This window comes from Eleutherodactylus coqui, chromosome 13, assembly GCF_035609145.1.
Source record: "Eleutherodactylus coqui strain aEleCoq1 chromosome 13, aEleCoq1.hap1, whole genome shotgun sequence".
Taxonomy (NCBI): Eukaryota; Metazoa; Chordata; class Amphibia; order Anura; family Eleutherodactylidae; genus Eleutherodactylus; species Eleutherodactylus coqui.
In genome coordinates, this window is record NC_089849.1 from 88,380,320 (window position 1) to 88,452,408 (window position 72,089).

Consider the following 72,089-nt stretch of genomic DNA (forward strand, 5'->3'; position numbering starts at 1 on the left):
TTCAAGTTAGAGGCCATTCACGCAACATTTATGTTTACACCCCTGGGTTCCGTAGACTTCCCCATTTTCAAGGATTTAGATGGAATGGACCCCTAGGCTATCGGTACTGCAAGCTTTGGTCTCAATTTCAGTAGGTTTCCATTCAGGTCTGGCATCTATGCTGGACAGAATATCATAATCATCTATCGGAGAGAACGCATGGAAGTAGACATAAATGAGGTGTGAATGCACCATTAAAGGGAGTTTTCCACAACTTGAAATTGCCCCACAAGCATTCTGTCCTTCCTGGTTGCTTCTGACCAGGACATGTGACTGCTGCAGCCAATATCTGCCTATAGAAGGTCACCACTGCCCAAGTGATTGGCTGCAGCAGTCACATGCCCTGGTCTGAAGGAAGTAGGAAGGACAGAGTGCTTGTGGGGCAATTTCAAGTTGTGGGAAAACCCTTTTTAAGGGTTTAAGGAGGATACCTGAAGTCAGAAGGAAGCAGCAAGTAGAGTCGTATTTACATGTGGAAAAGGAGGTAGAATGTATGGATTGTATGATTCAAGCTTAAAACATACAATAGCGAACTTTAGGTGACTTTTCAGACTTAGGTGTGTGTGTACATGGGGAATAGCACTATTTCTTCCTATTATGTGACCTGTATCCTGCATTTTTCACCAGTTTACATTTCTGCATGCTCTATATCTAATTTTCAGTTCTCCCCACACTGGTGAGTAGAAACTGCACTTAGAAACTAGAGGAGATTCTGCTCCCCTATCACTGTTTCCTACATACAGATGTGATTCTAGTAGTTATAAGGAGTAAAACACTATTAGCTGCAGCAGCATATGCGTGTGTGTCTCTGCTTTTATCTCACTGACTCCTCTTCCCTCCTCCCCCTGTCCTCTCCATAGGCTTCTATTTGCAGCATGTAATCTCATCTGTCAGTGAGCTGTTAGTCTGTACTGTCTATCCAAGGGGATTTCAGCTGTCAGTGCTGGGGTCAGAGCAGAAGCTACACTGCTCCGACCCATGTAGAGGCCAGTGCTCGTAACTGCAGGTGCAGCTCTCACTGATGTCAATGGGACCCAAGCCTCCAATTACAAGCGCAGCTCCTACTGATTTCAATGAGAGCTACGCCTGCAATTTCAAGCACAGACCACTCTATACAAGGTTGGAGCATCAGCTTTCGAACCAACCCCGGTGTATCCTGCCACTGACAGTCGGCAATGCCTGGAAAACCCCTTTAAGGTTGAATTTAGCAGTTTTTTTCAGATTAGACTGAATGGTTTAGGAAAGGGAAGGAAATGAGTCAGATAATTGAGGAAAGAAGCACTATTCTCTAATAAGATATATTACAAAGTTTCCTCTATTCACCTGTACCATTGAGTTATGTAAAGTTTGTTCAAAGTTCAGTGGAACTGATCCACCCAAGCTATGCTTCAAAAGTGACAGAAGTACAAGATGAACAACATTTAAATAGTGAGGACATTATTTAAGACATAGGGCTTAGTCAGACGGGCGTTTTTAGCCGCGATTTGCGCATGCGTCCGGCGATTTTTTAAAACCATTGCTTCGCAATGGTATCGGACACATGAGCGCTTTTTATGCGCTCGTCCGATAAATTATAGAACAAAAAATCGTAGATCGCACCTATCTGCGATCTGCGATTCCTGTTCTCTTCTGTATATGCGCTCAATGGGGCCAGCGGCAGCAGCGCCGAACCCATTGAGAACATATAGAAGACAAATCATTCTTCTCTGCCACACCTGTAACAGCTGTGGCAGAGAAGAACGATGTTTGCCCATTGAATTCAATGGAGCGGCAATACAGCCGCTCCATTGAAAGCAATGGGCTACCGTCGTGCGCGGGGTTAATTGTCGGGAAGGGGTTAAATATATAAGCCCTTCCCTGCAATTCATCCTAAAATGTGTTAAAATTAAAAAAAATTGTATACTCACCTTTCCGCTGCAGCCGGAGTCCAGCCGCGGCCGCTGTCAGTTCTCCTGAACTGCTTCTTGGCACTATTCAGCCAGCGGGGCTTTAAAATCCCCGCCTGCTGAATGATCTGCCTCTGATTGGTCACAGCCCTGACCAATCAGAGGCTGAAAACACTCACACACCCATTCATGAATTCATGAATGGGTGAGTGACTGCTGCCTTAGGGGCAGGTCTGACTCACATCCATTCATGAATTCATGAATGGGTGTGAGTGAGGCATGCCTCTGATTGGCTCAGCGCTGAGCCAATCAGGGGGCAGGTCTGACTCACACCCCCTTCACACCCACTGCAGGACGGCCGCGCGGAGCTTCGGCTGCCGGCAGAAGGTGAGTATACAATTTTTTTTTATTTTAACACATTTTAGGATGAATTGCAGGTAAGGGCTTATATATTTAAGCCCTTACCGACAATTCATCCCGGGCTCGCCCGCAGCGCATTGCTTTCAATGGAGACGGCTGTATTGCCGTCTCCATTGAATGCAATGCGCTGGACAGCTCCGGCCCGTTTCTAATGAAACGCGGCTAGGAGCAGATTTTCGGGCGATTTGCGGGCGATTTGCGGGCGACTTGCGCGCACCGGTCACGCGATTTGCGGATGCGCATCCGTCATGCGATCCGCAAATCGCACGAAAAAACGCCCGTCTGACTGAGCCCTTAAAGGGGGTTGTCCACTTTAGATAATCCCATTTTTTTAGAATGTTCCTCCTAAAAATATTATGATTACATTTTGTCCCAATGCTGTAACTCCCTGGGATCGTCTGTAATCTACAGAGGAGCCTAGCAGCAACTGTACACTTTCCCTACAGCGCCATCACAGGGGTGATATAGTATTACACAGAACCTACTGAAATAAACTGGCTGCTTGTGTGGACCCCAAACAAGTTGGGTCCTAATAGGTTATTTTAAATAGGTTTTCTAAGCCAGACAACCCCTTTAAGTGATCATCACAAAAATAATAACATAGAAGGAAAGATGGATTTCAAGAGGCAGAACGGTACATAAAGTGCTACAAAGTATCACACAGATGAAGCCACTGAGGAGAACCGTGACTCATAGATGCCTATAAACCTATTGAGAAAGCCCCAGAGTCTGTAGATCTTTTCTCATCTCCACGGCCAGCTAGAGTCTGGTCACTTTTGAACATATGGCTGCCAAATGACGTGGAGGCATCAGAGATCTAAAAGAAAAGCAATAGAGGTAAATAAAAGGAAGATATAACCTACACCACGACAACTCATCACCAAGCACCCCCTAGTGGTTCAATATCTCTAAATTCAGCAGAATTTTTAATGCAGCCATGCAGAATCTGTAAAGGGATTCAATGTTACATTGGTTGCATAGAAAAGTCATGTAACAAAATGTATCCATAGACTTACATTGGGTCGAATTGTGACCATACATGACCACTACATAAATGTTAATAAAAATCCAGATAGGTGATTCTATCCACAGAATAATGTAAATTTTGTAAACCATTATGGTCAAAATGCTTCTGCGAAACAGCAAATGCCATAACACAGCTACCTCAATGCCATTGAAACAAGTCAAGAAGAACATTGAGAAGCAGGGGAAATGTTCTGCAACGGGGTAACATACCTCCTCGAACTTCTTTGCTTTGTACTGATCAGCTCCTTTCAGGAAGTTTAATAAAATGATATCACAGAGTACAGTGCCCTGTAGGGGGAGACAATCACATACAAAAGAATGATCATTCAAGTGCACAATGCAACATAGCAACAATAAAATAATACTGTGACAGGATTGGCTAGGATTAACACAGATTTTAAATATGGAGAATCTCATTGCATGCAACCATAGACTATGTGTTACATATAGCACTATTACTCCCCACTCCTTGCGTCCTGGGACAGCCTGGCCATTGACCCACCTGGAAAAATCCCAGTGTGCCAGTTTGGCCTGGGGGCTGTAGGAGGGGCAGACACTTTTTAAAAAAAAGAAACTTAATTGGCTAAGTGCCGTAAATAAAATATAAAACAAATATATATTCACCTGTATTGCTCCTCCCACTCCTGGCCTCTGCATTCTGTGCTGTCCTCACTGTTAACCCGAGGACTTCCTGCTAGATTGATGAAATGATGTGAACATGTGATAGCTGCAACCTATGCTTTAATGTTGGTGAGGCCGAGGACTGGCTGTAGTGATCGCTCTATCGCTCCTTGGGATAGCGGTGCAGAATTCAGAGGCCGGGAGCAGGAGGAGTGATACAGGTGAGTATTTCCTTCTTTTACTTTAGTGTATAAAGGGGATTGTGAATTAATGGAGGCCAAGAAGACAATTATAAGTCAATTTAGGCCAGAGGGGCATTACCAGTTAAAGGAGGCCATGGGAAGCCTTATTACTGAGTAAAAATCTAAAGGAAATGAAACTGTTGAATAGGCGTGACTCTCCAGAAAAGTAGTGGCGAGGTAGGATGTACTATCCAATTTCCTTTTATTAGATAAATTAAAAACCAGCATAAGATGCGCATTTCGGGGTGATCCCCTTCATCAGTCAAGCTGGGTGGGACATTACTCCTAGGACTGAAAGGGTATGGATTCCAAAAGTGTTAGTGGTACCAGTGGTGGAGATGAGGACACCAGGAGAACTGGAAGATCCATATCCTTTCAGTCCTAGGAGTGATGTCGAATCCAACTTGACTGATGAAGGGCTTCACGCTGAAATGCATATCTTATGCTGGTTTTTAATTTATCTAATAAAAGAGAAGTTGGGTATTACGTACTACTGTCCTACATCTTTTTCTGAAGAGTCCTGCCTATTCACCAGCTTTTTTTCCTTTAGATTTTCACATAACTGGTGTGCCCACCATTGGTGGGTTCTTCCGGTTGGTAGCACCTCCACAATTCGCAACTCTCTCTGAAGCTTTTTGGTCTCTAGACATTCATCTGGCACCAAAGTCTCTGATACCATCGGGTTTGCTCCACCTTGCTTCCCTTCCTACTTATTATTGAGTGAGACACTGTGGAAAACAATGCCAAGTGGTTGGAAAATTGAGGAGTCAAATATGGCTATGTTAAATTCTGCAACAAGTTGTGACAGGAAGAAGACATCATGGCATCTGGGCTGGATAGTGATGAAAAGGGATAGTGAACAACCTCCGTCAGAGGATGCAACCTGTGATTACTGGATATAATGGTACTGTAATGTTATAAGGTCTGGAGAGCACCATTGTAGAACTCATATCTACCGCTATATGGTCACTGTATGTTGGTAACATACTTTGTACAGTGTATTTTTCAGTAGCAATATGGTGGTACTATGTGGTCATGGTCTGTTGATATAATCTGGCCCTAATGAAGTGCTTTTATTGGTAATATTGATTTATTCAGTGACAGTATGTTGTATTAAAGGGAACCTGTCACCAAGTTCATGCTGCCTATGCCCAGAACAAAAGGCAACATGAACACAGGAAATGTATGTATAGTATGCCCATGTGTTATATGAATGCACCTTGTCATACATGGGCTAATTGAGGTGGCAGCACCTTGTGAACCCTGGTTATCACACTTAACTCCTCCAAGTGGGATGCCAGCATTGGTGTGGGGTCCCCAAGCCATTACACATACAGATATAGTGTGTGGCTGCCGACGCTGCACTTGGCCAATGCACGGTACCTGAAGGTCTGAACAGACACGAAGTAAACAGACAGGCTTGGGTCAGGGCTGGCATCACAAGTATGTAAACAGGGTCAGGCTATTAGTCAGGGCAGGCAGCAGATGAAACAGAATCCAGGATACAGAACTGATATCAAGAAGTACAGAAGTCAGGATAGTCAAAAAAGGCAGAAGGTCAGACCCAGCGCTTTTTCACAACTGGCAGGATAAGACCAAAGACCCTAGGGGGTGGATGCCTAATATAGCTAGTGCAAGAATCGAATTGGAGGAGGAACAAATAATGGGAGTGTGCACTGGCTCCTTAAGAAGCTAAGGTGTAGTGCGCAGGAGCCCTATGACCTGAAGCCTGGGAGTGAGCAGAAGAGACGCGTGCAGAACATGAATGGCAGTGATGTAAAGTCCATGTAATCTGAAAATGTGTGCTACCAACAGATGGGCCAGGCCAGACGCAGAAAGCAGGCCAGGAAGAGCGATGAAATGCACCATTTTAGAGAGTCTATCTACAGCTTCCCAGAATACTCAATTATCAGTTGAATTAGACAAATTGGTAATAAAGTCCATGGCAAGGTGTGGGCAAGGTGATTGTGAAATGGGAAGAGGGTGGAGTAAAAGTCAGGACATAGAAGTGATGGCTTGTTTCTACCATGGACTTGGCAAGCGGAGACAAATAATTTTAGGTCATTATCCATGGTAGGCCACAAATAATAAGAAATGAGTTCAAGAGTCCTCATATAACCTCAATATCCAGCCAGTTTAGATTCATGCCCTCAGGAAAGAATGTGAGACTTCTGAGCAGCAGGAACGGAGGTTTTTCCTGGAGGAATGTCGTGTAGACGTGGGGCATCAACAGAAACAATTTTTTCAGGTTCGATGATGAATTCAGGACTGTCATCAGATGCATCAAAGACTTGGAAAGAGCATCCACCTTAGTGTTCTGCTCTGCAGGGTGGAAATGTAAAAGCAAGTTGAACCTAGCGAAAAACAGTGATCAACGGGCCTGACGAGGATTTATATGTTGAGCAGACTGAATAAAAGTCAAATTCTTAGGATCTGCATAGATGGGGAATGGATGAGCAGATCCTTCCTTCTCATGGAAGCTTGATTGTCAGTAACTCCCGATCATCAATGGGGTCATTTTTCTCAGCAAAGGTAAACAGTTTGCAGAAGAAACCACAGGCGATGTTTTTTCCTTTGGAATACTATTGATATAAAAGGGCTCCTGCCCCAGGAAGGAAGCATCAACCTCCAGGTAGAATGCTTTCGAAGTGTTGGTGTGATGAAGAATAGGAGCACTGGCAAACATTTGTTTTAGTTTGGCAAAGGCCTCTTCAGCCACAGATACTCATTTTTTAGGGTTGACATGTCATGGCAGATAATGGAGTAGTCGAAGATGTGAAACGTAGCATGAACTGGCAGTAATTTGCAAATTCTAGAAATCGCTGGATGTCCTTCAGACTCTGAGGTTTAAGCCAACTGAGAAGAGCAGTTTCTCATTGTCCAAACTGAAGCCTTGAGCTGAAATGATATACCCCAGGAAGGGTAAACTGGACTGTTCAAATAGACATTTCTTAAGCTTGGCATAAAGATGGTTCTGACGTAAACACTGTAAAACTGTTTTGACATACTTACAATGTGAGGTAGTATCAGGAGAATATATCAAAGTGTTATCCAAGCAAATGATTACACAAGAATACGGTGGGTCAGGGAACACATTATTTACAAAGTCATTGGACAAAAGTCATAAGGACAAGAATAAGGTGTCCATCTCTGGTGTTGAATGCAGGTTTTTCCACTTATCACTCTCCCGTATTCTGAGGAGATTGTACACCCAATGGAGATCAAAAATGGTAGCCCTCAGTATCTTGTCAAACAGTTTTGGTATTAAAGGCAAGGGGTATTTATTCTTTAGAGTAACAGCAATCAGACGACTGTAGCCCTGCACCAGCTGGAGAAGGTGACTTTCAGATGAAACCTCTAAGATTCTCCTCGACATATGCAGACTTGGCTTGAGTCTTAGGAAGAGACAACGAATACTTTCAACTTCTAGGAGAAGATGCAGCTGGCAGGAGGTCGATTGGGCAATCATATTGTCGATGTGACAGCAGGATCTCAGCCTCTTTCTTGCTGTAAACATCTGCAAACATAGCATATGGTTGAGGTAGACCTGGAAGCTCAGGAGGAACTTGTGGCTTGAGGACTGGAGAAACAGCATGCAGACATTGGGTATAATAGGTGGGTGCTCCAACATGATATGTGCCCAGAATTCCAGTCAATGCCTGGAGAATGCAGACAAAACTAAGTAAGTCCCAACAACACTGAGTTTATGGCTCTGTGCAGAACTCCAATTTGCAGATCCAGTGGAATGGGGATACACCTGATTATATCAGACAGGAGCTGCCCATCAATAGAAGTGGTAGAAATAGGCTTCTTCAAGGGTAGCATAGGAATCCTGTTCTTGACCACTGTGGTGCTGCAGTACACAGAATAGCCTGCAGAGGGCTATAGATAGGCATTCAGGTTGTAGAGATTAGAGAGAACACCTGTGAGTGTAGCAGGAAGTAACATAAAAGTATCAGTTCCGGCCACACTCAGGAGGAAGTTGGCTGCCAGCCAGAGAGGCTGTGGCAGCAGCCACCATGCACTTGGAGCCTGAGATCTATGTGGATCAGTTTGGGCTTGACACCAGTCTGACAGAGGAGGACACCCTCTAGACGTCCTGGGTGGGGGATAGTGACAGAGACCCTGCGGGTTGTGAACCCTGAGGGACTGTGTGTACCACAAGTTGGCTGTGCTGTGATATGTGGAATAAATACCGGCAGGCGCCAGAACTTAAAGAAACTGCAATTCTCCTGAGAATTTTCTACACGTGTGGTGCCCATTCCTGATAGAAATATGGCAATCCGATAGGTGACTAACCCCCAACTTGCCACACCACCAAAGCCTGGTGGATGAAGTTTCCTGGCAGCATCGGAGTCCAGGTATGCCTCCATAGAGAACTGGGAGGCACCATAGGCCAAATGCAGGTAGCAGAATCTTTGGAGAGGACTCTGTCACCTAGGGTAGCTTCTCCCACTGACTTTGGGTGGTGGAAGTTTCCCGGATTTTCTGGCATGATCTCAGAAAATGTTCATCACCTCCACAGTACACACATAGGTTTTGCGGTTGCCTTCTCAGGCGTTCCTCAGATGAGAGCTTAGTACTTTCTATCTCCATAGATTCCTCAGACAATAAAGAAATAATAAATGCAATTTTACTGTGATCAGTAAGAAACTATCGCTTCACGACTTTTCACTGGAGAGCTGCGCCAACATACCAGTTCTCTACACCCAAACTTCTGGATGGGTTGCGACAGTCTGCAGAATTTGTGTGACTTGATCTTAAAAGGTGCAATCGCACGAGGCTGGATCCAGTGTGATGTTTGCAGCACAAACAGGATCCACAGTCTAAGCAAACTGTCAGACAGGCAGATTTGGATCCACTTTGCTACAAACCGGTTTGGCTGTGGGCTAACTGAGGTGGAAACACCTGGGAAACCCCAATTTTTACACTTAACCCCTCCAAGTGGGATGCCAGCTTTGCTGCTGCGTCCCCAGGCTGTTACACGCACAGATAGCCCTGGTGTGTGGTTGCTGACGCTGCATTGGGCCGAGACATGGTACCTGAAGGTCTAAACCGACATGTAGTAAATAGAAAAAGCTTGAATCAGGGTTGGTAGCACAGGTGCATAAATGAGGTTCAGGCTAGTAGTCAGGGCAGGCAGCAGATAAAGCAGAATCCAGAATTGAAGTCAAGGAGTACAGAAGTCAGGATAGTGCAATATAGGCAAAAGGTCAGTACCGGGACCACAAACAAGGGCTTTCCTACAACTGGCAGGAGCAGACCCTCTACTGTGACTTGGTCCACCCTTTTGAGTCAAACTTCAAATTATGTTACAGTACATACCTTTTCAATGTTCTTACTTCTCGTGGCTGCAGTTGGTGGTTTGTTGACCCCTGTCTAAGTGTTCACTCCACTTACTGCCAGTTTTGGCACATCTACAGCATAAGGTCACTTTGAAATTTTTACAGGGCCACTTTGGGTTCCCAATCCACCCCTCCTTGCACTCCAGGGCTGTACTTCTGTGTCTGCTTTGGGGTTGCACCGCTTTGTTAGACAACTTGTGTGCTACTTACACCATTTAATCCTGGGGCCCTATTCAAGTTTGTATTAGTTCCTGTTTTACTCTTGTGTCGAGCTGTTACTATTGTATGACCAGAACCCGCTGTGGCAGCAATGGCTGACCCTTCCTGGTTTTGGCCTCTCTTGCCATACAACACAATAGGCTGCTTCTGTTAAGTTCAGCAAAGTCCACTATTTCACCCCAGTAAGTTCTCTCACTCACTGCCTGAGTATCAGCTTACAGTCTCTGATCCAGTCCTATCCAACTTCTGTCCTGGGAACCTTGCCTAAGTTTGCTTGGTCCCTTGTCTCCTGCACTCTTCCTGGCCTTGTTTCTGGTTCCTTGTTCTTTCTTTTGCTCATTATACTTCAGGTAGTCCACCTGGAACCAGTAATGCTACTGCTGGTCCTGACCTCTGGCTTGCTCCTGTCTATGCCTTAGCCCTCCAGTCCTGACCTCATGGTTCTGATTCAGCCCGGTATGACCACCGTTCAGTCCTGACCTCCTGGTTCTGATTCAGCCAGGTATGACCACCGTTCAGTCCTGACCTCTTGGTTTTGCCTTAGGCATGTTCTCGGTTGCTGTTTTTGGCCTCTCCTGTATCTGTGTGAGCTCCTGATATCTGCTGGTTCCAGCTCCGGCACTCTCCAGGACACTGCTCCTGATAATTCCTGTACTCTTCCAGGTCTCAGTGTTGCTGGTCCCAGCTTCTATTTTTTATCTGCCATGTATTCCTATGGAGGCTTCTTTTTATCGCAACGCTACAAACGTGCGTTGCAATGCAACGTGATTTTAGCATTACAAAGTCCCATTGACGTATGTGCTAAATAATCGCGCAAATCTGTTGTGCGATTTTTATCGCAGGTGGTAGCGATGCGAGATTATTCTCTAAACAAAAGCATCGCTGGCATTCGCATCTTTATTCACTGCGATTTGTGGTTTTGCTGCGATTTTCTTGCGGCAAAATCCCGATCAAGTGCGGCAAGTGCTTCGTATTGTTTTCCATGGGAAACCTTGCATCGCATTGCACTCACATGCACCTTGCATGCTGTGCAATCTTTCTGCCGATCCCATTGAAAACAATGTGCGAGGCGTTCTGAGGGAACACCCAAAGATAGGACATGCTGCGCATGTGTATGACCCCAATGGGGTTCATATTTAGGTGAGATTTGTGTGTCGCACAACTCTAGCACGATTTTTTTGGCGGCGTGAAAGGATTCATGCACCCAGATGTATATTAGGTCCGTGTCAGCTACGTGTAATTCACAGACAGCACACAGACCCATTATAGCCAATTAGGCTATTCACACGAGATGGGGAGTTCACGTGGATTGATGGGCTCTGTGAAAAAAACACTGCAGCATGACCTACTCTTGCCTGTGTCTTGGACTGAAATCGGACATGCTACGTCCACTGCCGGCGGGTCTCACACAGCAAACGCACATGTGTCTAGCAGGTACAGGTTGGGTTCTCAGCTGTCAGACAGCTGAGGACCCTGAGGAGACAGAAGCGGTTTTTAACCACTTTTGCCCTGTCTATAACAGGCTAGATCCCGCTCAATGAGCACAATGTAGAGTATGCCGGAATGTGGTAATGCCATTTCCTGCATGACACCCGGCGATCGCGTGATCACTGGTGACCCCAGACATGTTGAAGCTGCAGGGCCTTAGCAGACTCCAGCCCAGCTCTGACAGAGAGTACTGTCACTACAGGGGGATGTTTTCCCCTGTAACGTGGGCTTCTATGGATCCGGCTTCTGTGGATGCTCCAGTTACAGTGGAAAGGTGTGAAATAAAAAATATGACATCATGGGGGGCATAGATGGTATACAAGTTACATAAATAAGTTAAAATTACTGAATAAAATAGAAATATATGCCATATATACTCGAGTATAAGCCTAGTTTTTCAGCACATTTTTTTATGATGAAAAAGCCCCCCTTGGCTTATACTCGAGTGAGGTAAAAAAACAACAAAAAACCCGCAATACTCCCCTCCCAGCCGGCGTCTGTGTCCCCGACGCAATCGTCTTCCCGGCGGTGCGGCAAGCTGCTTGAGAATTCTCCCCACTGTCATCTCCCGCTCGGCTTTGAATTCTACCACCGTCAACGCTGTGTAAGTAAGCGCTGTGATTAGATCGAGCGCCAGCCAATCACAGCTGGCACTCGATCATTCATAGTCATTCAGTAGATGACATCACTGAATGGCTGTGATTGGTTTAACGAGCGCCAGCTGTGATTGGCTGGCGCTCGATCCAATTACAGCGCTTACTTACACAACGCTGACGGCGGTAGAATTCAAAGCCGAGCAGGGAGATGACAGTGGGGAGAATTCTCAAGCAGCTTGCCGCACCGCCGGGAACACGATAGTGTCGGAGACACAGACGCTGGCTGGAAGGAGAGTATTGCATTTTTTCTTTGCCTAGTATATACTCAAGTATAGCTCGGCTTATACTCGAGTCAATAAGTTTTACCAGTTTTTTGTGGTAAAACCTATTGACTCGGCTTATAATCGGGTCGGCTAATACTCGAGTATATACGGTACATAAAAAGAAACAATGTAACGCCAACCTAAACCGTCACTATATCTGCCCTGTAATAGGAGATTATACAAATGATATATCAAAACATCCTAAACAAAATGGTGAACCCATTCCTCTTCTTTCTTTTTAAAATAATTATATTTTAATTAAAATAAAGAACTATTCATTTAAAAAAAAACTTTTTTTTACAATTTTTTTTGTACATATCACCCCTAACAAAATAAAAACTGGAAAGAAAATCAGTCAAAAAGGGTATTAAAAAATAGCTCTATAAGTAACAAAGAAACACGCAGCAAAAATTATTTCGATAGGCCAGGAAAAAGAAGAAGGCCATAAAACCACCACATGGGTTAAACCGCTAAAAAATGTCGGGTCCTTTAGGACCGAAACACGTTGGTCTTTAAGGGGGTTTATACAGAAGGTTGATTTATTACCTACATACATGGACATAAAAAATATAGACAATGTCCGCGTATGTTAAAACCATTTGGCCTGCGCTCACGTCTACACATTATTGTGCTTGGCTGATGATGTGCATTGATATACTGACAAAACTCACCACCCCGACAGATGTGAAGGCCGCCACCGTATTTATAAGGGTGGGGATTATATTGAATTTTCCAGCCTGAAGAGAAGATAAAAAGTAAAAAAAAATAAGGCAATATGTCAAAGAGAAACAAAAATATTTATTAAAATGCCAATGGTAAAACACTTTCGAGCTACAGTAAATATTCTATTATGCCAAAATTACCCCCCCCCCCCCTCCCCATCTCCCATGTTGTACCATGGGGTCTATTATACCTTAGCCTTGTTCATTGCAGTCCTGAAGTTTCAAACTGGTTCTACACGAGGGTTAAAGGGCTTGTTTCATCAGACAACCCATGTAGCTCCCTGAGGATATAACTAATTCTGACCTTAAAGGGCTGTCCCATCATATTCAACCTGTTTCAGAATGTGGCCCCCATGGCAAACAGCTGATTGCCCTGGGTGCTGCTCCTGGTACCCCTGGCAAATAGCCATGGTCAGCCAAACATTTCAGCAGCTACTTTCGGGAGAATGTTATATTACACGATGGACGTTCTAATGAATAGCATCCTTTTAACACATGGAAAACTCAAAATACACCAGAGCAGGACGCATTTTTTTGGATATATTCTTCATTCCTGCTCATAGAGGGGCTCCCAAGTGGGGATTCTGGTCTATGACATTCATAACCCCTGATAGGGCATATAAACTGGGTTCATGCTCTTGACACAACCTCCTTAGAGTGGTTTTCCCATTAATCATTTTCATATCAATAGTCCTGAAAGGCTAACAGTAACCATTAAGTAATTTACAGTGTTTCCTCGAGTCCCCCTAGGTCAGTGTCTTCCAACTCAAATTTGCAAGGCCATGGTTTCAGGATATCCTAATACTGAGGAAATCCTGAAAACATGGGGTGCCTTAAGTTTTGGAGTTGGGAAACACTGACCTAGATGCTGCTGCTAAAACTGTGCTGTTGGGGCAGTCTTGGGCTCTGAACAGAACCAGTCTCCTCCCCCCTCTGGCAGCTGACAATATAGTCCATTCATACTTTCCCTACAGAAAAAGCCTTCTCAGTTATATTGCTCTGTTACTGTAGAGACTCTGCTCCTTCACTGACAGGCAGGGCAGAAAGTTATTGACTGCTTTGCAGTGAACAGAGGATCACAAGGTTTCCATCAGATGTTCATTTCTCCTGCAGCAACTCTACAGGAGAAATATAGTATTACATGTGGTCAATCAAATAAATGGCCATACAGGCTGGGCTGTACTTCATATAGATTATTGCCTTAAAGCGTTGGAGTCCCGGGTTCAAGTCTGACCAAGGACAACATCTGCATGAAGTTTGACTACAGCACTCCAAGATAAAGTTAAAAACATAAAACTGCCCGCGGCCGAGGACACTGCGGGTGTTCTACTTAGGCCCAATTTCCATGGGTGGACCGGATTTGAGGACTTTTTGGTCCTAAAAATAAAAAAATCGCAGCATGCCCCATTTCACTGCGAATCCTGCACGGACGGTTTCCATTGAAGTCAATGGAAGCCGTCTAATCCGTGGCTCAGCCGCAATTGACTTGTGGACAGGCCGTGGATTCCGTGGGAGAGCAGGAGTTTAAAAAACAACTCCACTGCGCATGTGCAGCGCTTAGGCACACGTCCGCAGTAAAGAAAATCAAGAACTGGACAGGTAAGTAGAACGCCCGCAGTGTCCTTGGCCGCGGGCTGGGTTTGATTCTGCTACGGGCTCCCACATGCGGAATCCGATCTGCCCGTGGACCTGAGGCCTTACCCGTCTGGGTCTTCATTTTCTTTACTGCGGGTGTGTGCGGAAGCGCCGTCGTTGCGCTGCCGCACATGCACAGTGTTTTTTTTTTTCTAAACTCCTCCTTTCCCACGGAATCTGCGGCCCGTCCACAATTGAATTGCAGATGGACCGTGGATCGGACGGCTTCCATTGACTTCAATGGAAGCCGTCTGTGCGGGATCTGCAGTGAAATGGAGCATACTGCGATTTTTTTTTCTGGACCAAAAGGTCCGCAAATCAGAATCGCATGCTTTATTTCACTTGCGGACGCCCATGTATCTCTATGGGCGGCTCGATTTGCGGATCCTCTGCACGGGTCACCTGCGCGGATTCCGCAAGTCAGATCAGCCCATGGGCATTGGGCCTAAGCATTGAATTTTGCGGATGGTGGTAATCTACAATGGAAGTAGCCAGGAGGTACTTCTGGATAATTCAGTTCTGCAGTGTAGTGACCGAGTTAGGGTGGTTTCACATCTCCGCTGAAGGTTCTGCTCCTTTCGGGGAGCAGGAAAGTGGAATCACCACAGCTGAACGGCTCCGTCTGGACAGAACCAAACAGCACTGGACAGACTCTACTAACTATAATGGGGTCCGTCCGCTTTCTGTTCTGGTTCATAGTGGGGATCCTGTATAGAGAACCTCTTCTGTGATGTCCATAGAATGGGTGACATCCCTTTCCATTTCATTTAATGTGTACCTTCCAAATTCATTATAGAGGACATCCATTTTTCTTAGATAAGGCTTCTCAGGTTGAACACCTTTTGCATGTGACAATGTGTCCTCAATCTAGGACGCTCTTCACATTTGAAATTTGCAGGCCTACTGGCTTTAATGACCAATTCACTGACCATGTTGACCATGCATGTACAGCAAGTAAGGGAGATGGAACAATATGTCTGCAGCGCCACCTATAGGAAGGCAGCATCCCTGCAGGTCAATGTTAGACTCTTTATACAAGCCTTGTAACAATGACTGGGAATTGAAAGCCAAGCCAGAATCCATACACAGACAGCTGTTTCAGGGTGTTTACCCCTAATCAGTGTGCAGTAGGTTTCTGGCTTGGCTGGTGAGAGGCCTGTGATGTGGGTCAGGAATGCTATCTTTTCTCCTTAGGGAGAGCAAAAGGTGAGTGAGTGAGGAGACTTATAAGCCCATTCATGCTCCACTGGGTAATATGCAAATAAGGGAGATGGAACAATATCTTTGCAGCGCCACCTATTGTAAGGTAGCATTGCTGCAAGTCAATCTTAGACTCTTTATACAAGCCTTGAAATAGGAATAGTCACTTGAGGTTTTCTCCTTAGTGTAGCTTACTATACAGGAACATGATTGGACAATTGGACAAGGAACTATATATTTCTCTCACATATAGAATTCCTCATATATTGGTTTGAGCTTACATTGCCGTAAACAAGGACATCAATTCTTATGCCAAAGGCCTTAATCAAAGTCCGGAACTCTGAGCCATCAGGATTCATATAGTACCGCGCAAACCTAAAATAAACAGAAGACATCATACAAAGTTATAGCTTGTATTTTCCTAACAGTCGTTAAACTCTACCTCCCCAGGTTAGTCTCTTACCAACAGAAGTCAAACTGACTGCTTTCACCTTTATGAAGGACCAATCATTTTGTACTCAAAGACCAGACAAATTTTGTTTTTCATTTCCACATTGCAGATATTTCATTTTCCACATGTATTCCATTCCATTTTGGGGTACAGATACATTAGTGCTTCATCTATATGAACTTAGTTTGGTGAAGTTCAAACAGACAAGAACACTATTCTACCCAAAGGCAACACTTGAAGCTCCTGATTCCACCATGTTTAGGTTTCCTTTCTTTTTCCTTATTACATATGATATACATATTTATAGTACTGTACATGTTATGACAAGGAGGAGCCCAAATATGTGTTTTTATATGGATTTTTATTAAATTAAATATTTGTGTTTTAACATTTTTTCAGTCCTGTATAGGGTACTCAAACTATTACTTTAAACCTTTCCAATCCAATTTTGGATTCAGGGTTTCCTAAAAGGCTTTCTCTTTTTGCTGTTATACAACGACGCCATCTGCTGGCTAAAGCCAGTGTGTGTGCGCCAGAGAGGCTCCGACAGCGTAGTGGCTGGCAATAAACGGTAAGAATACCCTGTCGGACGTCTTCTGACATTAGAGCTGTACAAGATTCAATCAGAATGTAGGAAGACGTCAGACAGTGGATTGGAAAGGGTTAAAGGGTTTTGCTGAGACTAACATGTTGATGACCTACTCTAAGGATAGTTCAGCAGTATCAGATCAGTGGGGGTCTGCCACTCACAATCCCCACTAGTCAGCAGTTTGGAGAGGTCACAGCACTTACAGGAGCTCCCTGGCTACTCCAGTGCATACTAGGCAATTACCTCTACAACGGGGTTTCTTCCACTCTACAGTCCAGTGCTGCACATATACGTATTTGATCAAAGCCCTGAAGGGTTCTGATCCTTGCACTAATGATAGGAGTAAGGCTATGTTTTACAGGCATGCTCCCGCCGCTGACCTTAATGATATACTAGCACTATCTGCATATGTACATCATTATATGGTAACTGTTAGCTGCCTACAACTGCAGTCTCGTCATAGGTTGGGAAGTGGTTCATATGCAAACGGCAACTTCTACACACTGGAAAAATGCAAATACCTGAAGTTATATCCTGGAGAAACATTGTTCTTTTCTGAAACACCATCAAGTCTGGTAAAGCTGTAACGAGGAACGCAGAGATCCCAAGATTGGTCGAGGTCACAGAGCCAACCGATTTTAATACTGAGCACTCCCCCCTGCAACACAACACAGCCATACATTACTTAAGAAAATCAGGTCCACCAATCTCTAATAGACCTATTTGTAAGACTTATCTATTTCTATACACAAGGTACTGATTCTCCAACTGTATTATCTACATATGCAATAGCGCCCTCAGAGGAGGTTTCTGACTGCCTGGAAACCCCTTTCCTGGTTCCCAAAAATAATTGTATCTGTGTCTTCAAGAATCAAATACAATTCGGTAAAGCAGCAGCACTTCTGGTTCACTGCCAAGCCATTCAACGCCTTCCCACTGATGCAAGAGGCACGATGATGTCATTGCGCTGTCAGCATTGTTCTGCAGTATGCTGGCCAAGGCAGGCTGCAGCTGGAATACAGCATGGCCATGCAAGAATTTACAGAGCTGAGTACGTTTTTTATTGCTTGGATAATTTTTTTTAATCTAGGGGCAGAGTGGCACTATATTTTTGTAAGGGGGCAGAGTGGTACTATATTTTTTTTATAAGGGAGCAGAGCATCGCTAATAATATATTCAGTAGGCACTGCGTGTGGCACTATCAAGAGTTTGTTTTAGTATAGGGGTTAAGGATGTGAAAAACAAAGAACCAAAGGCATTTGTGTGGCAAATTTTGTAGAGACAAATCGTCACCGGGAGAAGTCGTCATGACGGTCTGGGCCAGATGGACGAGAAAATAAAATTGGAGATGATATCGCCTGTAAGTTACTAAATGCTATTGTTGTACCACTAGTTTTTGACTAGTACTGTAGTCACTACATGTTCTGCAGAGTGATGATAAGTGGTAGCATTGTGCTTTGTGAAATAACTCCCGGCACTTACTTGAACCATTGAACCATTGTTCAGGTCATACTACTGGGAGCTCCTATTTCACATAATATGGGTATGTCACCCAGAGAGGAACTCTAGAAAAGCCAAGTTAGAACATACCTTGCAACCCAAGGAAAGACAATAATATCAATGTGTCATCTACCCTGCCTTCAAACGCTTTCAAAATGTAATAAATAATTATTTTCTTGTATTTTATTCTAAACGTTAAAAAAAAGTATACAAATGTTCTTCTAGGATGTTAACCCTTTGCAATCCGATTTGTATCCTGGTTTTCCTAGGGGGGCTTACTCTTTTTCTGCTGTTATACAACAGTGCTATCTGCTGGCTAAAGCCAGTACTGCATGAGGTGCCAAGTTGAATATGCTCCGACAGCAGAGAGGCTGGCAATATACAGTAAGAGAACCCTGATGGACGTCTTCCAATATTGGAGCTGTACAGCCTTAAATCATAATGTCTTCAGAGGTCAGACAGTGGACTGGAAAGGGTTAAATGATCTTGTAAAAAAAAGACAAGAGTATTATAGAGGCGATACCTTTATTGGCTCACCAGAAAAATGATACATACAAGCTTTTGAGGCTATTAAGCCTCTTCATCATGCTGGTGTAATAACATTATCTGAAGAAACGGAGAGGAAAAGCACAGCATTTAACCCCTTAAGGACCAAGCTGTTTTGTACCTTAAAGGGGTTGTCCCGCAGAAGCAAGTGCAGTTATGCACTTCTGTACGGCCATATTAATGCACTTTGTAATATACATCATGCATTAAATATTGGCCATACAGAAGTTATATACTTACTCCCTCCCGGTGCTGGCGCCCCCTTCTCCATGGCAATGACCTAACTGCTTCTCTGGTCGCCGGAACAGTCACGCTTGCACAGAGAGGAATCCTCTTCTGGATGGTCTGGGCTCACAAGCTGTGTCCTGGCTCCTCCCCCTTCTCAGCGTCATCGCGTAGCTCCGCCCCATCACGTGGTGCCGATCAGCCAATGAGGTGGCTGGAATCGGCAGTGGAGCTCAGACAGCAGAAGAACATCTACGGTGCATCATGGGAGAAGACCCGTGGTGCATCGTGGGAGAAGACCAGCGGTGCACCTTGGGAAATGACAGCGGCCATCTTGGAAAGAAGATTTTTTAAAGTTGCTGAATGGGGATTCAGGTAAGGGAATTTTTTTTTTATAACACCTGGCTGCAGTATTCCTTTACAGGTACTGGGGGACTGGGCAAAAAAAAATTTCTCTTTAGGCGCGGGACAACCCCTTTAAGGACCAGACACTTTTTAGGGATTTTACCCATGTGGCGGTTTTACTGCTCAATTTTTTTCCTTTAGCTACCAAAATTATTTTTGCTGCGTTTTTATTCCGTGACATATAGGACTATTTTTTTTATATCTTTTTCACTGACTTTTTTTGCCGTTTTTTAGTTTTATTGGGGGTAAAAAGCTAAAAAAATATCATTTTTTTTACATTTATAATTTTTTAAAAATTATTTTTATATTTACACTAAAATAAAGTATGGGAATGGTTTCCTCTATTTGTTTCGGACGTTTTGATATATAGTATGTATGGTTTTGGTTTACAGGGCGCATACGGCGACAGTTTTTGTTGGCGTCTGCTTTGTGTTATTCTCTTTCTTTTGTATGTATTGTTGTTTTATTCTGTTATTTTGTTTTACTTATGTATGTAATTGTGTTTTTTACTATCTGTGTCCCCCATGACGTCATATAAGACCTCTGGGGGACATTCACATATATTTTTTTCTTTATTTGACACTTTCCCACTGTAGCTGGGGCGTCCATAGGAGCCCTAGTTACAGGGGAAAGCAACCCCTGTGGTGACATTAGTCACCTGCAGAGCTGCCAGGGTCTAGTTTGACCCTCCAGCTCTGCAGTAGCAGGAAATCCCAGGAGGTCACATGACCCCCCGAGGCTCCCGTAGTGAAAGTACATGTTACTTTCACTTTCCCCACACAGTGATCATTGAGCACTGTATATCGGGGAAGCAGAAGGCAGGAAGGGTTAAAAACCCCTCCTGCCTTGTGCTCCGGGTTATCAGCTGTCACTAACAGCTGATAACCCGTTTCTGCCTCTGACTGATTGCAGAGCAGGAGACTTAAAGCACCGCCGTAATTTTACTATCGGGGGTGCTGTAAGCCCAGGACCAGCCGCCATAAATTTACTGTGGCTGGTCCTAAATGGGTTAAATAGTGATAAATTAGAATTAAAGGACTAAGGGTCCGTTTACACCAAACAATACATCCTATGAACAGGCGAACGAGCAAATAATGTCAGAGTTCGCTCGTTCACTCGGGCAGCTTGTTTATACAGGCAGATGCATTGTTGTCTTGTTCAAACAAAAAATTGTTAAGTCTTTCACTTTGCTGTACAAATCAATGAGAAGGACTAAAGGATGGGTATTTAAACTGAACGATTAGTGAACGAGCCAACGATGATTTTTATGTCTGCACAAAATTAACAATGAACGAAACGCAAGCGATTTATCATTTGTTAGTTGGCTGCGTTTATACTGAATAATTGTCTCACTTGTCATCCTGAATTTTTTGAACGCAAATTAATCACACTGTCTCTACTGAATGTATATATATATTACTTCAGACATATGTTGTCATCACCAGCCTGATGAAGAGGCCTTGTAGCCTTAGAAGCGTGCATAGTGTATATCATTTTACTGGTTAGCTAATAGAGATAGGAGTGGATCTCTTTAAACCCTTCTCTTTTGAGAAATTATTGACTGGGTAGATGACACAATACTACAGAGAGAGGCCAAGGACAGGAAATTATGGTCCCTCCTGGAACCCTTCATGAACACGTTGCCACTAAGAATTCAAGAGATACTAAATGGATGGCTTAAATACAGTCATGCAGATGAAAGAAAGGGAATTTTGATGACCAACCTTCTCTGCCAGGTTGGTAAAGTTCTGGCCAGCAAGTCTGACAATGTCCCCAAGTCTGAAGATTGGACAAAAAGGGGATTTATGTGGATCATAACGGCAGTTCAGACTTCCAGGCAGGTTTCCTCTAGTTAAATAAATAATCAAGAGTTAAATGGTGGAGACTGCGCAAAATCTTTTCAAAGAGATGGTAAGCAGTCATTGCCTGGTCATAGCAAAAGGGTTATGATCAAGCATGAAAATCAATAGCCATCACCTTCTAATAGCACACATTGGCTGTCACTAAGCTTACAATCTTACAAGTTTTATGCCGTGGTTCACATGTAACTGTCTAAAACAATGGTAGGCATCTTAATATATTTTATTAAGATGCCTAGTGTTAAAGATCGAACACAAGACCTCCTGTACTCCAGTCAGCAGCTCTCCCTGTTGAGCCATCCAGCCTTCGGGACAGCTCCCTTGCTGGACCTTAGCATGGTTTCGTATCCCTGATCCAGGTCCTGGTTTTGCCTCCGCCCTGCTCTTGATTGGGCTTCCTATTTAAACTTGGCCTTGTACCTCCCTCTCTTGCAAGATCATTGTGCTTGCTGCCTTTAGTCTAGCTCCTGCTACTACTGCTCCTCTCTAGACAATTGCTGAGACATACTGTTACCGACCTTTGGCATTCCTCCTGACAATGTTACCTGCTTCCTTACTTGTTCTGCGAACTGAGACCAACTATTACCGACCCCTGGTATTCCTCCTGACAATGTTACCTGCTTCTCCCCCTTGTACTGCAAACAGAGACATACTGCTACTGACCTCTGGCACTCCTCTTGACTACGTTACCTGCTGGCTCTCTTGTACTGCAAACTGTGATAACTTGTTACTGACTCCTGGCTCTCCTCTGACTACGCTCTTGGTCTGCACAGGCTACAACAACGGAGGCTCCAACTAAGAACCAGACTGGTTATACCTAGAGCCCACTTTTTGGTTTTAATGCGTTTTTTCAGCAATGGCTTCTCTCATACTTCCCATGGAGGCCGACTGTATGTAAAGCGCTTTATATCGTTGACTTGGGTGACTTCACTCCTGTCTGTCACTGAACTAAGTAGCTTGTTCAAATGTGGTTAACTGGTTTAAACATTCAATGAACATTTTCTAGGGCAGATATCTGTACATGCGCGCTCCGCCTCTCAGCACTGATAAAGAGTGGCTATATAATGCCTCATTGGATATTCTTTAACTATAACAGGTAGCGTCATCAATGGTATATAAGGTGTCCTAGACAATGGACAGGCGGAGCCCCCATGGAACTGGGTGCCCAAATACGTACGCTTACTTTTGAATTCTGGGCATTGACAGACCGATCAACACAGGATCTCTCCAGATCGCTATCTTCATATCTTGAATGCTAAGCATAATATTGCATTGCTTTTAAGTATCTTATTAATATACTATTTGTATATCCTGTTTGTATCTTTTTGATCTTTTGTGTCTTTTGATATCTTGTAATTTTTTACACTTTTTATCACCTTAAATAAGCTTTATTAATACTTAGGTTTGGTGTGTGAATGTATTTATTCTCACATCTGTGAATCCACAGTAAAACAGATAGCTGACCTCTCTTGGCTCTCTACAACTTTCCTCACAAGTCTCCATTCTGTGCATTTTTTTTTGTCTTTTTGATGCAACTACTAGTAAAAGTTTTTTTTGGTTTTTTTTTTACAAAACTTTTAATGTTTTTTATCTTTTGTAATTATTAAATACTTTATTTTATCTAATTGTACTATTTTTTTTTACTTGCCATCATTTTATTGCTTATACAGTATACTGCAATACTATAGTATTGCAGTATATTGTATTTTACCAGGCATTCTATTAAGTTGTGCCACAGGCTCATCTCAATAGGCAAACAACCATGGCACCCTGCAATCTCATCGCACGGGAAGCCCGTTTGGGACATTTCAGTCCCGATTGGGAGATTTCAATGCCACTGCCAAAATTGACAGTGGCAATTAAAGCATTAACAGCCACGTTTAGAGCTCTCTGATCACAGCTGTTGGGCGAGGTGTTGGCTATTCAAGACAGTCAACACCGGCTGTGTATGCAGCGAACTCCGCTTCCACATCCGCTCCATACAAATGAAACATGCATGATACATGGACAGCAAACATAGTGAAATGCTTATAAAGGTCTAAACTGTGATGTGACATTATGCACTCAAAGTAACAATACGGTCTAGGAGTAATCATGATATTAAATGTGCTCCACTCTCTGCAACAATCTGTACATGTGTCATTTGCACTCCAGACTTGGGGTTAGAAAAGCACGGTATATAATATGTATATGGACTAATCCCTGCAGAAAAGCTTTGACCTGTGTGAAAGCACTGGGCCTAAAACCATTTATATGGCCATGAATAACTCAGTGACCTGTAATAGTACAAGAGTTTATGAGATGGTAATATTATTACATGTAGTATATACGCAAACCATCCACAATATATAACATCTATACTTACTAGGTAGACAATCTTAGGAATGCTACTTACCTCTCAAAGTCAAAAATTGGGAATCTCACACTGTTTTTGACAAAAATAGTGAAGTTTTCGGCTTCCATCACGATAGGCCTTAAGAAAAAGATACAGAATTCATTAATATAAACATAGAAAAAACAACTGTAAAATTGCTTACTGCAATTGATAGACTGCCTGTCAGTATGTGGTATACAGTAATCGCTGTATCCCAAGTTCAAGTCTCCTATGGGAACTAAAAGCTAATGTAAAAATAGCTTTAAATATGTTTTTTTTTAATTATTAGAAAAAAATAAGATATTTTAAAACTGTAGCCCCCCACCCCCTCCTTTTCATTTTTTTCTTATTTAAAAAAAAAAAAAAAAGATTTTTTTTGCTGCGTCCGTAAAAGTCAGATCAGAATTGCACTTTTTTGGTCACCCCATCTCCAAGACAAAATGTAATAAAAAGTGATCCAAAAGTTTTATGTACTCCAAAATGGTACCAATAGAAACTACAGGACGCCCTGCAAAAAACAGGGGGCAGTTGATGCAGAAGAGCGCTCTACAGCGGTACTGGGTGTTGCAGCAATGAGCGGAGCTCTTTCTGAAGAAAGGGATGAGGATTTGCTAAGCATTTTTTGCTTCCTCCTCAGAACTGGTGTCGTGTCTCCTTAAGGAGAGCACCCAAAAAGTGTGTGGAGACACCTAAGGGGTGAGTGGGTCAGGGGAGGGTACAGTCTCTTCCCGAAGAGAGCACCCAAAAGGGGTGTCGGGCTACATAAAAGATGAGTAAGGAGCTCATCCAACCAGAGGCAGCGTTTTCTAGAGGCAGGGATTTTCCAATCCCTGGCCAGAAGACTTGCCTGCAGACTAGTGCCGGGGACCGGGGAAAAGACACAGTGGAGCCGGGCAGCACTTTTAAGGTGATGTATGCATTTTTTTCTGCAACTAAGCCTTTTTTGGGGTGTAGGGCTTATATTTCAGCCCCCGCCTCTTTCCCCCACCTGAACATCCTTGCACATGGTGCTACAAAGCCGTGCGACTTTGTAGCACCACAAAATCACGTTATCAGTCACCATGAGAAAACCCAGCGATATCGCACAGACCACCGATGCGATATCATTGCGATTTTCTCGCGGCGATATCGCGTCATCCGTGTGAAACAGGCCTTAATGTCAGAGACTGTGGCAAGGTTTGTCTAGAAATGTGATATTCCGCCATAGATTCCTACACATCATAAATCACAACAACAACACATGTGAACAGCTTGACACCATAGCAGTAAGACTCTGGTCACACATGAATTTGCATCATTTGCTCCAAAATATATTACTTACATACGGACTGTGTCATTCTCCGTTGGGCACCAACCTTGAATCTGACAATATGAACGGACACAACGGCCAGTGAGAAAACCTGTAATACACAATCACAAGTTCCTCTATGCAAGAGAAGCACCGTCTAATAAGCTTCCTAATAAGCAGGATATTACGCAAGTAGTCAGAATTGTTTTAGCTGAATCTACTACTATAAACCTAAAATAATAATATAGTCATATACGAATCAAGAGAACACTGTGAAGATTAGATGGACAGACAGACCTGAGATCCGGCGCCAACCAGGTTGGTACAATCCCTTTTGCTACTAGGGGCTGAAAATGTGTACTAAGTAAGAATGTGAAGGGGAAAATTAAACCCTATGGGCCATCTTAGCTAATGGACTACTGGTAGTGGTGTATGTACCATAGAGGAAAATTATACAGCTGCTATGGAGAGAAGGAGCCCAGATCAAGTTACTTTAATGGGTGGTGAGAGTCTGGTCTGAGATCCCCTCGCAACAGACTCTACAAACAAGGGTATGGGAATAAACCCAAGGATCATGGAAAGGAAATGGGGCAAACAAGCACCAAGTCCTCCTGTCCCAGCAACAAAAGGGACTCAATTTTAATGAGAACACCTCCCCTCCATTATATACCCCTGCAATGCAGCTAACATAGTCCCATATGACCCACTTATGAACTTAAATGAAGGAATATTTAGAAGCTACCAATAGTCGTGCAAACACAGATCTCAGAACACAATGTTCTTACCATTAGACGTGGGATTGTTTCTTGTACAGTAGCTATCATTGCTGCATTTATACTTGTCATCAGTCTGATAAAAAAAGGACATACATGTCTATTACTTGGAAGCAGGGGCATAGCTACAGAGGTTGCAGAAGTACAGTATCAGTCAAACTTGGGCTTTGACATCTACAACATAAGAAGGCACCAGTATTTTAAATGACGCATGCTAGGCGGGTGAGGGTACATTTGACGTCACTCCGTTTTCCACCTCCCTGTTTTCTTCTTGGTGTCTTGATTTGGATGAGCCTACTCTTTTCACAGTTGCTCTACTGACTGTCTCCATTGTTTGAGCAACATCTCTGCAAATGGAGAGCCTTTTCCGCCTCACTCATGTATGAAGTTACCCAATCCCTGATATATCGGGAGAAAACCATGCAACACCGGCATTTACCAGGTGGCTCTCTGTTCCAGTTTATGTTGGCCACATATACCTGCACTCCTCATCCATGTATTATTGATTGCGGTGGACTGAACATGTACTACATTGTGATGTCTTGTGAACTTTGGATACTAGTGCCCACATACATGAGACTTCCTGCGGATGAACTATCAGCCTATTTGCATACCAATGGAGATATACGATCCCGGGATGACTTTCCAATAGAATTATATGTTCACCGTATAACGTTACCTAACTATTAATATTACTCTGCCAAAACCGGCATCGACTAGATGGATAAACTAGTGGAGTACCGGGAAAAGGGAAAGTTGTCATTATTACAGGCCACTTGCTAAATGCCTTCTATCTTCTTAAGATGTATGTTCAGTTGGGCGCCTGATCCTGGGACACCATGATGACATATATAGGCACTTCATCATCATCTCTTTTTTGTTTTTTTAATTTTCTAAGATGTTTCTAAGTCAGGGAACGCATTTTATGAGTCTGCAATTATAAATTCCTTTATTTCTGATTTCTTAATGAATTGCTCTGTTTCTTGTGATAATTTAATACACGGTTCTTGTTGATAGACATTCATTAATTGGTGGGTCTCTGACTGATGTTACGTTGAACACTGTGTTATTAAAAATGTTTTTTATTGTTTCTAGATAAAATCTTTGTGTTTCTTACAGAGCTTTGGGTGCTGATTCCAAATTTATACTCAGATGTTGACTGTCAGGAACAGTTTACAGATAATAACCTGAAGAGTAAAATAAAGATAGAATTGCCATTAACCCTTTCCAATCCACTGTCTGACGTCTGAAGACATTATGATTTAAGGCTGTACAGCTCTGATGTTGGAAGACATCCGTCGGGGTTCTCTTACTGTATATTGCCAGCCTCTCTGCTGCTGGAGCCTATCCAACGTGTCGCCTCATGCAGTACTGGCTTTAGCCAGCATATAGCGCCGTTGTATAACAGCAGAAGAAGAGTAAGCCCCCCTAGGAAAAGCAGGATACCAATTGGATTGGAAAGGGTTAAATCTGCTTTACAAATGTCCTTATAAACAGTCAATCCCGAGTGGGGTAACATACAGTTCTAAGCAGGACATAAGATCAACAACATTGAATATCCTATTTTCTTATGATGTCTATAACTTCATTATTTTGCCCGACAGACAATTTTGATTGCCATATTTGGATTCAGCACCGTGAATATAGGGAAGAACACTATTTTTTTTACACAGCAAAATATACCCATGCAACACGGTGTAATTGATTAAATACCTTTTTAACTTATACAGAAATTAATTATCTATTAGTCCTTTATCTCCTATCCACAATTCCACTGGACTTTAGGTGGGGGAAGGGTTTTTTTCACAGATTTTGTATTGAGGCAAGAGCTGGTCTTCTAGTTATGTCCTGTATGAATGGACAGATCACAAATCACCATTCATTACTGAAGGGGTCATCTCTGGCTTTGATGGACTCAGCAACTGGAGCTTGCACTAGTGATGTCACATTTACACCCAGACCCATGGATAGGTAGCTGCATGTGATGTAGCTTCATTTCCAAGTTTTCATTAGATAATGTTATTTGGATATTTTATGGCATAGTTATTTGGGCGGTGCACGATGGTATTATTTTACCACTTATGGTACTCCATAAGAGAGGAGCATCAATAGAAAGTACAACAGTGGGCATCATCCAAACTAAGGCTGGTCCAGATTAGGGCCCAGGAGCTTCAAGTTACCTTTCTGCTTGGAAGTTTTTACTCGGCACAAACCGGTGGTTTCACTCACCTCCGGACAGTGATTCAGCACTTGCTTTGGTGTTGTTATAAGTTTTGTGAGGATCACAAACACAGAGGATCCCTAAAAGTTAAAAAATAGACATAAGTGTTCAATGTATAGAGATCTACAATGTCCATCATGAAAAAAGTATATCTACAGGGTGATAATAGGAGTTAAATAGGCAGTCCTGATATATGCATAAGATACAAGAGATCTGCAACTACTGTACAACAACTTGAAAATCTTCCAGATTCAGCTTCAGTTTCCTAGACGGCCACACCAGGAGGTTAAGAATCATCCTAAGGGTTGAGTAGCTTACAGGAGTCAACAGTCTAAGAGTCAACACGTAACCTCCAAGAAAACATGTAAGAAACCAAAAAGAAACTGGAAGTAGATATGCAACACAGACCCAAACTGATCTAGTAGAGATGGTCTTCAGTGCTCATCGAGGGTTGGTAGGTTGTTGTAGCACTCTTACTATGCATTACCACACCTTTCATCAGCCTCGACCACCACTAGTATCATCTCCACCACCAAGACCACTTCTTCAGCACTTTAGAGACCCTAACACGCCAAAGACATGTTGCATTTTGGACATCTAATAGCAACATTGACTGTAAGGCCTCCTGTGTATTTTTTATTTTTTTGCTCAGGTGGACTTTGGTGGACTTTCATCTGCCTCACGGGCTTTGGTGTTTAGTTTGTGCACTCTTGTTTTTTAAAAGTAGATATTGTGGATTCCTAATAAGACAAATATGGCTTATCTTATGTTCATTGCAAAGAAAAGGCCACAGCATGACAAGGCGAGCTGAAAATTCTATCAAGCTGCTTTATTCCTCATGGTCCAGCATAATAAAGTGCAACGTTTTGGCTAAAATGTCTGTATTTTTCGAGCTTGAAAAAGGTGGTCATTTTAGCTAAAATGTTGCGCTTTATTATGCTGGACCATGAGGAATAAAGCAGCTTGATGGAATTTATTATTGTTCGCCTCATGATGCTGCGGCCTTTTTTTTGCTATGGGCTGTTTTGAAGGTGGCATTTCTTAGCCGTGCACACAGTGAAGGTGTCCTGGTGCTGTCCTCCATCTACCATGTTTCCCCCAAAATAAGACCCAGTCTTATATTAATTTTTGCCCCAAAAGAGACGCTAAGTCTTATTTTCGGGGGCTGTCTTATTATACTTACAGCCATTGTGTTGTGGAATTGGCTAAGCTGCAGCATTGATTGGCCAATTCATAAATCCCACCTCCACAATGCAATAGCTGTGATTGGTTCTTCAACCGCTGCTCAGCCAATCAATGCAGCGCTCGATGAACCAATCACAGCCATCGCATTGGCTCATCGAGTGCTGCTTGACTGAGAACCAATTAGAGCCATGGCTTCCTGGAGGTGGGATTTATGAATCCCGTAACCAGTAAGTGATCTTCTGTGGGCAGCCGAGGACTGCAAGAAGCGCGTCAGAGCTCCAGCGAGCAGCGGGAGGGACCTGGACCAAGCCTGCTAGGTAAAGTATTCCTTTTTTTTAATGTAATGCAGCTAGGGCTTATTTTCAGGGTAGGGCTTATATTTCAAGCCTCCCCAAAAATCCAGATAAATCAGGAGAGGGCTTATTTTCAGAGTAGTTTCAATACTAGAGATGAGCAAGCACGCTCGGTTAAAGCAATTACTCGAGCGAGCATCGGTCTTTTCAAGTAACTGCATACTTGTCCAAGAAAACTTGGGGGGGCGGCGAGGGTGAGCAGGGGTGAGCTGGGGGGGGGAAGAGATCTCTCTCACTCTCTCACTTTCTCCCCCGCTCCACCCTGCCACCCCCTGAATTTTCTCAGACGAGTATGCAGTTACTCAAAAAGACTGATGCTCGCTCAAGTAATTGCTTTAACCGAGCGTGCTCGCTCATCTCTATATGCTACATATGGTGCTGTATTTGCCCAACTGTTAGTGACCATCTACCTAGTAACCTGACTTACTCCTATTGTCTGATCTAAAACTGTGACAACTTTCCCCATTAGTGCCAGTTAGAGTCTCCTCAACAGAGCACAATACTTCCATGCCGGTGACATCCAAGTTGCCATTATTGCGGTACTGTGACTGCCGCATCAAAGCTGTTAGTCTGATTCTGATTGCATGGGCACTGTGTTAGTGCCCATGAGCTACATGAGCCTTAATAGTACTATTTAATTTACATCTCTTTCCCACCAGACAGAATCCAGTCAATAGTAAGCCTACAACAGTTAAATGGTTGGAGGTTATTATAGAGCCTTCTTCTTCTTGCTGTTCTTTGGCTGACCAGACATTCTTCCTAATAGTAAAAAGGAGAAAATGATGGACCATCGTGGCAAACCTTGTTATATAAAGCGCATGAAAAGCAAAGGGATCAACCCAATTTCTTCTTTAATGATTAAACGATAGCTAGCACAAATAACGCGTTTCAGGGATGCAGCTCCTTCTTCAGAAATGGACGGAAAGAATACAGTGATGTTACTGTATTTTCATGCCCTATACTCCCAGGAGAGAAGGAATGGTACCATCATTTTCTCCTGTTTCTGTGCCCGTTACCTTTGGTGGACTGGCAGCATCCTACTAACTATTCTATAAAAAACTACTCTGAATATTGGGATCACATCCTTAATAGGAGTCGCTCCACCCCTCTCTTCTCTCAGACTTTTTTCCTGACCTTGTCACTGATCTCCGCCTGCCTGTCTGACTAGCTGCCTGTGAAATAATGTTGCCTGCCTGATTATATTGCCTTCATTATGATTTTGCAACTCTGAAAGGAGGGAAAAACTAAGCAATCTGTCAGATAGGAGGATATGGATCCGCCTTGCCACACACTAGTTTGGGCTAACTAATGTGGCGGCACCTGGGGAACTCTGTTTTTCATGCTTAACTACTCCAAGTGGGATGCCGGTTTTGCTGCGGGGTCCCCAAGCTGTTACACACACAGATAACCCCAGCTGTATGGCTACCGGTGTTGCACTGGGCCGAGGCGCGGTACCTAATGGTGTGAACTGACAAGCAGTAAATGGATAAGCTTAAGTCAGGGCTGGCAGCATGGGTGCATAAACGAGGTCCAGGCTAATCAGAGCAGGCAGCAGACAAAGCAGAGTCCAATATGCAGAGCCAAAGCCAGGGAGCATAGAAGTCAGGATAGCCAGTACACAGGCAAGGGTCAAAATGTACGAACAGGGACTTTATCATAAATGGCATGATGAGACCAAATTGCTTAGATACCCAACCTAGGGAATGGATGCCTAATTTAGCAGGAACCGGCTTGGAGGGGGATGGCTCTTTAAGAAGCAAAGTGGGAGCGTGCATAATCCCTATGGGCAGAAGCCTAGGAGTGGGCAGTGGAGAGGTGTGCAGAGAGCGAATAGCAGCGTGCTGTGACACAGTTCTAAAGTAGTAGTCTGAAGCTAATGTTCTAATATGATTTATATCTGGTACATGTTTTAAGCTTGGATTGTGGCACTTCCTCAGGCTAGTTTTCTCAGTTTGCCAAGTCTTAATTGTTTGCAATGGGAGACTGCTCAGAGTGCTGAGACCCAAGGATGCTCTCCAGTAAAGTCCATTGCATCTTACAGACATTCAGGGCAAATCCCTTAGACTCGCCAACCGTGTCTCAGCCTAACCCAAACACATAGATTGAGAAAACTAAAGTTACTCAAAGCCAGATCAATAAAACTCAATAAAACTAAACCACCAATCAATAAAGTGAAACAAGCCAAATCATGCTACCTCCTGAATGATAAGGAAAAGTGATCCTACTCACAGAAGCTATCCTGTCCAGACCATTCTAGTGTCCCTTCTAACACGTCCTATTGTACCACAGCACTAGAAATACTTATAGCAAGAAATACCAAGACTTGAGCATACAGTTACAATAGAGAGTGCGTGAATCCTTTGGAAATTCCTCGATTTCTGCATTGATTATTAAAAATATGTAGTCTTATTGTCACAATTATAGACAAACACAATCTAAACTACCAGCCCACAAACAATTGTATCGTTCATGTCTTTTACTGAATATGTTGAATAAACATCCACAACGCAAGGAGGCTGCCCACACACATTAGATAGCTGCCTGCCCAATGCTCATTCGGCACCCACCACCCTACACATGTATATGCCCAACTCAGGCAAGCAGTGCCTGGTATTGCAGCTCAATCCCATTCATTTGAGTGGGACTAAGTCACACAAAGGCCACGTGATCAACGATCGTGACATCACAGGCTGAGATATAGGTTGTAGCACTCGCCTGAGCGCCTCAGACCCCTAAAACAGCTGAACCCAACAAGAATGTTGTTCATGGAGGACACCATGATGGAAGCACTACTGTCCATACAAGTACTGTGGTCCTTATCAGCTGTGGCCGAGATATTCCACAATGCTTCTGGGAAAATCTGCCATGGACAAATGAGACAAAAGTGGAACTTTTTAGAACAAATGCACAACGCTATGTCTGCAAGAAAAAGCATACTGCACACCAACACCAAAATCCCATCCTATTTGCATCATGGTTTGGGGCTATTTTGTTGCTTCAAGGCCTGGACACCTTGTGATTGTTGAGAGAACAATGAATTCTAAGTCTCTGGTCACATCTGCGTCGGAGTCTCCAACATTGAGGTGGGTCGAAATCCTGGACAAAACTGCACAACACGAACCCCATTACAGTCAATGAGGTCCCTCCAGTGCGGTCCGTGTCAGTTTGAAGTGCCAAATCCAGCACTTCCTTCATTTTCGTTGTTTGGCTCCCATGACGGAGCTAAACAAGGGAAAAGGCAAGCGTGTGAACAGAGCTAATGGTATATCAAAACATTTTACAGCAGCATGTAAGGGCAGCCATCCATGACCTCAAGCTGAAGATAAAAGAGTTGAAGCAACAATGACCCAAAGCACACAAGTAAATCAACTAACGAATGGTTAAAAAAGAAGATTTGTGTTTTGGAATGGCCAAGTCAGAGTCCTGACCTCAACGCTAATGAGCAGCAGTGCTGTGCCCCTAAGGCATCCCAGAAATATTGAATAACTGGGACACATTTTATTAGCAACCAATGCAGGAATCCAGTTAATTCCAAAGGGTTTACTTTTTTTTATTGCAACTATAATCTTGTAGCACTGCCATCTTGAGAAATACAGATTTGATCATCAAAACCAGTGCATAAACTATGCCTCTATTGGGAAAATTCTGAGAGCCCATTCTATCTAGTTTGGTTATCCGGTGTCACTCAAAGTCACAAACTTTTCAAATAAAAAAATAATGTGACTAACATGTCTTTATTGACCATTTTGACAATGACCTGTTGAGTTTTATTGGAGAGTGTAGTGGGCATGCTTTGTAAGATGTGCAGAGGTTATTGTGTAGCAAAAGGGCTGAGCTGAACTGTCTCATCACTAATAGGCAGTGGCATGATCCTGGAGGAACATCCGGGCCCTGCATTATACCCAACATTATCAGTGCAGTTTTGTATCTAGGAGGGGTAAAGACCTTTGGCTACATCATGGTCCATGACCATCAGGACTAGAGATGAGCGAGTATACTCGCTAAGGGCAATTACTCAAGCGAGCATTGTCCTTAGCAAATACCTGCCCGCTCGGAAGAAAAGATTCAGGTGCCGGCGCCGGTGGGCGGGGAGTTGCGGGAGTGAGCAGGGGGGGAGCGGGGGGGGGGGGGGGAGAGAGAGATCTCCCCTCCGTTCCTCCCCGCTCTCCCCGCCCCACGCTGGCAGCCGAATCTTTTCTTCCGAGTGGGCAGGTACTCGCTAAGGACAATGCTCGCTCGAGTAATTGCCCTTAGCGAGTATACTCGCTCATCTCTAATTAGGACACATTTTTGGGTGTTAGTTGGAGCACTAGCATTGTATACAGCTGCAATCTGATTGACTGTGCACCAATTGTTCATCAGAAATATTTTTTGACATTCTCCTCTGATCCCTTTCGGCAACTACTTGTTTTTATTCACAGGATCCTGTTTCAATGGAGGTTTTTCCTCGATCACAACATTCTTGGTATACTCTCAAAACCACGGTTTGAGAAAAACCCACAAGGTTTGGCAATTTTTTGAATTGTGGCCCCGGCTAGTGTAGCACAGATAAGCAGGCCTTGTTCAAGTCTACCCAGATTGCTCGATTTTCCCATTCTAATGTGGATTCACACCAAAACTGATCCATGAATAAGTTTCTCACTTGATCTTATGCTGCATTCTGGGGATCATGTGTGTCTAATTTCCAATTGTGTAAGGGCCAGTGATTAAATGTTTATGCCTGTCACTGAAATTAATCCAAACATAACAAGCCTAATCAATCCGATTTCACTTTTTATTTTTGAGGCTCCAGTAATTATAACCAATCAGACCTCATCTATACATTGTTACATTTCATTTGACTCTAACACAGGTTAAAATTAAAGAAAAGTTTGTCACCTGTGGGGGGATGACATAGTCTGCTACATCCATGATCTGTTTACTGTACCGTCCAATGCCCTTCACCTTTGTCATCACGGATGATTCAATGGATGAGTCCCGAATCTGGTAAGCTTTCTCATGAAGAAAAACCCAGCTGAAACCAGAAGTGAGGAGATCAATATGGCAACTTATATCCAAAAACATGTCAAAGGTGTAAGTAGAAAATATGCATCTAGTTGCAAGAGGGGCATGTAAGGTGCAAAGGGGGGTGACAGGGAGGAAAGGTAAAAACGGGGCAGGGTTCCTTAGGAAAAAATAAAAGAGGTGAACCAGGTAGGGGGTGTTTAGTTAGACCTCTTTCCCACCCATCCACTCCCATTTAGAGTAATAAAGCCTCATTTCAAGTACCTTGTTTTAACCGTGTGTTTCTTTATGTAAGGCAGAATTATGGCATTTCAACTGTGCAATGTGATGGAACCCACAGAAACCCCAGGGTAACTGTCCATGGGGAAGTTATGTAAGTGCGGGTAGACTTCAATGGGCTAAGGAGTAAGCCAGCTGGCTGGTTGGTGAATCAGCATAGGCATGGCAGTGCACATTGTAGTCGGGTGGCAGACGTAGCCCGTCTAGTCTTGGAGTTGGCTGCACTTGTGACTTGGCCGACAATGGGAAGTGAAGTGCTGAAATTTGTGTCAGGCTCCCAATAATAAAAAATGTGCAGGTGGCAAAAAATTTTTTGCCAAGAATACCGTGTTTCATGTTTTTTGCAATTTTGTGTTTACTTGTTAGTAAAGGGAAAAAAGCAACCCCCTCCCCCTTAGAACAGACAGCAAATCTCTAACATCACAGGAAGAAAAGCCTGTGAATTCAACATAGAGGAAAAAAATAATAATTTTAAAACGAAGCAGAAGGACCAAAATATGCAAGTTGAACAAACATTGTGGGTGTTTTTTGGGGGTGTTTTGTACACTTGCAACCTGTTCACACAGTTGTATTTTGGGGTCATGTACTCCACGGACAGCACACGGTCCTATAATAGCTTATTTGTGAAAAAAATCCCTGCACGTCCTATTCTCAGCCGTTTTCATGGGTGAAAGAAGGAGGTAGTGTGTAGGGTGTGAGGACATCGCACAGCACACGGACAGTGACCATGTGCTCTGCATTGCTTTTTGCACCTGTGTTGCGTCGGCACAACTTGTACATGACTGTTTAAACAAGCCTTAGTGGGAATTGCAGCATTTACCACAATTGTAAAGCACAATTAATAAGTGTTATGACAAATGGAACAGATTTCTATCAGTTGGAACCGATTGTTTTTAGTACCAGAGCAGAAGTAACAATTGTTGGGTACTGTTGTACCTTGTCACCACCAGAAGCTAGGGGTTTGACAGAGCTTGCATGGAGGAACGCCCCTGTCACAACCCTAGCTCCCGATTGGCTGAATTCTTGAAGGTCCTAGCAGCATGTGTATAGATTTTTGCCTGGGCTGGAGGGATAGGGTTTGTTTTCCAGTTAGGCTTACATTATTAGCTCTAAATGCTTCCATGTTAAGACAGCTGTAATATGGAAGCATTTAGAGGTTTTAATGTAAGCCTAACAGAAAAACTAACCCTAACCTTCCACCCTAGGCAAAAATCAATACAGACGCTGCAGCTATCACTGTCCCCGGAGCAGCCTCCGCATCCTCACTGCTCCTTCCTCTGACGTTTTTGCACCCAGTGTGCATGACACGGCGACTGGACGGGGGACGAAGGGGGAGACCGAGACTGGGAATGGCAGGGTTGAGAGTGACAGCAGGGAACATGGCAGGGAGCCCACACAGACGGCGGGCTTGACAGTGACAGCGTTGAGGCTGCACAAATTGTGGGGCTCACACTGACAGCGAGGAGCATGCCAGGGAGGCCGCACACACACCGCCCCCAAGATAGTGACTGCGGGGACAATTGCAGGGAGGCCGCACACACACCGCCGGTGCTTACATTATCACTGGGGCAAATTGCAGGAAAGCCGCCACTGACAGTCAGAAGTCTGCAAATGAGTGCCAAACAGCCAATTGGAAGCTAGGGGCTTGACAGAGGTCGTAAACCCTAGCAACACCATGTCAGCTCCTAGCTTCTGGTGGAGACAAGATACAGCAGTACACAATTGTTGTTCATATTGTTATTGATGATCTCTACATCTGTGATTAATTTTAGAGGAAGGAAACATTTTTAAAGGGATGCTCCCATATCGGTCAAATGGTCTCTGCCAAGATGGGAACACTGCTCTGTATAAGGTGGACAGGATTATGGAAACAGCTACGCACAAAATCGCTACACAGTTTCTGTAACTCCCATAGAAGTCAGGGGGAGTTATGCAAACAGTGTAACACAGCCTGCGGTGAATGAGCTGCCTTCTATCCTTACCGGCCCACTATCCATTACAGAGCCTATTGGCATCCCCTGAATATAGTTAATGATATGCAGTTGGTGTATGTTTTTTAATTGTACTGTGAGAGAAACCATAATGTGTGCTGAACATCATCTTGTTTCCCTTCTATTTTGACTGACTGACTTGACACGTATTCAGATATTTTTGTTCAGAAGACAAGGCCTAAAGAAGAAGAAAAAGCTGCAATTGACCTTCGCTCACACAAATGTGTCCAGACAGCTGACAAAATATGGACTTGTTTTAAAAATGTACTAGCAAGTTGTCCTCTTTCCCCTCTCTCGTTCGCATTGGCCATAGAACCATTACTCATTCGTCAAGATCACATTTACGAAGGCATAGTAATAGGCTCAGGGGAAAGCCGAGTCAGACTATACTCAGATGACTTGATTCTGTTAAAGTCAGATCCTAAGAAAACTCTGCCATGTGCTATTTCCCTGATTAATAGGTTTGGGCATTTTTTAGGCCTATATATAAACTGGCAAAAATTCACATTTATGCGGCTACAAACAGGAGACTGGGTCATGGGAGGCAAGATATGTAACCTCCAAGTTTTAAATACCTGGGAATTCACATATCTAGGGACTTTGCTTACAGCTTCAACCTAAATGTGGCCCCTATGCTCCCCTTTCTCCAGAATAAATTTAAGACCTGGAGCTCATTGCCCCTATCGGTAGCAGACCGAATTAATCTTAAAAATGATAATTCTCCCCAAATTCCTTTACTGTCTGTAACATGTAGACACGATAGCGCCCAAAAGATATGGCAGGCACGGCATTGCCAGACTTTAAACTATACTACCTGTCGGGCCAAATTAGATACATTCGCCACTGGCTTTCTGATTCAGATCTTCCAATCTCTGAATATTCTCCGATGCATTTCTTAACTGAGACCTCCCTCTAAATTGTACTGGAAAAAACAGACCTGCATACTAGATTGCTACTCCCTATGCACAGATTGGCTGCTAGAGTCTGGCAGATGTGTAAACAGATTACTAGGTATTAAGACACTCCCCTGAAAACCCCCCTATGGGGTAATAGAGCACTTCTACACTTGCTGAACCTCCTAGACATGCAATTCTACATAGACCTTGGAATCACCTCCTTGGAACACATATACATTAAAGGAGTTCTGTCATTAAAAAAGAAAAATTCTATACTTACCTATTCCTCCCCCATCAGTATAATTACCAGATCTTCACCTCACCTATCTTCTCCTGTCTCCTGCAGTCCGGGGGAATCTCACTTCACCTCCAGCTGGCTGATTCCTCTCCTTCCTGTGAGCTTACGTACATTGACGGCAGCTTTCTTCCTGCCAGACAATGTACGTTATGTCACAGCTCACAGGCCAGCAGGGGGACTGTCTATCTGCTTCAGAGATTGCTCATGCGAGCTGTCTCTGAAATAGATCTGAATTCCTTCCTAGGTAGTGAACGCTACTTCACAGGGACGAGACCTTCACTGACCTCAGGAAGAGAATGCGAGAAATGCAGCCTTCATAACAAGCCGGACGGTGTACCGTGAGGTGACCTTGAGGGCACTGCAGAAGCTCAGCCAGGAGAAGATGTGGTAAGGAGACTGACGGGGAAAGAAAAGGTGAGCATAGAATTTTTTAAAATGGTGTTTTGGTCTCCTTTGAACAGCTGCAGTAGCTTTACCAGATCCCTAGAACCAACTTCAACACATACCTCCAACTAAGACTTTCACTCATTGTTCAGTTCCCAGAACCACATCAGTTCCTTTCCACCTACCCCTTGATAGGAGTTTTGCGCATGCAAGTATCCTGAGGGTTGGTTTTGCAGGTATACACAGATCTCATTCAAGCTAAAATCTCATCTGTGGAGTTGGGTGGCTTTGACAAATGGCAAGAAATAATCCCCTCCCCCTCGGTAGAAGAGTGGAGTACTGCAATGTCCTCCTACACTTCAGTCTCGCCAGCAGCTAACAACAAGATGATTCAATTACACATTATACATCAGTGCTATCTGACACCGACCAGACTATTTAAGATGAATAGAACCCTTAACACGCAATGTCATTGCTGTCAGACGCCCAATGCTAACGTTAACCATTTGATGTGGAGCTGTCCAAGGGTATACTCCTTCTGGACAGAGGTTGCAGACTTCCTGGGACAACTATTGGGGGTATCACTCCCACCAAACCCCACTGAATGTTTACTGGGTATACTGGATGAAGAGCAGTGGCAATACTATACTTGTACTTTTCTTGGAGAGGTGCCGTTTCTGGCTCGTAAGGTTGTAGTATTGCACTGGATGGATAGGAGGCCCCTGATGCTCCCGCAATGGCGTAATCTAGTCAGTTACATCCTCCCATACAGAAAATAGTATATAAAAATAGAAAGTACTCAGATAAATTCCATAAAACTTGGGGACGTTGGTGCAGCTCATCAACCACAACCAACACACAAAACGCATTTCAGCAATTGGTGGACCAAATGAGGTCTTCAACCCTTCCAAGTACCAGTTAGTTTTTCACATGTATGATGATGATATCCTTAATTCAACAAAATACCTCCTTAGATATACTATGTTTTACAGTATATACTGTTATATGTAACTGTAACCTATTCGTATACTTGAACTATGTTAAAAGAGGTATAGGGGTGAAGGACGAGAACATTATCCTTCCACTATATAAGGCACTTGTCAGGCCCCACATGAAATACTGTGTACAATTCTGGTCACCGGTGCTCAGGAAAGATGTTACAGTACTGGAGGGGGTTCAAAGAAAAGCAAGTAAACTAATACATGGAATGACGGGACTGGAATACCCAGAGAGGCATCAAAATTGGGATTATTTACTCTAGAAAAAAGATGGCTAAGGGGCGACCAAATAACCATGTATAAATACATGAGGGGACAATACAAGGATCTCTCCCAGGATCTGTTTATACCCAGGGCTGCGATGGTAACGAGAGGGCATCCACTACATTTAGAGGAAAGCAGGTTTCATCACCAACATAGAAAGGGGTTCTTTACAGTAAGAGCAGTTAGACTGTGGAACTCTCTGCCTGAGGAAGTGGTGATGGCAAAATCCATAGAGGAGTTTAAAAGGGGACTGGATGTCTTTCTGGAGCGGAAGGATATTACAGGATATAAATCTTAGGTTAATTGTTAATCCGGGTATACAGGCAGGTAGGAACTATTAGGGGTTGATCCAGGGAACAGTCTGATTGCCATTAGGGAGTCGGGAAGGAATTTTTTCCCCAAAGGGGCTAATTGGCTTCTGCTCCTGGGGTTTTTTGCCTTCCTCTGGATCAACACAGGAGGATAGACAGGCTGACTAGATGGACATTGTCTTCATTCGGCCCAACGAACTATGTTACTATGTTACTTTCAGAATTAATGAAAAAAAAGGTTTGGGATGGTGTTAGCCAGTAGAGCAAAATGTGATTGTTCTCAGCAAGAGAAACCAAGTACTCTTGCAGATATGATACCTTTTAATGGCTAACAAAAATACATGATGTTAATGTAAGCTTCCGAACCAATGCAGGGTTGTTCTTCAGGCTTAAATGCAATAGATTTCAAGATGTATGCATATTTATACACACATACTTATGACAAGGCACAGACATGGATGTGATTGGTTTGCACTTAAAAGAATACTGCAACAGAAACAAACATTTTCAACCAGACACGGATAAGGGAGTGAAGGTTTTATAGTCTCTGAAGTAGTGTTGGGGGGTCACCAGGCCAGCAGTGTTATCTGTGCTATGGGTGTCTCATACCTCCCAGTCACGCATGAATCCTCGTGAAGAATTTAGGCCTATATTGAAAGTGTCAAAAGTTGTTATGAATTTATATTCCCAAATTCTTCTATGGCTTTGTGACTTAAAACTGCCCTTCACTATCAAAACTTTCATATTTTCTATGTCATGTCCGTGGCTAGACAAATGCTCGGCCACAGGTAATTCTGCTATTTCCTGTTTAATTGTGTGGCGATGAGATCTCATCCTCACTTTAGGTTTTTGTCCTGTTTCTCCCACATAAAGGCCACCAACAGGACATTTACTGCACAGAATCAGGCACACAACATTAGACATGGAACATGTAAATGTTCCCAGGATCTAATAGTCCTGCTGTGTGTTGGGGATCTGTATCCTGTCCTTGGTCAGTACATGTGAGCAGGTCTTGCAGCTCTTTACATTGCAGGGATAAGTTCCTTTTTGTGTGTCAGAGGGTAATGCACTCCTGACTATAAAGTTCCTCACATTTGGACCACGGACCTACTGAACACACTAACAACCATAGGTCCCCTCCCTGATAGTGCCATCCTGGCCACCATGGATGTAGAATCCTTATATTCCAACATCCCACATGAAAATGGACTGACCGCCTGCCAGGCACACCTTGAGGCCAATAGGGTTGCCTCTGAATCCGTGTTACAGCTCACAAGATTCATCCTCACACACAACTATTTCTCCTTTGTCAAAGAGATATTCCTGCAACACACCAAAACCACCATGGGCAGTAAAATGGCACCGCAATATGCCAACCTTTTCATGGCAAAACTGGAGAGTGACTTTCTGGCCTCCTGCCCCAACAAACCATTGGCCTACTTCTGCTTAATTCATGACTTCATAATCATCTGGATCCACACCGAACAAAAACTAATAAACTTTCATAAGAGATTCAATGCATTCCACCCCACCATAAACCTGACATTAAGCTACTTGTATACAAAAATCAACTTTTTGGACACCACCATAAACATGTCAAACAACACAGTACAGACATTCATATACCAAAAACCGATTGATCGGCCCACTTACTTCAGATGGGACAGTTTCCACCCTAAACAGATCAAAAAGTTGATCGTTTACAGCCAGGCGATCAGATACAACCGGATCTGCTCCAACCCAATAAACAGGAGCATCTATACTATCTTAAAAGGCCTTTTTTTAAATCAGGGCTACCATCTCACCTTAACTGATGACCAACTCACCAGAGCCACCAGGATACCCAGGAATCAACTACTCCAATAGACAGAGAAGGAAGGAAACGATTGTGTACCTCTAGTGGTGACCTACAATCCGCAGCTAGAGCTAGTAAGGAAAACCGCAAAGAAACTCCACCATACCCTACACAAGGATGACAGTCTGAAAATCATATTCTCGGACCCTCCGCTTCTGTGTTACAGGCAACCTCCAAATTTGAGGAACTTTATAGGCATATATGTGCCTTGTCATAAGTTCATGTGTATAAATATGCATGCCTCTTCGGATCTATTTCATTTAAGCCTGAAGAAGAACCCTGCATTGGTTCGGAAGCTCACATTAACATCATGTATTTTTGTTAGCCATTAAAAGGTCTCATATCTACAAGATTACTTGGTTTCTCTTGCTGGGAACAATCACATTCAGATTTGTTACTGAGTAATATGATTTATATGTTCTTTTATTCCTCAATAAAACAAGTTGAAAAACGGTACCAGCATCTGTTAGTTCACAATCACAGTTCATTAATTACAACTTACTGGTGGACGATCCACAGTGTTTCCGACACGTGGAAACATACCCTATATGTTACATAAACCTACCCTTATAGTGTTCAGTCAGCGCATGGTGTGTAAAGGCCCATATACACTGGACTATACGCTAAAACTTCGCTCATCGGCGATCGTTTTAGCGATCATCAGTGCGTGTAAATGGGCGCGGGCACCCGCATTTCGGGCTCTTTTTGGTGATCATTAAAATCAAGTGAGCTTGATTTTAGCAATCAGTTTTATCAGTCGTTCTCCACGGGGGGGGGGGGGGGGGGGGAGTGCTGATAGCATTGTTTCCCCTGTGCAGAACAAAGGATCTGAGCACAGCTAATTGCCTTGGGCTATTAGCTGCATTCAGGGAAGGCTTCATTAACATACATAATTGGCATTTAAGTAGCTGAGAAGCTACTTGAACACCAATTATTTTTTAAGCAAAATAATTGCTCAAAGTGATTATCTGCTCGTGTAAATGGGCCTTAAGAGTGATTGCAAAATAGTTGCGCAATCACTTTTGTTACTCTTTTTATTGAGCAAGGTAATGGCGAAGCGACTGGATTAGTTGGGGAGAGTGCGCAGAGACAAGTCATTGGAAAAGTCTTCAGGGTGGTCAGAGCCCGGATACAGAAGAAAAGGGGATGTCGCCAATCACAGGAGACTTTACCTGTAGCCCCTGGAGGTAACTGCACTATAAAAACTATCACCTATGTAGAATTGGTATATGATTATTAGTTAGAGGTATACTATTACTGTGAGGGGTCACTAAGGGGCACTATTACTGTGACCGAGTCACTAACAGGCACTATTACTGTGAAAGGGCACAAAGGGCAAGACTTTGTATAAAAGGTACATTGCCTAAAGTAAAAAATATGCAGCTGTGCTGCAAAAAAGTGTCCCTCTTCACATTATTCAGGAGTTAGTAGGTATGTCAGAAGCTGAACTTGTTTAAGTCCTACTGCGAATGCTCTATCCACATTTTTACATAACCTTTTTCCATTTATGGTACTACGGGGCCATCTAATGGCAGCGATGAACATTGCAGGCATATATTCACATGGTGTGGAAAAATCCACGTGGAATCTGCAGCAGAACTAACATCAGGGTAGATTTAAAAATCATCAATTTATGCTGCAAATTTAGGCGCGGAACCCTGCTAAAAAGTAAAATGATAACGCCCAATGATCAACGTATTTATACATTTCCAAGTGGTATTTCAGGAAACAATGGAGGCAATGGAGATACCAAAAATACCAGGTTTACTAAAAATACAAAAAATGTAAATCATACTGGTATTATTGTTGCACAAATTGTCACATCTCACAATTCGTTGCCATGGCAACCCTTTGTGGACAACTTCTTCCACTATAACTAAAGGGATCAAATCTCATTCAGAGGAATATAAAGCCCTACTGCAACACTGGGAATTCTGGAAAGAAAGATGTCTGGGGGAACTCTTTTTATCCTCAGCATCTCACGAATCTATGGCTTCTAAGTGAATTCTTTCAATAGTTTAATTCAACTACTCCCTGAGGTGTGGTTCTTTTAGTGAACAGTAACGGAATAATGTTGTTTCGCACCATAGGAGGGCTCTCGTACTTTAACATTGCAGAATAACTTTAGCGTAAACGCCCTCAGGGTAGGTTTACACGTGGGGGAAATGTTGCGAAATACCACTGCACTTCCGAATCAAAAACAGAGTCAAAATCCACAACATTGGTGCGGATTTTATCTGGATATCAGCTAAGTACCCCCACCTGATTTCAGAAGACACAGCGCTCCCCTCTAAAGTCTTTGGTGCCCGATGCCTGTACTGAGCGCAGCATCGCTGGTCACTTACACATTACCTGACCATATTTCATCAGCACATCATCACATGACCAGCTAGAGCCTGTGCCATCTCTTCCTGATAGGAGGACACTTATCATTACCTTCTATATTCACCTAAATAAGTTACAGATCGTAAGCATACAGTCAGGAGGATGAGCTGTGATCTCCTCGATTATAACGGTTTGACAGGAACCTCTACTCATCCTCAGTAACTGTGATAAGAGGGTTTGTGTCCCTCATCTAAGGATCTTGTGCGGTAGGGTCCATCACACAGGAATTAAGCTGACTAAAAAATTGACTTTTTGAGAAAACAGAATGCCAGGTAAATCTCAGGTGGTCAGAATGAGATCACATGACCCACCTGAAGAGAAGGACTCCACAAAGTTTCAGATAGGAAGGAAAAACTAACCAAGATAATAGTAGCTGACTTATATGTAAGGGGGATTAGTTACATAAGGAATGAAAAAATAATCACAGAAGTGGCTCTTTAAGGGCTCCTGCACACTTGCATTTTTCTTGCGCGTTTTTTTCACGTGATTGTGGTATTTTTTGCGGAATAAGGTATTCATTAGAAATTCCCATTGACAATCGCATGAAAAAAACGCCCAAGAAAAGCGCAAGTGTGCAGGAGCTTAAAGGGGTTCTGTCAGTAAAATAAAAAAAATGCATACTCACCCACATCCTGCCCTGCATCCCTTAAGAGTTAAACCTGTAAAAAGAAAAGAGTGAAAAAAAAAAAAAAACTCACCTCCCTCCGATGTTTACCTGCCGCGTGCAGGGTCAGCTCCAGCGCTCTCGCTGTCCTGGCCGTGTCTAACCTCTGTGGTCCACGGAGAGTTGACGGCGATTGCGCATGCGCGCCGGGAAGGGGGCCGCATGGCCTGGTCGGAGCAGGGGCGGAAGCTGGGAGTTTGTCAGCTTCTGCCCTGCAATCAGACAGCTGCCGGCGAGAGAGAAGAGGAGCAGCAGCCTCCCGGTAACCGGCCCCGACGACTCAGGTGAGTATTTTTTTTTTTTCCTGACAGAACCCCTTTAAGTGTTTTCGTTGAGCAAAAGTAGAAAAATCTAACAAAAACTATACAATTTTGGTATCTGTGTAATAATAATAACTTAAAATTATCATGTCATACTGCATAGTGAACGATGTAAATCTTGGGGAATGCCCGCAGCTGGACTGCACGGAAATTCTGCAAGATTTTCGCAGTGGAAAGGTTACTTCGAAACCTGGCTTGTCCGCCTGTGTTCCACTAGAGAGAAGAGAGCCCGCAGCAGAAATGGTGATACAATTGACATCGCAGATTTAAATTCCACGCAGCATGTCAGTTTCCGAGCGGGCTGTCTATTAGCAAATCTCGTCCACTTTGCTGCTTAGTCTTGGGCTTAAGAATGCAAGTCCGCACGGAAATTCCGCCCCGTGTGAACCCAGCCTTAAAGTGCAGTGTTGAAAATCGCTGTCCCATTAAGTACCAAACTTGGTCTCATCCAGGGTTGCCAACTGGACAGTCAGTAAAAATACGGCACTTATTTCCAGCGTCTGTAAATAAAAAATACACGCGTCTGTGATTTTTTGAAGCTGGAGGTAATTTGCAGATTATTATGACTGTAATTATTGGCATTCTACAGCCCACAGTAGATGCTGGTCATACCAGTATGTGACCTACAGACAAGTATCTAATCTAGAGCATTCATTATGGTTTTCCAATGTGTCCGTAAAAAATGTTGGCTGCCCATGATTTTTGGATAAGTTGTCCAGAAAAAAGAATTCTTTAGGTTGACAACTCTGGTCACATCGTCTAAAGGGTTTCTCATTTCAGACAATCCGAAGCTGGGGGAGCCGCTCTACTGGGTCAAGACCTGTGTGAGTACAGGACGAATATATGGACTGATTACATTGTTTATGCTGGGAGGGTTAGCCTAGAAGTTGGTAGTGAGGGACATTTGGGTTGAGTTAGAACCAGACAGGCAGATTTTTATTTTTTGTATTTCGACCTGAAGCAACTGATGTTTGTATTGCTGCCCCTCAAGCCAAGGAAAATAAACACCATTTGAGTGTTCAGACTGCTTGCATTAAAGGTTTAGGGTGTATCCTGAGCAATCCCAAGCTAATTCCTCCACATTATGTACAGATATTAATGATTCTGTCATTTCAGAGTTTTCGCATTGTTACGGTACTAGTGGGGTGTATAGGAACGCAGGGCTCCCTGATCTAAACCCACACCACTGTCCTTTCCTGGAGATAGCCCTGATGGTGGACACGTCCAGGCCGCCAACTCTGACCCTACGCTTCCTTAGGGGAGACAGGCAGGGACCGCCATACCTATGCAAGAGAATACTACCCACTAGCACCAACAGGAAAGGCAGATGAGAAAGCCAACACGAACAATACAAACAGAACAGAGGCAGATAGGAAAACCCTGGCTGATAACAGCGAGGTCCAGTGGACAAGCTGACAGAAGCAGGATACCAAACAAGGCAGACAAGCTAGCAGACTGAGGGAATGGCACAAAGTACCAGGGCCAGATTACCAGCAGGTCAGAGTAGCTGGACTACTCAGCAGACACTGAACAATAATTGGCAACTTCCAGGCAGCAAAAGCTGGATCTTATAGGGAGGCGGGAGGAGCCGATAGGTAGATAGACCTGTCAATCACCAGCACACCTCTCAGACACATAGCAGGGTAATTAACCTGACTGAAAGGCACAGGAGCTGTTAACCCTGGCTTGTCTGGACAGAACAAGGTGTGCTGGCAAAATTAACTATGAGCTGACAGGCGTAACACGCATAGCTGCTGGCACTGATATCAGCCCCGGCTGACTTAAATAGACCTGAGTACTCCCCTCCTTCAAACACACCCACCCAGCCATAGGCATACCGGAAAACCATCTCCTCCCTATGTTATTAATGCCCTTTGTTTCAGCCAATGGGAAGGTGCCATGCCATGAATGACCTGACAGCTGATTGGCTGATGCCTCAGTCAGGAGGATTGTGTTCACAAGCAACATTTCCATGGGGATTAAGACGCTCCCTCACAGACAGTATTACCAGTCAATCAGGGATCCAGATGATTCTATAATTTAATTATATAACATGTTGCGTCTTATTAAAATATAGACGCTGAGCTGGCCTTACTCCACTAATAGACATTACACCCAATGCAAGACCAATACTTTCAAAAGTCAGCCTGATGGAGGATTACATGTTTATTTTCCGTAAACTCATAACCCTTGTTTGCTGACAATGAAGGTTCTCTGGAGAAAGGAGTCTTGCATTGGTTCCTGCTAGCCAGTAGCAAAGGGCATGGGACCAACCAAGAGGTTTTTTGTTTTTTTTTTAGATAAGGCAACCTTGCGCGTCCTATATAATTTATTTTTTATTAATGGTAATATTGGAATGTGTTTTTGCTTTTCTTTCTCATGACAGATAGGGAGAATTGGGTCTGTCATTCATTTGTTTATGACCAAAAATTGGAGAGCAATTTTTGCAAATGTGACAATAGGAAGTATATACGTATTGCTTGGCACTGGTGCTAAAATCATACGGATCTTTGCAACATCAGATAATCTTGACATTTTGCAAAAATCGTCTGTGTCTGCTCTTCTATGAATGTGGCTCAGCTGTTAGCACAGTTTCCTTTTAGTGCTGGGGTCCTAGGTTCAAATCCCATCAAGGAAAACCGCTGCATGGACTTTGAAAAACTCCATCCAAATGTTGCCCTTGGTCAGATTTGAACCTAGAACTCCAGCATTGCAAGGCAACTGAGCCAGCACACACAATCCTTCTCCAGAGAAAGGGTTCATGCACATGGGTGGAGGGAAGCGCTTCACTCAGTTTGGTGAATGTACAGCATGAGGAAGATGTGCGCAAATTGAATCTCCAGCTAGTTGCAGCGACCTCCTCACCAGGTGCGCAGGGTGATGCCATTCTGTTGATATCTTGTAGATATTCTATTCTTTTTGGTGGGAAGAAAATAATTTTGTTTTCCCTTAGCCATTCACAGTGTGTACGCTTCTTACTTTTGTATTCAGATCACTACATTATGGACTGGATACTTTCCTTAAGAAATCATGATTTATTCACTCGTGGTAAACTGTCTAGGTCCAAAGACAGCAAAACATCTCCAGCACATCCCTCTAATATGTTGGTATAATGTTCTTAGTATGCAACGCTGTTTGATTTACGAGATTTGAGGAAAAGCATTCCTAGTCTGTCCTTGGAACTTCATAGCCCCCCAAAAAATAAAATTGTAGAGCATCCATTTTTTCCGTCTTACATCATACAGCCATTGAGGTCATTCTTGAATAAGTTTCTTTCCAAACTTTTTTCATTGGGCCACCAGTAATAGTGACCTTTGCTGAGGCTAGAAGGTCCCTGAGTGTTTGTTTCCTTGTGATGTTTTTGTGACTTTCTGGATCACTATGCTCTTACTTTAGTAATGTTACCGGTTTGGTCGATTCTGGGAAATCTCATCACTGGTCCCAGTCTTCTCTATTTGGAAATAACGATGGAGCACTAGAGCCTGATAAATCTCCAGGTAGATCTCATCATATTTATTAAAATATCATTTGGACTGGAAACAAGTAGTTTATCTACAAAAACATGGCAATGTGGGCTAAAATAATGGAAAAGATGGTTAAAAATTTATAGGAAGTACTTTGTTCAAGCCTAACAATGCTGTAATAATTATAAAAAAGAAGGAAAAAAAAACTGTTACAGGATTTCTTACATTCTTTTAGTATAATACTACATTATACTCTTCTTGAACGTGCATTACAAATTCTGAACAAGCTGTTGCAATGTGTTCCTTTAGTGACCAAAGGGCTCATACACATGACCATATCTGCAACCTCTGAGCTGTCAGGGGTTATAATGTGGCACCCACTGGCATTTATTGTATCCTACCCTAGAAGCATTACTAGACTAAGAAAATCAGGACCACACATTCTTTCCACAGGATCAAATATTTGCCATCTATTTGGTTAAAAGTATGTGAACCCACAAACTTGTGTGAGCTGCAATGTTGGTTAACCAAATATTAACAGTATCTACTAAATAATCCAGGCTGTAGGTATATTCATCTATAGTTTCATACTAACTAAGCCAACAAGTTCCAGTAATAGTAGGCTCCTATAAGCTATTTGCCCGTGCATGTTATTCTTGTTTAGTTGTTGGCTGATCGTGGATGCATGAAGATTGACAGTAATAAAAGTGGCTTACAGATCCTCAAACATTACTCTAGGGAACCTCCTGGGGTATTATATGCCTTAATATGAGGTGTTCTAAAATGTTTGACCTGTAGGGTAGGTGTGTGATACATCAAACTGGTACATAATGTCATCAGAAAAACAATGGTGTCATTCATATTAACATCACTTCATGATTGAATTTATTTCTCTTTCACATTCTACTTTCAAAACTCTATACAAAAATGCAATGATTCAGCCCATTATCAAATGTTGCATTTTTGTACAGAGTTATGGGAACAATAAAGTGACAGTTGGAAATCATTTTGAATATTTTTGGATTCCTATTGCTGGGGTGGACTGACCCAGCATTGAGTGTCTGCTGCATTCCAATTTGTGATTCTGCGCAAGAATGGGGGAGTAGTGCACTTTCCATCTGCCTAATGAAGGTTCCTGAGTGTGTGACACCAACTGTCAGACATGGAGAAGGAAGCATGATGGTCTGGGGCTCTTTTGCTGGATCTAGAATTGGCAACTTGCGCCGGATGACTGGCACACTGGACAAAAAAGGGCTACCACAGCATTTTGATATGCCATGCAATACCCTCTGGTGCTCGTCTAGTTGGTCAGGGGGTCATATTACAACAAGACAATGATCCAAAGTATACTTCTATGTTATGTCAGAAATGCTCAAGAAGATAAGAAGAAGCCAGTAGGCTTCAAAGAATGGAATGGCCCACAGACGCTCCAGACTTAAACCCCATTGAGCTTTTTTGAGATGAACTGGACAGAAGGGTAAAGGCAAAGCAATCTGGAAGTGCAGAACACTTGTGAGAACTTCTGCAGCAATATTGGAAAAAACTTTCTGAGCAATAACTGAATTCAATTGTAAAAATAATGTCAAGCCATTATATTAGACAGAGGGCTAATTTTGAAGTAAAAAATATGGATTTAACTTGGTGAAACAAAATTAACCCATTATTTTTATTTGTTCTATGCTTTCATTTCAAAGTCCACTGGAGACATTAAACTGTGTAAATATCAATAAAAACTGGAAAAAATTGAGGTGTTCTAAGACTTTTGACTAGTAGTGTACATTTCCATTTCAAAAACTTAAGTTGAATCCAACATGATGGCATTCCAGATGGCCACCATGTTGGTGACATGGCCTAATAGGTTTCCCCCTTCACCTATAGCTTCTGCTTTAAATTGGATCACCATTAGAGATGAGTGAGTACCAAAATGTTCAGGTGCTCGTTATTCGAGTCGAGCTTTTCGTAATATTCGAGAGCTCTACTCGAGTAATGAACCCCATTGAAGTCAATGGGAGACCCAAGCATTTTTGTATTTGACCCGCTGGGTGCCGAGTTTTTTTTCTCTCTCTCTCTCTAGCAAGCCACGCACTGCTGTGGACGTGCGGACGCTGGCACGTCACAGCAGGAAGTGGTAAAGCAGTTAGGGGTCAAAACGGGGAGGAGTCGAACTCGGCGTGGTACTCGCTCGAGTAACGAGCACCATCGAGTATGCTAATACTCAAACGAGCATCAAGCTCGGACGAGCATGTTTGCTCAACTCTAATCCCCATCATTTTTATTTTATATGGGTGTTTCCTGATTTTTGCAACTTGTTTTTTTATACAAAACACTGTAAGTATGCTATACTATAAGCACCAAAAAGTTAGTACTCATACCCCTGACAACGTCTGAGCTTAATAAAGCCATAACATGGCTCCCATAGAACTCTATTTGGCCCCCAAGGTACACCTCCATAATGCTTCCATTTCAGTAGTATTTTCCTTCAGATTCTTTGAATGTATGAATCTGGGGGGGGGGGGGGGGGGGGAGTATGACACGTTCTTTTATAGCACCATGTTACAGAGGTATTCTCTGTTTAGAGGGGTAAAAACCAATATAATATGGAGCTGTGCAGAGCATCATACGACAGAACAGACTGGCTAAAGCTGTATAGACTAGTGCCCAAGGCACTTCATGTGCTCTGTACAGAGTCTGGTCACACAGCTATTAGACCTTAGCTTTCCATAGTACTGTAATACAAAAATGTTGCATTCATTGTCACTGTCCTACAGCTATAATGATCTGAAGCATTACAACAGATTCCTCAAATTCTCCTTTTCTACAAAGCTTTCTTCATTCTGTCCTCCAGGAACGGCATTCCCTGAAAAACATAGGTATTCAAGCATCTGTATATTCAGTACATTAACCCTTGTCCTAGCTATAAAAAAAGGTCAATAGAAATCACCACAGCCAACCCATAGATATGTGATTATATGTTAATACCTAGAAAGACATTTATAATTAAGAAAATCACATTAAAATCTAACAAGTCCCAACTCTCGAAATCCACAATTGTGTAGCCACCAAAGCCATCGAACGTGTTTCGAGTAAATTAGTAACTAGATCTACTTACCACACAAAGTAAGTTATAATGAGGAGCTGCACTGCTCTATTGATGACTCCAATGGTCCAGCTTTTAACCACCACCGACTTGGTCGTTTCATAGGTAAAGAAGTCAGTAACACAACCCATGTTTTTGGAAAATCCTCGAATGGAGCTCTTTTGGAGCAAAGCTAATTTCCCAGTGTCTTCTTTCTTCAGCCTTCACCGTTTTCTGCCAAGACCAATTATTCTAGTAGTTTCGAAGGTGTCTTAATCTCGAAAGCATCTTAAGAGTGTCTGGTTCTTTAGCACTTTTACTAAATGCAGAAGATAACTCTCCAAGCATTAGCTCATGAATTATTAAGGCTTTAACTCAGACACTTATAGCTGTAATTACCGTATGCCGCTACAGAGACTAGAATTACATATTTATCTTTGCTTGTAATCTCTAGTATTTTTTTCCGTAAAGCATGGCTTCCGTCTCCTCCTCCATAAATGACAAGTCTGGACCACTTGCAGTAAATCTTGCTCCATAGAGTTCTTATTTGATCTTTTTAAGTGATGTTACCTCATTTCTCAAGCCAATGTACAAGGTTTCTTCTGAAACCCTCAACGGACCGTTAAAATGTTTCAATTTGCAAAACTCAATTACTGGAGATGAAGTTAGAAGGAATATAATATCATCAGAAAAATAGCTCTCCCTACAAGCAAGATGCTTCTGGGAAGATAATACACTTAACAAAGAGCAAGGAAACATCAACACAAGGCAAAAATAACACAAGCAATAAAGCCTTCTGATGCAAGAGACCTCCCATCCATGCTTTATGGTGGAATGGTGCCAGCTCTCATTATGGCACCACTAATGAAAAAACATTCGCTCCATTGTAATAGCCTCTGTTCAATTCTTGGACAGCTTAGAAACTGATAATGTATACAACCTCCACTTTTGGGATTGGGTTCTGTAATGGAAAAAGTCGTGAATAGCTTGGAACCTGTTGTGTGCACCAGAAATAAAACTGCCTCGTTGGGTTGCGGGAGCTATTCATGGGAAGTTGTAAAACATAGTTAACACGTTCTCCATAGTTGTAGTTCCTGCCAAACTTTACTCCACCTAAAGAGTTATTCCAGAAGGTCTGTGCTGCTCTTTTCCAATGTGCCAATATGAGGTGGTTTTTTCCCAATGGACTTTCTTTTTAGTTGATATTTTGAATGTTTTTTAACCAGCTGTAAATTTTAAGAGTTATAGTCTCAAGTTATAAACTAACTTTAGTTATAAATAGAGATGAGCGAGCACCAAAATGCTCGGGTGCTCGTTACTCGGGACGAAATTTTCGCGATGCTCGAGGGTTCGTTTCGAGTAACGAACCCCATTGAAGTCAATGGGCGACCCGAGCATTTTTGTATATCGCCGATGCTCGCTAAGGTTTCCATTTGTGAAAATCTGGGCAATTCAAGAAAGTGATGGGAACAACACAGCAACGGATAGGGCAGGCGAGGGGCTACATGTTGGGCTGCATCTCAAGTTCCCAGGTCCCACTATTAAGCCACAATAGCGGCAAGAGTGCCCCCCCTCCCAACAATTTTTACTTCTGAAAAGCCCTCATTAGCAATGCATACCTTAGCTAAGCACCACACTACCTCCAACAAAGCACAATCACTGCCTGCGTGACACTCCGCTGCCACTTCTCCTGGGTTACATGCTGCCCAACCCCCCCCCCCCCCCCCCGCACGACCCAGTGTCCACAGCGCACACCAAAGTGTCCCTGCGCAGCCTTCAGCTGCCCTCATGCCACACCACCCTCATGTCTATTTATAAGTGCGTCTGCCATGAGGAGGAACCGCAGGCACACACTGCAGAGGGTTGGCACGGCTAGGCAGCGACCCTCTTTAAAAGGGGCGGGGCGATAGCCCACAATGCTGTACAGAAGCAATGAGAAATATAATCCTGTGCCACCGCCATCAGGAGCTGCACACGTGGGCATAGCAATGGGGAACCTATGTGCCACACACTATTCATTCTGTCAAGGTGTCTGCATGCCCCAGTCAGACCGCGGTTTTTTATAAATAGTCACAGGCAGGTACAACTCCGCAATGGGAATTCCGTGTGCACCCACAGCATGGGTGGCTCCCTGGAACCCAGCGGCTGTACATAAATGTATCCCATTGCAGTGCCCTGGACAGCAGAGCTAACGTCAGATTAAATGCAGGTGGGCTTCGGCCCACACTGCATGCCCCAACCTGACCGGGGTTTTTAATTCATAGACACAGGCAGGTACAACTCCCTATTGTGAAGTCCCTGTGGACCCACAGCATAGGTGGCTCCCTGGAACCCACCGGCGGTACATAAATATATCCCATTGCAGTGCCCATCACAGCTGAGGTAATGTCATGTATAATGCAGGTAGGCTTCGGCCCACACTGCATGCCCCAGTCAGACTGGGGTTCTTTAGAAGTGGACACATGCAGTTACAACTCCGTGTGGACCCACAGCATGGGTGGCTCCCTGGAACCCACCGACGGTACATAAATATATCCCATTGCAGTGCCCATCACAGCCGAGGTAATGTCATGTTTAATGCAGGTGGGCTTCGGCCCACACTGCATGCCCCAGTCAGACTGGGGTTCTTTAGAAGTGGACCCATGCAGTTACAACTCCGTGTGGACCGACAGCATGGGTGGGTGCCAGGAACCCACCGACAGTACATAAATATATCCCATTGCAGTGCCCAGCACAGCTGAGGTAACGTCAGCTTTAATGCAGGTGGGCAAAAAATTAATTGGATTACACTGTAGGCGAGGGCCCCCAAAAATTGGTGTACCAACAGTACTAATGTACCTCAGAAAAATTGCCCATGCCCAACCAAGAGGGCAGGTGAAACCCATTAATCGCTTTGGTTAATGTGGCTTAATTTGTAACTAGGCCTGGAGGCAGCCCAGTTAAAATAAAAATTGGTTCAGGTGCAAGTTTCAACGCTTTAATGAGCATTGAAACGTATAAAAATTGTTTACAAAAGTTATATGACTGAGCCTTGTGCGCCTAAGAAAAATTGCCCGTTCGGCGTGATTACGTCAGGTTTCAGAAGGAGCAGCAGGAGGAGGAGGATGAATATTATACACAGATTGATGAAGCTAAAAGGTCCACGTTTTTGATGGTGATAGAGAACGATGCTTCCATCCGCGGGTGCAGCCTACGTATTGTTTAGGTATCGCTGCTGTCCGCTGGTGGAGAAGAGAAGTCTGGGGAAATCCAGGCTTTGTCCATCTTGATGAGTGTAATCCTGTCGGCACTGTCGGTTGACAGGCGGGTACGCTTATCTGTGATGATTCCCCCAGCTGCACTAAACACCCTCTCTGACAAGACGCTAGCCGCAGGACAAGCAAGCACCTCCAGGGCATACAGCGCGAGTTCAGGCCATGTGTCCAGCTTCGACACCCAGTAGTTATAGGGGGCAGAGGCGTAATGGAGGACGGTCGTGCGATCGGCTACGTACTCCCTCACCATCCTTTTACAGTGCTCCCGCCGACTCAGCCTTGACTGGGGAGCGGTGACACAGTCTTGCTGGGGAGCCAGAAAGCTGTCAAAGGCCTTAGAGAGTGTTCCCCTGCCTGTGCTGTACATGCTGCCTGATCTCCGCGCCTCCCCTGCTACCTGGCCCTCGGAACTGCGCCTTCGGCCACTAGCGCTGTCGGATGGGAATTTTACCATCAGTTTGTCCGCCAGGGTCCTGTGGTATAGCATCACTCTCGAACCCCTTTCCTCTTCGGGTATGAGAGTGGAAAGGTTCTCCTTATACCGTGGGTCGAGTAGTGTGTACACCCAGTAATCCGTAGTGGCCAGAATGCGTGTAACGCGAGGGTCACGAGAAAGGCATCCTAACATGAAGTCAGCCATGTGTGCCAGGGTACCTGTACGCAACACATGGCTGTCCTCACTAGGAAGATCACTTTCAGGATCCTCCTCCTCCTCCTCAGGCCATACATGCTGAAAGGATGACAGGCAAGCAGCATGGGTACCCTCAGCAGTGGGCCAAGCTTTCTCTTCCCCCTCCTCCTCCCCCTCCTCCTCCTCCTCCTCCTCAACGCGCTGAGATATAGACAGGAGGGTGCTCTGACTATCCAGCGACATACTGTCTTTCCCCGCCTCTGTTTCCGAGCGCAAAGCGTCTGCCTTTATGCTTTGCAGGGAACTTCTCAAGAGGCATAGCAGAGGAATGGTGACGCTAATGATTGCAGCATCGACGCTCACCATCTGGGTAGACTCCTCAAAGTTTCCAAGAACCTGGCAGATGTCTGCCAACCAGGCCCACTCTTCTGTAAAGAATTGAGGAGGCTGACTCCCACTGCGCCGCCCATGTTGGAGTTGGTATTCCACTATAGCTCTACGCTGCTCATAGAGCCTGGCCAACATGTGGAGTGTAGAGTTCCACCGTGTGGGCACGTCGCACAGCAGTCGGTGCACTGGCAGATGAAACCGATGTTGCAGGGTGGCAGCGTCCGTGTGGGACTTGCGGAAATGTGTGCAGAGTCGGCGCACCTTTCCGAGCAGGTCTGACAAGCATGGGTAGCTTTTCAGAAAGCGCTAAACCACCAAATTAAAGACGTGGGCCAGGCATGGCACGTGCGTGAGGCTGCCGAGCTGCAGAGCCGCCACCAGGTTACGGCCGTTGTCACACACGACCATGCCCGGTTGGAGGCTCAGCGGCGCAAGCCAGCGGTCGGTCTGCTCTGTCAGACCCTGCAGCAGTTCGTGGGCCGTGTGCCTCTTCTCTCCTAAGCTGAGTAGTTTCAGCATGGCCTGCTGACGCTTGCCCACCGCTGTGCTGCCGTGCCGCGCGACACCGACTGCTGGCGACGTGCTGCTGCTGACACATCTTGATTGCGAGACAGAGGTTGCGTAGGAGGAGGAGGAGGAGGGTGGTTTAGTGGAGGAAGTATACACCGCCGCAGATACCACCACCGAGCTGGGGCCCGCAATTCTGGGGGTGGGTAGGACGTGAGCGGTCCCAGGCTCTGACTCTGTCCCAGCCTCCACTAAATTCACCCAATGTGCCGTCAGGGAGATATAGTGGCCCTGCCCGCCTGTGCTTGTCCACGTGTCCGTTGTTAAGTGGACCTTGGCAGTAACCGCGTTGGTAAGGGCGCGTACAATGTTGCGGGAGACATGGTCATGCAGGACTGGGACGGCACATCGGGAAACGTAGTGGCGACTGGGAACTGAGTAGCGCGGGGCCACGGCCGCCATCATACCTTTGAAAACCTCCGTTTCCACAACCCTATACGGCAGCATCTCCAGGCTGATAAATTTGGCTATGTGCACGTTTAACGCTTGAGCGTGCGGGTGCATGGCGGCGTACTTGCGCTTGCGCTCCAACACTTGCGCTAGCGACGGCTGGACGGTGCGCTGAGAGACATTGGTGGATGGGGCTGAGGACAGCGGAGGTGAGGGTGTTGGTGCAGGCCAGGAGACGGTAGTGCCTGTGTCCTGAGAGGGGGGTTGGATCTCAGTGGCAGGTTGGGGCACAGGGGGAGAGACAGCGGTGCAAAGCGGAGGCGGTGAACGGCCTTCGTCCCGCCTTGTGGGGTGCTTGGCCATCATATGTCTGCGCATGCTGGTGGTGGTGAGGCTGGTGGTGGTGGCTCCCCAGCTGATCTTGGCGCGACAAAGGTTGCACACCACTGTTCGTCGGTCGTCTGCACTCTCAGTGAAAAACTGCCAGACCTTTGAGCACCTCGGCCTCTGCAGGGTGGCATGGCGCGAGGGGGCGCTTTGGGAAACAGTTGGTGGATTATTCGGTCTGGCCCTGCCTCTACCCCTGGCCACCGCACTGCCTCTTCCAACCTGCCCTGCTGGTGCACTTGCCTCCCCCTCTGAAGACCTGTCCTCAGTAGGCGTAGCAAACCAGGTGGGGTCAGTCATCTCATCGTCCTGCTGCTCTTCCTCCGAATCCTCTGTGCGCTCCTCCCTCGGACTTACTGCAATTACTACTACCTGAGTGATAGATAACTGTGTGTCATCGTCATCGTCCTCCTCACCCACTGAAAGCTCTTGAGACAGTTGCCGGAAGTCCCCAGCCTCATCCCCCGGACCCCGGGAACTTTCCAAAGGTTGGGCATCGGTCACGACAAACTCCTCGGGTGGGAGAGGAACCATTGCTGGCCATTCTGGGCAGGGGCCCGGGAACAGTTCCTGGGAGTCTGCCTGCTCCTCAGAATGTGTCATTGTAATGGAGTGAGGAGGCTGGGAGGAAGGAGAAGCAGCAGCCAGAGGATTCAGAGTTGCAGCAGTGGACGGCGCAGAATTCTGGGTGGTCGATAGATTGCTGGATGCACTTTCTGCTATCCACGACAGGACCTGCTCACACTGCTCATTTTCTAATAAAGGTCTACCGCGTGGACCCATTCATTGTGAGATGAATGTGGGGACGCCAGAAACGTGCCTTTCTCCTAATCCCGCAGCAGTCGGCTGCGATACACCTGGATTAGGAGCTCGGCCTGTGCCCACACCCTGACTTGGGCCTCCGCGTCCTCGCCTGCGTCCACGTCCTCTAGGCCTACCCCTACCCCTCAGCATGCTGTATTACCAGTAGTGCAGAAACAGAACGCTGTAATTAAATGTGCCGCTTATTGGCCTGTGGTTGGAGGCTGACTTCGCTTACGGAACGCAGAGCAGAGGCAGGAAAGAATTTTGCGCAAGCCTGCTGTAACACTTAGCTGGCTGCGTATGAATTAGGACAACTACCCCCAGCAGAGACGCAGTACAGTCAGGACGGTCACAGGCAGCCCAAATAGATTTTTTTTCCCAAATTTTTTTGGAAAAGCCCACTGCGTATATAGACTGGATATGTCTTTCACTGTCCCTGCCTCACCACCACTACTGGCCCTGGACAATGTAAAATTACTGCAGGACGCAATGCTCTGCACGGCCGATATACAAAAAAAAATAAAAATGTGCAACACTGCAAAAAGCAGCCTCAACAGTACTGCACACGGTCAGATGTGGCCCTAAGAAGGACCGTTGGGGTTCTTAAAGCCTAAAATCACTCCTAACGCTCTCCCTATAGCAGCTCCAGCACCAGCAGCACTGTCCCTGATCTCTGTCAGAATGCATCTGTGGTGAGCCGCGGGAGGGGCCGATTTATATACTCGGGTGACACCTGATCTCTCCAGCCACTCACTGCAGGGGGGTGGTATAGGGCTTGAACGTTGCAGGGGGAAGTTGTAATGCCTTCCCTGTCTTTCTATTGGCCAGAAAAGCGCGCTAACGTCTCAGAGATGAAAGTGAAAGTAACCTGAACATCGCGTGGTACTCGCCTCTAGTAACGAGCATCTCGAACACGCTAATACTCGAACGAGTATCAAGCTCGGACGAGTGCGCTCGCTCATCTCTAGTTATAAACTAATGACAATAGTTATCCCACAACAAATATTGTAGCTTTGAGGGAACACTGTATATACAAAGAGAGAACTAAGTATATTGGAGTCTATTTACAGGCGATATCTAGCCACGTTAATTTTGACACTCATTGGGCTCCCCGCTGGTCTCTACTTCAAGGTCCCTCTCGAAACAGACCCCTGACACTGCGGCCAATTACTGGCTGCAGCAGTGACCCGCTACAGTCAGAAGGGTCACATTTCCGCTTTGAGAGGGACCAGAAAAAAGAACCCAGTAGAGAAACTAGTAAGGGTTGGCACTCAAGGGTGATCGGTGATATTTTAGGGTTTTTTTTTTAAGAATGGTCAATGGATTTTTTTTTAATATTGCAAATGGACAACCCCTTTAATATACACTGTCGTTTTAACAAACGTGTGTTAAAATGATAGCCAATGTGATGAGAAGTAAAATTGCAATTCGCTTTATTTACCTAAATTAATGCTTTCTGCCTGAATAATCACTCTGAAGTGCTAGCTCCTAGCAGTCCGCTGCCTGCAGTGAAGCAATTCCTGACTCTAGTAGGGCAGCACATCCATTGGTCAATGGCAGACTTCTAAGGCACGGTTACCGCCCACTGAAAAGGAGTGGATGGATTATAACAGTGCAGTGGCTTTGGGGCATTTTTCTGGATCCTAAAAGCCTTTCACTTTTTTTACATTTTGCTATGCTGTAGCTTTGTGCAAATTAAAAAAAAATCAAGTCTTTCCCCTTTATTTTGCACTCAATAACCCATAATGACAAAGTGAAGACAGAATGTTAGTTTTCCATTTATAAAGCGGTTATAAACAGCTTCTGTCTTTTCCACCTACTTAATTGCAGGAGCAGGGCCATTAATCCCACGCCATATTTTCTTTAAAAACATTTGGCCAGGATTAAAACCCAGGACCAAGCGCCATACATTTACTGTGCTTAGTTCTTAAAGGGGTTGTCAGCAAAAAGAAACAAAAAAACTTCTCACCCGGCAGTGGTGGAGGCAGATGCGGAGCTGGAACTTTGCCAGCTTCTGCACTGCCTTACACAGCCTGCAGGGTGGACATGGGAAGACGAGGAGGTGTCTGGTGAACGGCCCGGTGAGGTACAGGTGAGTTTAGAATTTTTTTTTTGTTTATGCTGACAGAACCCCTTTAAGGGTTTAAGATGCTGCTTGGAGGAGACAGATTCCCTTTAAAGATATAAATTCATACATGCCCCTTATGCTTATGGGTATAAATCACGCATGGCAAATTTGTTTAAGAAATTTGTGCAACTGAAAATCCGCTTCATTCATCTAGAGTTGCCCAAATCTCCTGCACCAAACACATGGATTTCTGCTACCCCCATTCAGATAAATGGACAGTTGCAGAAGTTTTTGTAACAAATCTGGTGTGTAAATTCACCCCATGACTACATGCATTTATGTTCATGAAAACATTGAAATTAGAGTAAAAATCTCTGCAATCAAGATGCCAGTAAACAGTCGAGTGTCATCGAATGTTAAATATAGAAGCGGTGGGGGGGGGGGGGGGGGGGATGAGTAGATGTGTAGTCGTTCACATTTCCAGTTTTTTAGTAGAGAAGCAGGAAAAAAAAAAAAAACGCCTCCCGAAATGTGACAGCGGGCATCATCCTCTTATTGGTAGGGGTGTAGTAACATGAAGAATCGTTGCGGTATCGACCTCCCTGGAAGATGTGTAGGGAAAGAGATGAACCTAACTGGCTGTGATTTTTCCTCCTACTTGGAGCGGCAGCTTTCCTGTAACTTCTACAGACCCTCTCTCCAGCCTAAACCGAGTGATGTGCCTTGTATATATTGGCCCTAAATCTTCACTGTGTGGTTTATATGGCGCCAAGATCTAGGCCTACACACTAATATTCTAATCATTGCAAGTGTTTAGGCTAGGGCTATACATAGCCACGTTAGCCGTAAAAGGGATCATGCGACTCCCTGCAACCTCGGGCTCTCGTTGAAGTTGACGCACAGACTGCCATGATCCACAGATCGCCAAAAAGAATTTACCCTCTGTAGACTTTTTGCAATCTGTAGGTTGCAGTCGCAAGAACTTCAATAAGAGGTCATGGTCACATAGCTACACAGCCATCCTTTGGTCGGGATCAGAGTTGCCGTTTAGCCTCTTACCTGTTACCACCTGTTGTACATTTATAGCCAGCGGTGCTCAACTGGTTAAAGAGGAAGAGGACTCTTTCTCTATAGCTCCATTCAAGACGACTACGCAGCTAATAAACGTGTAATATGGTTAGTAGTAAAACAAGCACAGTGATTACCCCGTGATGATTTGGCTTCATTAGGTGCTCAAAGACCCAAATTGTTTTCTTTTTTCCCCCTTTCTGCACTTTAACCTCCTTAGCAATGGCCCTATAGTATTTTTACGTCCTGCAGACGCAGGACGTGTATGAAGGGCGATCGTGGGGCGACCTCCCTTCATACATCCCGGGTGTCGGCTCATCGGGGTGTTAACCCTTTAAATGCAATTCTGACAGCGGCATTTAAATCCCCGATGTTTCGGTGTCCCATACGACAGCAGGGCGCTGCGTGAGTATCATGGCAGCCGGGGACCTTCTGAAAGGCCCCAGGGCTGTCATCGCAGAATGCCTATCAAGCCATGCCCATGGGGTGGCTTTGATAGACTGCTTGCCCAATTACAGTATGATGGAGTTGTGGTCCCCTAGGGTAACTACAAAAAAAAAAAAGGGAGGGGGGCGTGGCCTGCATGGAGACCGGAGCAGCCGCAAGTCTCTAGGCTCCGTGAGATCCAGCCTAACTAAAGCTACACAAAGCTACAAAAAGAGAGACAAGCACCATAAAAACCTTCCGGAGCACTCAGGGAAGAATGGCAGCAAGAAGAAAAGCCAAAACGGGGCCGCAGCGGCTCACCTCGTACTTCTCTGCGCGCCCGAACGGGGGAGAGCAGGAGGAGAGAGACGCTGACATCCAGCAGCAGCGGAGACCGGCCGGAGCGGCGGGTCGGGGGGACACCCTGCAGAGTGGAAAAGGTAAGGGCTCTTCCCCCGCTCCCCCGCTCCCAGGACCCCAAAAGATCGCGAAACAGGGCAATATAAGCCCAAAAAGCAGGGAAGATAAGCAAGCAGCGCCAGCCAAAATGGCGACCGACACCCCTGTTTCAAGCCAGCTTCCCGCGCTTCAGGAGACACGGCAGCAGAGAACACCAGACACAAGCCTCCCAACCCCCCTGCACACACTGAGCGGCGGGGAGGGAAACTTACAAGAATCTGACACAGCCCTGATTGCAAACACTAGTAATGACCCCATACTGAGCATAAGCTGCTCTGAACAAGCAGCTTCAGAAGTATTTATAAGGCAAATGGTCCTAGCCTTGAGGGGCTCCCTACAAAAGGACTTACTGTCTGTATCAACTGCTTTAAACTCAGCGGTGGCAGAAATAGGAACAAGAGTGGACCACATAGAAAATAAACTGGCAGAATTTACGACCTCACATAATGACCTCATTGATGCACACTACAGTGTAGAGGAAGAACTAGAGGCACTGAAGAGTAAAGTAGCAGACATAGAGGACAGAAACAGGCGTAACAACCTGAAAATCAGAGGAATTGCAGAATCAATAGCCCAGCCTGAATTAAAAGAACACATCCAACAATTAATAAAACAAGTCCTGCCAGATACCACCCCAGAAGAGAGAATCATTGACAGGGCGCACAGATTACCTCGCCCTAAGTCGGTACCAGACCACCTCCCCAGGGATGTAATAGTGAGGATCCATTTCTTCCACGTTAAAGAGGCCATGTTAGACGCAGTAAGGAAAAATACAAATCCACCAGCACCGTTTGAACACGTCAAATTATTTACAGATCTTTCACAGATGACCATACAGAACAGGAGGAAATTCCGCAACATTACACAAGCTCTGCGTGAAAATAAACTCCTGTACAAATGGGGCTTCCCGCCTAAAATAATTATAAAGAGAAACGACAGAACCTATATCATCCAAAATCCCGAAGAAGGTCAACAACTCCTAATCAAATGGGGAATCCAGCTGGAAAACCGGAGTTCCCCAGCACGTCTCGATAAAGAGTGGGAGAAAATCCCCAACCGCTAACCCCGAATAAGAAGCACCCTTAGCAATTTTCTCAAAACACCGGAAGGTAACTACTAAACAGTTCAAGTTAAACCCTCTCTCCAAACTAGTCATGAATAGGGCTGAAATCCCATAATGGCTGGACATTTCCCCCCCACAAATGAGAACGGCTCCCCCCTGAGGACACTCGTATCCCTAGGAAAGGAGGACGCTGCTTCAATACTTACAAGTTTGTTTTTCCCCAAGTTTCCAGGTTCTTTCTACCCTTCATCTCACCCCGCTCCATCTAGAAAGTGCATCCTGACCATCATCTTGATCAACTCGGCATATCATCACGTCCCGGAGGTCACCCCGAAAAGAGGTTCCCTGGACCGCCCAGGCCAAAAAGACCCGAAGAAAATACAGGAAGCGACACATATACAGCAAGGTAAAAAATGCACAACATGCATACAAAACTGATGTCCCTCAATGTGAGGGGGCTGAACTCCCCTTACAAGAGGTCCTCTATATGGAAAGACGCTCTTGCTGCTCACGCAGACATATTATGCCTACAAGAGACTCATTTCATAAAAGGAAACCACCCAAAATTTTCCCACCCTAAATTTCCGGTGATGTTCATGTCAAGCACAGAAAAAAAGAAAGCAGGGGTTCTCATCGCAATTAGAGACTCCATTGAGTTTAAGTTAATCGACTCTGTGGTAGATGATAAAGGTAGATTTATTGTGTTAGTATGTGAAATTAACGGATTCCTGATGACGTTGGTCAATATTTATGCGCCGAATGTTGCCCAAATAAGGTTTCTTAACAAACTAATGCGGAAAATTGAGAAATGTAAAAGGGGTCAGCTTTTATTGTGCGGTGACTTTAACATTATCTCCGACAGAGCCCTAGACTCTAATAGTAGAGGAAGATCAATCACCCCCACATTATTACCATGGCTCATCAAAGAAGAATTGTATGATGCATTTAGATGCTTAAATGCAAACACAAGAGAATATTCCTTCTATTCTACCAGACATAGAACTTTTAGCAGAATTGATATGTTCCTGACGGACTTCTTTTTGCTACCAAGAACAAAAGAGGCCTCGATAGGAATCACCTCCTGGTCTGACCATGCCCCAATATTTCTATCCTTGGGGCTATCAAAGTCTGAGCACTTCCCAAAAATTTGGCGGAATAACACCTATTTAATGAAAGCTGACCCCTATAAAAGTCAAATCAGTGCCGCTATACAAGAATATTTTACGATAAATGAATCACCTGACTTGAGCCCGTTCACAATATGGAACGCGCACAAAACAGTTATAAGAGGCATTATGATTCAGCAGGGAGCCCGCCACAAAAAGGAAAAAACCCAAAAACTAACCGATCTCCTTACACAAATAAAAGACCTAGAAAACATGGTGCAACAAAACCCGACAGAAACAGCACACAGGAAATTACTAAGCGCTAGACAGCAAGTAAGAGATCATCTAATGTTAGACCACGAAAAAACACTCAAATCCCACAACACAACATACTACACAGATAACAAATTTAGCAGTCACATGGCTCGCAAAGTAAAACAAAGGCGCATTAAAACCAGAATACCATTCATTAAAGAGCCAGACTCGGAACACAAAATTAGCAATCCAAAAGACATAGCCGAAGCATTTGCAAGATTCTATGCAAAGCTTTACAACTTAAAAAACGAAAACTCAATAGTTCAACCCAACGAAGAAAATATAAAAAACTTTCTGAGCAGCGTTGAACTTCCAAAAGTTGACACGAAACAGCTGAAGGAACTTAATACGCCAATTTCCAAGCAGGAAATTCTTAAAATAATCAGATCCCTTAAAAAAGACAAAGCCCCGGGCCCTGACGGGTTTTCTAACGAATATTACCAAATTTTTGATAAAGAAATATCCGCAAACCTCACCAAAACATTCAACACAGCCATGAAACAGGGGACTCTACCTGCAGAGATGCTCCAGGCGACGATTGTAACGATCCCAAAGCCAGACAAAGACCATTCAGCCCCAGCAAATTATAGGCCAATCTCCCTACTAAATAGCGACACAAAGATCTACGCAAAAATTTTGGCCCAAAGACTAATGGGAATTATCCCATCCTTAGTACATAGTGACCAGGTGGGATTTACACTAGGACGGCAGGCGTCGGACGGTACAAGGAGGATAATAGACCTTCTGGCTGCTGTGACGGATTTGCGAACGCCTTCTCTGCTCCTTACCCTGGATGCGGAGAAGGCGTTCGATAGAATTCACTGGGGGTACGCATTTGCGGTACTAGAAAAATTCGGATTCCAAGGGGAAATACTCAGAGCTATTCAGGCACTATACTCATCGCCGACAGCGAGAGTGCTGGCCAATGGGGTCTTATCTAACAATTTTCACATAACTAACGGAACACGTCAGGGATGCCCCCTATCACCCCTACTGTTTGTACTTACAATAGAACCATTCGCCGAGAAAATAAGAACAAACCCGGAAATAAGAGGAGTACCCTTATCACATCGCCAACACAAAATAGGCCTTTTTGCAGACGATGTCGCGCTAATTATGACCCATCCAACAACCTCCCTCAGAGCAATATCAAAAACCATAAATAACTTCGGACAAGTTTCGTACTATAAAATCAACGCCCATAAATCTCAAATACTGGGAATCAATATCCCCAAGGGCCTCAAAAAAAAATTATTAAAGAAGAATTCCCATTTTCGTGGGAAACAAAGGAAATCCCGTACCTAGGACTTAGAATAACACTCCCCATAAGCGACATGCCAACAGTCAATCTAACCGCTTTACTAAACTCCCTCCAAAAAGACCTAGACAGTTTCGAAAAAACAGAACCCTCATGGTTAGGGAGAATGGTACTTTACAAAATGATGGTACTGCCAAAAATCTTATATGTATTTCGAACCATGATATTACCCATTCCTCAAAAATATCTTAAGCTCCTACAAAACCAAATGTTAGCCTTCATTTGGAGGAAAAAAAAACCGAGAATAGCAGCTTCCATATTATGCTCTTCTAGAGGAAGGGGAGGTATGGCGGTCCCTAATATAACAGCATATTACAGAGCCACAATAATTCAACAGCTAAACGCATGGTGCACCCCACAAAACAACGTCAGCTGGCCAGCAATCGAAAAGCAACTCGGAGGAGGAAGAGACCTTCGCACAATATTACTAGCAACGTCAATCGACCCTAACATTAAAATTCCGAACTATCCAACTATCAAAGCCTCAATAGAATCATGGCTGACTATACTCACAATAGCCGGCACCCATCTCCCGAGGAAAAACCTTCCACTACCTATAGATATACTTGAATTACTAATTCCTAACTTAAATCTAAAAGGCTGGAAACAAAGAGGAATCAATCTAGTATCAGATATACAAAGAAATTCCGAACTTAAACCTTTGGACACACTCTGCGAGGAAGGGAAACTTTCCAAATCAGATTTACTAAAATATATGCAAATAAAGAGCTACATGTCACAAAGGCAAAACTTAGCAATAACACTTCCCATGTACCTGTTCAACCTACTCCATACACAGAACACAACCAAAAACAAACTAAAATATTGGTACGAGATACTCAATGGAGAAGCCTCAGAAGAGCCCAACAAACAGAAAAAAGCCCACATACTTAATTGGGAAAAGGACCTGAGAATTTCATATGATATAAACTATTGGTCCAAAACATGCAAATGGGCCTACAAATGCACTCTAAGCGCTAACTTATTAGAAGTACACCAAAAAACTCTCACGAGATGGTACTACTCCCCCCTGAGACTAGCCCAACTCTTCCCGGGTACCCCGGGGAATTGCTGGAGAGGGTGCGACGAAAAAGGATCCCTCCTACATATTTTTTGGGAATGCCCTATGCTCCGCCCCATATGGAACGCAGTATCTACAATTGCTTACAAACTCTGGGGGCTCAAGATTAAATTGAAACCACAAACGGCGATCCTGTTACTAGAAATGGAGAATCTCCCCCCCAGGTGTAGGAAATTCATGACCCATATGTTATTATCGGTTAAACTAATAATCGCCAGAAACTGGAAGTCTACACAAACGCCCACAGCACAAGATCTCATCAAAATGCTATCTGAGCACAGTACATTTGAAAACCTATACGCAATAAGACAAAACAGAATTACTAAATTCAAGGAAATGTGGCAACCCTGGCTAGAGGGGATCAACAAAGGCTTGATCCCATGGGAGATAAAATAAACTCAATCTGACCTAGACCCCACAACCGCAAGGATGTAAGGAGACATACACCAAGGATTTGATAGAGATGCACTCCCCCCCCCCCCCCTCTTTTCTTTCCTCTTTCTTCTCTCCCCCTCCTCCTCACCCTTACCCCCCCCCCCTCCCTTAGCCCCTATTAAGTTACACAAATACTTGTGATTAAATTAAGAAAACCAAATCAATATGAAGAGTTGTTGATACATGTTTAACATTACATGATGTTGTGATTATTATTATGTAATGCCGTATTATATCACAATAAAAAGTTATTGGAAAGAAAAAAAAAAAAGGGAGTAAAATCAAGATCAATAAAATTTTACTAATTACAAAAAAAAGGAATAAAAGTTGAACTCCGCTCCCATGCGCCATATTTCTAAAAAGATTCTAAAATCATAAGACAAATACATATTTGGTATTGCCACAGCTGTAAAAGTCCAATCTATCAAAATAACTAGAGATGAGCAAGCATGCTCGTTTAGGGCAATTACTCGATCGAGCATCACTTTTTTTGAGTAACTGCCTACTCGGGCGAAAAGATTCGGGAGGCGCCGCGGTGGAGCGGGGGGGTAGCAGGGGGGGGGGAGCACTCTCTCCCCCCACCCCCCCACGAATCTTTTCACCCAATAAGGCAGTTACTCGAAAAAAGCGATGCTCAAATCGAGTAATTGCTCTAAACGAGCACGTTCGCTCATCTCTAAAAAGAACGCATTATTTTCCCCGCACAATGAAGGTCATCCAAAAAAAATAAAGAACACCAGAAATTTTTTGGTCACCCTGTGTCCCAGAAAAAAAAATGCAATAAAAAGCGATCAAAAAGTCGTATGTATTCCAAAACGGTACCAACACAAACTACTAGACGTCCTGCAAAAATCAGCCCCCGCACAATTATGTTGACCGAAAAATAAAAAAAAAAGCTATTGTGCGCAGAAGATGGCGTCAGAAAACAATTACAAAAATTAAATATCTTTGAAAAAAAGTACAAGTAGTACAGGGGAAAAAAAACAAAAAAACTATGCAAGTTTGGTATCGCAGTAATCATACCGACCCGTAGAAGAAAATGACATCGGGTCATTTTTGTTGCAGTTTGCGCGCCGTAGAAACAAGACGCACCGAAAGATGGCGGAATTTCATTATTTTTCCATTTCTATTTAGAATTTTTATAACGTTTTTCAGCACATTATATGGTACGCTAAATAGAACCATTGAAAAATACAACTCGTCCCACAAAAAAGAAGCCCTCGGACAGCAACGGCGATGGATAGGGGGGGGGGGGGGGGTTTACAATTTTTTAAAAGTGGGGAGGAAAAAACAAATAGAAATAAACAAAAAAGCTCCATCACTAAGGGGTTAAAAGCCATAAAACTTATTTTCCATGGATGCAACACTATAAGGGCTTGTTTTTTGCACAAGTTGTATCTAATGGCACCATTTTGGGGTACATATAGTGTATGGTATATCATTCATTTTGTTATGGGGGAGATGAAAAAGAAAAGCAATTCTGCCCATTTTTTTTTTACTGCCTTCACCATAGGGGTTAATTAATGTTAGAACTTGGTAGTTTGGGTTGTAAGTAGAGATGAGCGAGTATACTCGCTAAGGCACATTACTCGAGCGAGTAGTGCCTTAGCCGAGTATCTGCCCGCTCGTCTCTAAAGATTCAGGGGCCGGCGGGGAGGAACGGAGGGGAGATCTCTCTCTCCCTCTCTCGCCCCCACAACTCACCTGTCAGCCGCGCCGGCAGCCGAATCTTTACAGACGAGCGGGAGGATAATCTGCTAAGGCACTACTCGCTCATAAGGGATAGAGCACTACCGAAACGTATTTACATTTTTTTTTATTTCTCCTGAATAATAAAGCAGGTCTTACTTAAAAAATAAGAGGTTTTATTCACAATTTAAAATTTCTTACTTTGATCCTTTTGCAATTTTTTATTTTAGCCCCTCTGCTGTACTTCTGTATTGCAGTTAAGTGACCCAGCAATGACATACTCACAAACAGCTCGGCAGGCCCTGCCTTATGGACCATTTACACGGGACGATCATCACCCAAAATTCGTTCAAAGGAACTAATCTGAGCGATAATCGTGCAGTGTAAATGCAAAATTGCTCACTATACGCTGACAGGCTCTTAACGCTTTCATTAAAAACTATTGCTGGATTGCGGGTTATCGTTCAGTGTAAACGATCAATCGGCGCTTCACTTAAGGCCGGTTGCACACAGGCGACAAAATCGCACGCTTTTCTCGTGATGTGCCAGTGCTACAAATTGCATGTACCATTTTCCCTGAAAATAAGACCATGTCTTATATTATTTTTTGCCCCCAAAAGAGGCACTAGGTCTTGTTTTCAGGGGATGTCTTATTATACTAACCTAGCAGGCTCTGTCTTGGCCCTCTCGCTGCTCCAATGTGTTTGCTGCAGTCCTCAGATGCCCACAAAAGATGGCTTCCTGGTTACGGGATTTATAAATCCTGCCTCCAGGAAACTATGGCTGCCACTGGCTCAGCAGCGTTCAAGAACCAAATCGCAGTATGGAGCCGGGATTTATAAATTGGATGAGCCGCGGTATTAATTCATAAATACTGCCTCCCACAACGCAATGCGGTAATTGGCTTAGCAGCACTCAAACCAATCAATGCAGCGCTCGATGAACCAATCGCAGCCATCGAATTGGTTGATTGAGCGCTGCATTGATTGGTTCTTGAGCACCGCTCAGCCAATCACTTCCCGGAGGCAGGATTTATACATCCCATAATCAGGAAGCAATCTTCTGTGGTGCAGCCGAGGCCTGCACCTGCTAGGTAATGTATTTTTTTTTACTGTAATGCAGCTAGGGCTTATATTTCAAGCTCTCAAAAAATATGAGTATGGCTTATTTTCAGGGAAACAGGGTATGTGAAAGCCCATGCTTTCCACTGGGTTTTTTCACATAAGTAATGTTATGTAGGCTGCTACACCGAGGAAAAACAAAATCGTGGGTTGCTGAATACTGCCACGGTTTGCCATGTTTGGTAGCCCATGTTTGCCTATGGAACCTTCTTTTCTGTTGCATCGCACTAAAACGCGGTTTTCGTGCGGTGCAACTTTTACAGTAGGAAGTCCTACTGTAAAAGTCCTAAAATAAAGCCTATCTGCTTTACAAAAAACATCAAACAGGCGCTGTCAGGTCTGCCGCACATCTTTTGAAGCTATTTTTTAGCTTCGTGGTATCGAGGTTCAAAATCCCAACCTCCAGAAGTGCTGACTGTGATTGGTTCTTAAGTGCCATGGCTCAGCCAATCAGAGCCAGCGCTTACTGGAACCGGGGATTTTGAACCTCCAAACCAGGAAGCGTTTGCTGAAAACTACAAGCAAGTCTACCGATGCTGCAGAAGAGACATGCGGCGGACCTGACAGCGGCTGTTAGGTTTGTGTTTTTTTCTCTCAAATCTCAACCATTAACCCTTTCCAATCCAATTTTAGATTCAGGGTTCCCTAAAAGGCTCTCTTTTTGTTGTTACACAACGTTACCATCTGCTGGCTAAAGCCAGTGTGTGTGCGCCAGAGAGGCTGGCAATAGACAGTAAGAATACCGTCAGACGTCTTCTGACATTGGAGCTGTACAAGCTTCAATCAGAACGTAGGAAGATGTCAGACAGTGGGGATTGGAAAGGGTTAAAGTGAAGCGTTTGCTGTCTAAAAGTGGCCTTCGCCAACACTGCAACATACTATTATGGCAGCCCACACTAACGTCATAGCTGGTGTGACGTAAGAGTACATCCCTTGGCGGGATGGGGGTTGTCAGTCTGTGTGTGCTGTTTGTCTACATCCAACTTCTCCTTCCTCTTCACTTTTTTCTCTCTCCACTTTGCCATCTCTGGCTATTACTTCTCAGTCCTCAATTAGCGCATAATGCTTCCTGCCCAGAGGGAAGCCCCAGCGCTATCATTAACACATCAATACTTTCCTTTGGCCTAATCCACTCATAATTATTAACACATCAGCATTTTTCTCCTCTCCTCCCAGGAACAGAACACTCTCATAAACTTGTTTACTGCAAGTGCTTCTAAATGACTGCCAAATTGGTTACCACTTCATGAGGAAGCACAGCACGATTCATACGCATTCCTGGAAGTTCAGTCCCATACATGTCACCCTATAGATGAGGAGCCACAGGCCACAATTTTAAGGGTAGAACGGCGAAGTAGGATTATTTTTGCGCTTTTGGCTTCAGATTGATCCCAGCACATTACTTACGCACTGGAGACTCTGCTTCAGGCTCTTTAACCATATTATACACACTTAGTATCCAGGAGGCGTCTTGTAAGTGCTAGATGGCAAGGTGGTCTGCGAAGGCAGCACAATTAAATTAGCAATTATCTCTAAAATGTACACAAAATGATACGGATCCAAGAAGAGGAAGGAAACTCAAAAAAATATTTTATTACAAAAACGGAGATAAGAAGGGAAAAAACATGAAATAAAACACTACAAATTTTGACATTTAGAAAGTAGACCATTTCCACTCTGGGAACGTGCATTTCTCATAAGCAGCGACAAATCCTCTGAAAATGTAGACTTTTCTTTCAGTCCTGGGGCCAAGGGGGGGGGAAAAAAAAAAACCTCTGAAGAGACTTCCAAGCCAAA

At 44.1% G+C, this 72,089-nt stretch overlaps 2 protein-coding genes across 2 annotated transcripts in view; both read right to left on the minus strand.

The window, feature by feature from the left end:
• Positions 1-2,528: 2,528 nt before the first annotated feature.
• Positions 2,529-51,996, minus strand: P2RX3 (purinergic receptor P2X 3). The gene is made up of 12 exons (XM_066588205.1): positions 51,754-51,996; positions 34,410-34,545; positions 28,002-28,073; positions 25,785-25,848; positions 25,033-25,111; positions 23,733-23,810; positions 21,203-21,326; positions 17,324-17,460; positions 16,044-16,137; positions 12,877-12,942; positions 3,582-3,659; positions 2,529-3,162 (listed from the first exon to the last, which is right to left on the minus strand). The coding sequence occupies exons 1-12, from the start codon at positions 51,870-51,872 to the stop codon at positions 3,046-3,048; spliced, it is 1,164 nt and encodes a 387-aa protein (XP_066444302.1). The 5' UTR covers positions 51,873-51,996; the 3' UTR covers positions 2,529-3,045.
• Positions 51,997-71,865: 19,869 nt separating this feature from the next.
• SSRP1 (structure specific recognition protein 1) overlaps positions 71,866-72,089 on the minus strand; it is a 21,192-nt gene continuing 20,968 nt past the window's right edge. The window contains exon 16 of the mRNA XM_066588214.1: positions 71,866-72,089. This exon is cut by the window's right edge and continues 91 nt beyond it. The gene's annotated coding sequence lies outside the window, so the exon portion shown is untranslated.

Coding starts and splice junctions, on each gene's coding strand:
- P2RX3 (XM_066588205.1), bottom strand. CDS start 51,872: ATGGGTTGTGTTACTGACTTCTTTACCTATGAAACGACCAAGTCGGTG. Junction 28,074..34,409: donor ACTATGTCATCCCCCCACAG/GTGACAAACTTT, acceptor TTTAACTTTTAG/GGATCCTCTGTGTTTGTGAT. Junction 25,849..28,001: donor TGCTGAATCACTGTCCGGAG/GTGAGTGAAACC, acceptor TTTTTTTATCAG/ACTGATGACAAGTATAAATG.